Source organism: Chenopodium album, chromosome 21 (genome assembly GCF_948465745.1).
Source record: "Chenopodium album chromosome 21, dcCheAlbu1.1, whole genome shotgun sequence".
Lineage (NCBI taxonomy): Eukaryota > Viridiplantae > Streptophyta > Magnoliopsida > Caryophyllales > Amaranthaceae > Chenopodium > Chenopodium album.
This window is the reverse complement of record NC_137854.1, coordinates 17,560,492-17,618,882: the sequence shown is the minus strand read 5'-3', so window position 1 is coordinate 17,618,882 and position 58,391 is coordinate 17,560,492. Positions and strand designations below refer to the sequence as shown.

The following is a 58,391-nucleotide window of genomic DNA, read 5'->3' as shown; positions in this document are numbered from 1 at the left end:
CGACCCAGACAAAAAGGCCCCTACTACCTCCACCCAGAACCTCCAAAGAACAAAGGTCACGGATAACCCAACCTGCAAGCCCTACAAGTGGAGCAATACCAAGCTCCATTGACTATCAAATAAACCATGGGGCATATTCCAGGTAATCCCCTCAAACACAACCATGGATCACCTGAAAGCACAGGCGAACTAGGCGAATAAGATCCCAATACGGATTTCTTCCAATCCTAAGACTGGACACAATGGTGGAACCAATCCTAAGCCAAACCTCAATTGTCCTGGGCTACCAAACCGCATGTCTGAACCCTAATTGGTTCCGGGAAAGCCAAATAGCCCAAAGGAGAGCAAATAAAGACATAATACCCTTCCAAAATTTGTGAGAATAGAATTAAGAAACGGTGTCAGCCAACCAATCCTCGAACTGAGAGAACATCCAAAGATCCCAACAAACCCCCAACGCTCTCAAACGCCATAGAGTTCCCACAGCAGGACAGTCTTTGAACATGTGCGGGACAATTGGACAACCACGGGAATGCAGAAGGGATGCCATTGGAAGAGCATCATGTAACAATTTCCAGACAAACACCTTCCACTAAGGAATAATAGGAAGCCGCCAAAACCTCCGCCACTAGGTCGGTGTCAACTGGCTTCCAAAACCAGGGGTTACAGGGGACTGACAAAGAAAGGCATAAGCCGGTTTCGAGGAGAAAACCCTTTCCCTGGTGAACTTCTAATGTACAAAATCATCCATTAGCCTCCGTGGCCGATCCTATGAAAGAATCCTAGCAGCCGACGGAGAATCAAACAACATGTGAACAATCGAAGTATCCCACGCGTAAGAACGTAAATCAAGTAAAGAAGACACAAGAGTCGACCTAACCGCCTCTAAAACGTACCAAATATTTTAGAAACGTGACATGTTGCACCAAGTTCTTAATTTTGTAATCCGAAATTGAAACCTATGCAATATGTTCAGTTTAAAATATGTAATTTCTTAAAATTTGATTCCAATTTTAAGTAAACTAGGGTAGCTAACACGCGCGATACGCGCACTATAGTTAGCCATATCCGGAATCTCTTTCGATTTGGACTTACATTAAAATTTTAGTTATTAGCAGCATATATAATGAGAGAAAATATATAAAGAAATATATTTAGGAGTATAAATGTCCACACATTATTTTAATAGATAAAATAAAGAGGTAATTATCATTAATAAGGGCAAATAAGTAAATAAATATTTTAGAAGGTATAATTGTCCAAACACTATTCATTTAAAAATCTTGTACATATTTAATGAGGGTTTATATGTAAATACACATTTTAAAGGGTCGAATTGGCATAACATTATTCACAAGAGCAGTTTTGTACTTTTTACAAGGTAGGAAGGGATTGATATTTTGCTCCCCCTAACAATTACAGGTGTTCAAATATCACAAAGGTTGAAGTTTCGATAGAGTTATCCTTACCTTACCAAGGGAAAAAAAAATATACTACCTCCGCTTCACATTACTCACAACAAAGTACATGTTTGCGGAGGCCGAGGTAAAAGATTGAAATGGTGATTATTGAAAAATAAGGGTATATGCTTAACTATTAATCCTACCAAAAAAAAAAAAAAAAGGAAAAACCAAATTCAACCTTAATTAATTAAATAACCCACCACCATGATACCACTAGGCATCACCGAAACCAGTCACCACCACCACCCGTCATCACCGGAACCACCAACCACCACCACCCATCATCATTGGAACCACCTATCACCATCCAGCATCACCGACACCACCTACTACCACCTATCATCACCGACTCACCAACACCACCATCACCAGCGACGCACCAACAACACCATCACCACTGACGCACCAACAGGAAAAGCCACGAAAAATCCCACAAAACCCCAAAAATCCTTGAACCCACCACCACCAATCAAAACTCAAAACCTTCAATCGAACCTAGAACCCCAATAAAACCCACAACCGAAACCAAAACCAAACCCACCAACGAAATCGAAACCAAAACCTTACCCTCAATCAACCCCACGAAATCACTGCACCCATGATCCTAGCAACCACGAACAAACCTTCGACGAACCCACAAACCATTCTCTATCATCAATTTAAGCTTTAATTGTGCAAATTTATCCATCAAAACACTTCAAATCTCTAAATCTAGAGTTTTGATGGTTAAATTTGACAATATAACCTTCGAATTTGGGTTTCATCGCCAAAGAGAAAACAAAAAAAAAAAAACAAAAAAAAAAGAAGAGAGAGAAAACAGAGGCGGCGATGTAGGTGGTGGTTGCCATTGAAGATGGTGGCTGTGGTGGTCGGTGGTTGTGTCAGTGGTGATGGTGGTGGTTGCCATTGAAGGTGGTGGATTATGAAGGAAGATGTTGAATGTAATGGAGGAGGGAAATGAATTAGGATGAATGTGGTGTTAAGTTATAATTAATTAATCTTAGGGATTATGGTAATAAGAATAGATTTATTGTTATAAAATTAAAGAGAATATGAGAAAAATTATGGAGAAAATTCATCTATTCATGTTATTCCATATGATAGGGGTATATATACATAGAGTATTATAAGTAGGGTTTGCTTAGATAACAATAAACCCTATATCTAGAATATTCTGGAAACATACAAAGAGGATAATGGATATCCACACAATATTTTCATAACACTCCCCCTTGGATGTCCATTATCGAAGATTGTGCCTCGTTAAAACCTTAATAGGAAAAACCCTATGGGATAAAAACCTAATTAAGGAAAAAGAGTACAACATTCTTCGTAATACGCTCGATATGCTGCCTCATTAAAAACCTTACCAGGAAAACCCAATGTGGGACAAAACCATGGTCAAGGGAAAAAGAGTGCAACGCGTATTTTCTCCCCCTAATGAATACATAACTTGAGATCTTCTAATGCCGCAACAATGAATCCAATATGTTTGGATATCTTCTCATATGTAGTAAGTAAAATATCATTAGTTGATCTTCGATTCTCTTAAAATGAAGTTGCATCTTCAATTCTTCAAGTCTTCTCGTGAACATGTGAAGTGTCTTCATTTCACCATACATGTGTTTATCTCTAATATCATTATTTCAAATCTCTGTTTAATAGTTGATTTAAAACTTATGCAGTTATGACTTCTGCTGGAAGTCGTTATTGATGATCATTATTTGATCAAACATTCTTTAATAATAATATGGTGACAAAACTTGATATTATCAATGTCGTTCTTCAATCTCATATGAATTATAATATGAGACATATAATTACATACCCTAATCATGGTTCTTCTGGACCATAAGAAAACATTCTCACGCATAAGTATTCCATTGATATTCTTTAGACGTTTTGCAAACATGAATAGTAAATCCCACTAACTCTCATATACTCAAACTTCAGGTTGAGATGTCAATGATTTAGTCACATAGACTAAAAGTTTAATAATACTTACAATATTCAAAATATAATTTTTGTAGGGCTGGATATATAAATGCGTCGTACATAAGTTCTTCATGAACTCTTCTTCTTACATGATTCATAACATGCAATTGAATCGGCGTCATCAATAATTTCATCACAATTATAAGCCCACTAGAATATAAATATTTCTTTCTCATTTTCCATCAAAGTTGTAAATATGCCTTACTATACTTTGAATGAACATTGACATACACCACAATTATTGTACAGAAAGTAATGCATGCAATATGAGATATAGAAAATATGATAACATATTAAACAAATTATACAATGAGTAATGCATCTAACAACTTCGAACATATGCAATGAATAATCCAGTAACCTATGACTCACACATGCATATGAACATACATAGGACTCGAAATAATGCAAGACACTGTACATTGTGGATTTTAAAAATCCATATTTCTTTGGACTTCTGGTCCATGATAAACTTTTATTATTATCATTATGTCGACATTAAAATGGACATATATTCCAGATCCCTTATTCACTAGTCCATTATATCATGCATATGCATTATTTATCGATTCCGTCATATACCGGTATAATCATATAATTCCTTAAGGTACAATTTTAATTTGCATGCTATTTTGACAATGATATCTGAATACATTTTTCATTGGTACCATCATGATTTTTCTTACATCATAGGCCATCTATTATAATAATTCAGATATCTATACCACTTTTAGGGTATTTAATTTACTATGGTACTTATATACTATTACACTATTAGTGTTAACTGCACTATCTTGCCAAATATCATATCTATTAAACATATCTTTATTTTGGAACCGATCATATGCAACCTACACTTCAGGTGTAGTGATTCAAGTACAATTGGCAAGATTTTATCTCAATGTATACACATAATTAATATGACCAAAATGTATCTTCAACGTTATGCAACATGAGTCATAACTGAATACAAATCAAATCATAAATGTGCAACATATCTTGATAATATATATACAAAAGTTGGCATATATATAACTTTTCAAACTACCATTATAGGGATCATAAATATTCTTTCTTTATTTAATTTTTCCAACTTTTGCTAATTCGTTCTTCTCCCCCTAAGTTGGTAAAATATCTCGTTTATAGGGGCGTCTTATTATATACCAACTTAGTAGATAAGTTTGCATTAATAAAATTCACTTCATTAGGAAAATCACAATCAAAATTTATTTCTCAGAAGATTTGTATTAAACAAGCTTTTATCTATACATTGCATAACACATATGTATTTATTATTAAATCTTTCATAATTTGTTCTCTTCAGGAGATCAATAATTCCACATCAATGGGGAGACATATGTTGTGCAGTTGAATTTCCTTCTTTTTCTATTTCTTATGTGCCGACATATAATAGCCCCAATCAAAAGAATTGTTATACAAGCATAAATCACTTGCTTGTAATTCTACTAAGTGGTGATCTTCTAGATCTTTAAAGACTTAAATAGTGTATTTGGTGAGCTTCTAGTCACCTGATAGTTGACGATAATATATAAATTATTTTGGTGAACTTTTGGTCACCCATTACTCTTTAAATAAGAAATTAAAATCTATTAACTCTTGAAATTTTCATCAATACAAATTATTATGAATCATAATCCAAATAAAGCTCAATCTCAATGTTATGTCTTGCTATTCAATTCATTTCATATATCTAACATTAAGAGAGCGTCAGCACATTATCAAATGAAACTTCAGGTTTCCATAACGGGTAATTATTAAACCCGGATGGCCTAATTTAATTATCACATCCAATCACTTCTCTAAATTAAACTCTGGTCAGTTTTCCAACACTAGTGATCACTTTATTATTAATCTTACGTTATGCATGGCCATGAATTTGATGTGATATTTGATTATCAACATGTGTTTCTTTATACAATTGGCAAGACGATCAACAAATATTTTATCCAATAATTTACTCATACTCTGCTGGAGTTTTGACTATAATCTTAATACATGTTAATCTTGTTGAATATTTCATACTCTTCGGGAGTCTTTTATATAATCATGAAACATATAAATTTTACTAAAAGTGAGTTCTTCTAGAAATGTAATGGAATTTATCATTTCCTCAAATTTGTCATTGTCAATAGTTGCTCCATTCCTTTTCCGAAGGATGTTATATTTTAACTCTATTGGACTATAACGCTTCAGACCTGCTTTAGGTTCATTAGTAACCAGTGTTGCCCCTCTGGGACAATAATTTTAATTAGAGCATTTATAATTAGTATATGATCAATGAAATTTATATCCATCTTCAAGATGGTATCATTTCAAAATAACATGTGGCCACTTCTATTAAATAAATTGTTGGTATTTAAGTTAATGTATATACCAAACTGGCCATCAATATATTTTATTATTAATGTGCAAGGATTACATAAAATAATGGAATGAATACAATCTCCCCCTAATCCTTGCATATGGGGCATAAAATGAATCCAACATTAATTCTCGTCCAAATTTGAAGGCATAAATTCTTTTAGCAATGCATGTATCAAGCATATGCATAATAAAGTTATTTTTATATACTTGTTCTTACTCGTAACTCTTGCCCAATTATATTAATTTTTTTATAAGTATGGGCATAATAAATATATTTTACAAGTAAGTTTTCCACAATGTTATCCATCTCTTGCTCAAATATATATTGTGCAATCATGTTCAATACATAGATCATATAACTTTTGCATGAATTATATTCATCACGAAAACATGCATATATCATCTCAATCATACAATTATTTCTCATTCATTTTCGGGTATAAGAATCTAGTTATCTATGAATCATTAATACTTACGCAAAGTGTGGTATGACTGGTATCTATAATAACCACCAAATTATTCCCCAAATTAAAGACATTATGTCAACTTTTCGAAACTTTTGTATAGTATTATTTCATGACATTGTGTTTATAAAATCACGTTAGTATGTAGTGGATATCTAAGCAACATGCTTTAGCTTTGTAGATCATGCACATTTCTTTGTATTATTCTTAAAGGTTTTGAGCCCTTTATAAGTTCAAGCTAGGAACTTTAAGTCTATATATGTGAATACTTTTTATAAATATAAGGAACTTCATGTTCGCACATCATATTCAATTAACATTCATTCCAATAATCTAACTTCAAGTAGGTACATAATACTATAATTAAATTTTATCATACATCGATCAACATAATGTATATAGTATGCTTTATAATATTATCAACTTATAGGGATACTAAAAAAAAGGAGAGACGAATATGCATGCCATTTTATATAGAGCATTAACATGTAAGTTAATAGTACACCACTTGTCTTATTTATTTCATGCGGAATTATAAGTATCCATGTAATAGTCATTATTATTATCACATCACAATGCAAACTACAACTTAAATTCAACGGCAAATAAATACTAGCATGATTTATGGCATCACGAATTCCTTTTGCATCTAAGTGTATTTCAACAGTTGTTTCTAGTAACATCAAGAGCAACAAATTCGAGTTTTGCAAAGTTTGACATGATTTAATGATATAAAATAATATTATAAATTAGGAACTATGATATTATAATAAATATGTACTTCGCATATGCCAATTCAAGTTTTGATCAAAACAAAGTTCTAGCTAAGTATTGGCGTAAAAGATCTCAAATTTTGCAAGTTAATATTTGACAGTTATATAGCTATGTATATAAAAACTTTACCAAGAAGATAATTATACTATTCTATCTAGAGGGAATTAATGTTCATGAAACCACAACTAATTTAAGTTAGTTATCATAACAAACATGAAATCTCAACTAATATAATATACGAAGCATTATCTTTCTGATGGTTGCCTAACTTATCATAATAGAACATAGCATCGTAAACATTCGACTCTAAAACTCAATACAGTAATATTGCAGGACCTATATTTCATCATCAAACTTTAATACGAAACGAAATTCCATGGGTATTTATTCAATAATGTTAGCTCATTAAAGTTTTTGGCTTAAAAAGAATTGACGTGTGATGGTCATTCAAGGTATAATAATTTACTCTGTATTAAACAAAATGGAGAAAATGCATACTCTTTAATAATAGAATTATGGATTATAAACTTATAGCCTGAGAAAGAGTTCAATTCAAGAAGGGTCTGACTAATTTGTTAATTCATTAAAACACCAAATCCATAACTAATGGGTAATTGATATCATACAAAACATTGATCAAACATTAAGGAAATAAATTATATGTAAATTAAAAGATTTAATTAGTAATATTATCGAGCCATCAGTGTAAATAATTGGTGACGCAAAAATATAATTGATATTGATTAAATAAAATCACAAAAGATAATTAAGAGGTGATAGATAAAAGGTATGTGATCAAATAAACAAACAGAGAATTGCAAATACAAATATTGATATATGCACACATATGACACAGGGTATATGATCACCAATATATAATCAAATTTATAGAATTGTAAAAGTATATACTATGATAGTCAAGAATGATCAAAACAAATAATCCTATGACAGCAAAATATAAGGCCAATAATTATGTCATTAATTTGATCAATCACAAAAGTAAGCGACATTATCCAAAACTATTGATTTAATGAGTTCAATTACCCAAATAAATAATAGTATTATGCAAAGAACTTGTAACGAATAGTGCCTCTATTAATGCAAACTATAGCACTAAAAAAATCAATATAAGTTAGGCACGTTGAATCACTGTGCATCAAAATTTACCAAACAAATTATCGGTTGTTATGAAGTATAACTTATTCAATCCAACTTGCATACATATTTATATATCTACACCGATCTGGGGAAATCAATTAATAATTATGCATAATATGGAGTATATGCGTACCTTTGTTTATCCTTGATATATGACTATAATCAAATGCGTGTATTCGTATTGTATGCTCAATAGGCTAGAGTGGTGCTGATAACGTGTTATAAAATTAAAGAGAATATGAGAAAAATTATGGAGAGAATTCATCTATTCATGTTATTCCATATGATAGGGGTATATATACATAGAATATTATAAGTAGGGTTGAATATTCTGGAAACATACAAAGAGGATAATGGATATCCACACAATATTTTCATAACATTTATGAATTAATTAGGATGTTTTTTTTTTTTTTAAAAAAAAGTAAGGGTAAAATTGTCATTTTGTAGGCAAAAAGTTACTAAAAAGGAAAGAAAGTGAGTTGTTGCGAGTAATGTAAAGCGGCGAAAAAAGGAATTTGTTGCGAGTAATGTGAAGCGGAGGTAGTATACTACTCACCCCTTTCAATCCTTTTTCGACATGGAGAACTTGCTTGGCTTAAGTTGGCATTGATGTTAAGAGAATACAAAAATTTTGTGCTATTCAATGGCAAAAAATATCCAATGTTGAATATTAACAAATCAGTAGCTACTCCACAATCAGGCAATCTCCATAAAATATTCTACTAGTATCAAAGACGTCTATTGATCCATGCTTAAGATAAGATCAATTAATAATAAGATTAAATATACATCAACCATGATATTAACTGCAGATGGCAAATAACTTGGTAAAGTCTTGGGGCTTGTACCAACAATATGCTCTATATTTAACAGTTTTTGATCAAATGGAGTTAGTGGAGTCACAGGATGAAAGCCAAATCCATCAGCAAATCTTTGAGCAAGTGGTGTAAAATAATCAATTACCTCTATATTGGAAAGAGGTCAGCTTAGATGGCGTACAAGATCTGCATGCAAAGCATGGCCCGCCTGTGTTAAAGAGAAACATGCAACTGTGAGCTCTCATACAAGGAAAATCAGACTACTGAAGTAATGTAGACAGTATCGAAGTAATCTTCTACACAATGCAAACAAATGAGCATACTACATGATCAGGAATTGATTTGGCAGCTTAAATTGTAAATACTTGCTCTGCATCAAGATACAAGAAAATTACAGAAAATCGCTTAAGTAAAACCTTGCATTACTTTATTTTCCCCTTAAAAAAAGTGGAGTAAGCTGCCAAATTGGAAGCTTGAAAACCCTTGTTAAAAGAATAATTGGGTTCAACATCACTAGCTATTGAACTCCCTGTATCTTCTATCAACCAAAACACAGCAAAAATTACGTCAAAAGGTACTACTAACATCATTATATAACTCCTTATTCATAGCTCTCTGACTAATATCTAACAAAAACATCCTCTAAAAACATATTAGAAGCATCCCAGCAATTACTGGTCATTAGTATATCAAACACCCCCCCCCCTCTCCCCCCCCCCCCCCCTCTCTCTCTCTCTCTCCACATTCATATGCTGCAAAGTTAAATGATCTATGACTATGAAGCTTATTGAGCTTGGACTATAAGCTCAAAACCCTCTCCATGTACTGCAGTATCCGTAATACTTCATAACACGGTAATCTGAGTCAATAAGCCTACCATCTCCACCACTGGAATTTTCGAGAGCTCCCCTAATACTCAGACATTGCTTATACAAACATATGAAGGAGCTTGTCACACACACACACACACACACACACACACACAAAAAAAAAAAAAAAAAAAAGGACCTCATATTAGCCACTGGAAGCCATTGCTACAGTGGCACTATCCCTCTTCCCATTTTCAAAGCAGAACCCGCAGAGCTATAATTAAAGACTAAACCTTGTACTACCAAGACCCTTATTAAATGATCTCTAAGAAGTATTGGATAGCTTAATACAGTTCCTCCGTTCTCTTTTAATAGTAACATATTCCTTATTGTGAAGTTGCAAATTTATTGCAAAATTACTTTATTTGGCCTCTCTATCTCTTTCCTCATCTCATGCATCTCTCTCTCTCTCTCTCACGTGACCCGATGACCCTAATTGATCCGACCCAAACTAATCCGACCCGAAATTGACCCAAAACTCGAACTTGACCCGACCCGAAGTGACCCGAAGTGACCAGACCCAAAGCGACCCGATTCCTACAGTGAACAGGGTGAAATGGTGAATTAGTTAGTTTAGGGCTTCTTTCTTTCATTCTTCAGTAATAGGTAATCATCACGGTTTTTTTTTAATGATTTTAATTTATTTTTTCAACTTTTTTTTCAAAATGAAATTATTTTGGTGACCCAACACAAATTTGACCCGACCTGAAATTGACTCGACCCGAAAATTGGTCCTAAAAATTGACCCGACTCGAACTTCACCCGAAGCGCTGACCTGAATTTGACCCGAAATCCAAATTGATCCGACCCGACTTGAACTAGACCCGAATATTTGCTGACCCGAAAATGACCCGGCCCGAATCGACACGACCCGTTTGCCAGGTCTAACCAACACCCTTTTCTATCCCTTCATCAAGCTTAGGCCACGTAACTAACGTTAATAGTCTTGTAGAAGTTAGCTAGCATTTAGTGTGGACCAAGCATATCAAATCCTTTGCATTTTAACTAAGATATTAGTGAAATAGTACGCCCGAAGTTGAAATTTGGAAATTTCAGTTAAACAGTGAGTAAGTTCCTAGCAAAAAATCTCAAACTAGGAAACTTAGAAAGAAAGATAAGATAAGCAGTTACCACCTCACTTGAGGTTGAAATTGGTAAAGAATTAACCGAAATGCCTCGTTTTGCATCCCAAGTAATGCCTTGATACATACGCGTTTTGATATGCAAACCGAAGTGTATCTAGCATTTTTTGTCAATTTTGACCCTTAAGAGCTAAAATAACCCTTAAAACCTTAATTGAACAATAAATTTTGCTTCAAAATAGCGGCACAAACATCAAGATGTTATAGTAATTTTTTGCCAATTCAACCTCAAATTGGATCCTTAAGAACCAAAAGGTGGCTTGCCGTAAAAAATAAATAAAAAAATAAATAAAAAAAAAAAAGAAAAAAGAAAAAGAAAGAAGAAAAGAGGCTATTTTTAAAGTCACGTGCCGATCAATACCGGGAAAAAAGTTAGTGGCCGATATCCATCATAAGGTCCCTTTTCACAACAAAATCATAATATAAGGTCTGTTTTTGCAATTTTTTTAAAGGTTCTTTTTGACAAAAAAAATGGTACTTCCTCCGTTTCCAAAAGGTCACGTTTGGTAGTTTTACACGGTTAATAAGAAAATTAAGATAGTATAAAGCAACGAGTAGATGTCACATATATAAAGTACCGAGGCATTAAATTTACTTTGACAAATGGGGATAGTTGCATGAAAAATATGTATGTATAACGAAAATGTGTGAAAAAATAGTTATTAAATCCGGGAAAAAATTGAAACATAGGAATCGCCTAAAATGACAAACATAACCCTTTTTCAGGAACGAAGGGAGTACCATAAAAAGTTCTTTGTGACAAATCTTCTTAAGAAATCAATTCATTTCAACAAATATAAGTTTACTTCGGAATGCCATACCATTAACAGAAGAACAAAGCCTAAAACAATCTTGCTAAAACCTGAATTGTATCTATCTTTTGGTTGTCAATCTTGCCATAATAAATAAGAACTAGTATGTACCCCGGGCGTTCAGGTTTACTTTGAATAAAAAAAAATATTATTTGACCTATAAAATATAAACTATATAACTAAAACAAAAGTGAACAATAATAACTATGAAACTAAATAAGTGCTCTCAAATTGATGTTCAATACTAAATATTTAGTATATTTTAGGGAAATTCTACATGGTAGCCTTAAGGTTTTAATTTTTCTACGTGGAAGACGAACTCCTTTCCAACTCTCTTAATTGGCAACCAAGTTTAGAAAAATTAAGCATAGTGGCATTTTTAGGTTTAATGGCTAACTCTTTTTTTTTTTTTTTTTTTTTTTTTTTTTTTTTATATTAACCATAATTACTTCCTCCGTTTTACAATACTTGCAACACATCCTTAATCTCGGTATTTAAGAAAAGCGGGTCTCATGTGATTTAAAAGGCTTAAAATGGAGGAGAGAGATTGTTAAGATTATAATTTAGTGGGGCATGAGATTATAATAAGGGTGATAATACAACTTTTGACATAAAATACTTTCCAATTATAGTGTGTTGCAACTATTGTGACATTTTCATTTTAGGGAAGTGTTGCATCAATAAAGAAACGGATGAATTATATTTTTTAAAATTTAAAAAAAAAAAAAAAATTAAAACCACCACTTAGCCACCCACCTAGCCACCAGCCGAACCCACTGCCGCTTGTTGTCGGCGCTCCCAGGCCCTTTCCCCCAGCGCCACCTCGACCTCCCTCTGTTCCCCTTCGTTAACCACCGTAACCTCATCCTTGTAACCCGACCCTAACCAGGCCAATCCTGTAACCCAACCTCCACCCTTCGAAAACCTCAAAAATTCGCCACAAAAGTCCGACTGCCCCTCCCTCACACCTCGAAAAGGTCGACGCTAGGGTTTCATGTGCGTGGGGAGCGGCAGCCGGACTTTCTCGGCTTCTTTTAGGGGTTTTGATTGGTGGGGGTTGGGTTACGGGATTGTTTAGGGAAGGGGAAGGGAGGGAGGTCGGGGTGGCGCCGACAACGAGGGAGGGGAATCTGGGGGCACCGGCCTCGGGGGAAGTCGGTATGGCAGTGGCCGGTGATTTTCCTTTTTTTATTTTAAATTTTTTAATTTTTTTTTTTTCCTAATTACTTATGGTTAACACAAAACTAAAAAAGTTAGCCAACAAATCAAAAAATGGGCACTATGCTTAATTTTTCAAAGCCTTGGTGCCACTTTAGAGCGTCGGAAAAAACTCCGTCTTCCACGTAGAAAAATGGAATCATTGAAGCCACCATGTAGAATTTCCCTATATTTGAATTTAATATGAAACATAATTAAACGATAGCAAAGATGGTTAGAACATTAGTTTAATTCTTATTGGCCCTGTGTTCAGACCTTCTAGTAAGCATTTTTATTAATGTGGCATTTAATATTTATGAAAGGTGATGTGGCATATATGATATATGTGAAGGGTGCCACGTGACACATATTCCGTTTTAGGAATGCTTTTTAATAGATAAGTATAGATTTTAACTCTTTTTAAATAAAACCAAAAAATTAGAGAAAATCACCTTATAAGCAACAATATGTGCTATAGGAAGCCCTTGATTACCAGATTTTGCAAAGATAGAGAGATCACCAATAAGATCCAAGACTTTATGGCGACAAGGCTCATCATGGAAACGCAACAGTGAATTTAACCAACCTTTCGAGGCACTGCACAGTAAAATTTCGCACATTATTTTGATTGTAAATTATGAGTACTAGAATAATACAAAACCACAAGAGCAGAAGCAAATGTCAAACAGGTTCAGGTGAGGCTTGATGGAAAACTTTGAAAAGGCCATGCCTTTTCGTCAGAATTCAAGCATAATTTGTCAAATATAGATTAAAAATAAAAGAAAAAGAATTAAAAGAAAGCATTATCCCATCTTGCAACTTTAGAGGAAAATGGATCTTCACAATCATAGAGGCACATTTTGTACTTGAAACTATAGGTGTTTCTTCTATGAGTGAACTTTGTCAACATAACCCTACTTGTCTTTTGCCATCGTGTGAGCCTTATTTTGAGAGCTAACTTTAAAGTTCGAGGATCAACTTTCATTTTAGGGATGTAGATGTAATACCCATAATTTTTTTGAGTATAATTTAGTAAATGATTATTCAAGTATCAATTTTTTTGAAATTGGTAATTATTTTCAAAATTATATTTTTATAAGAGAAAATACAAGTTTCTCAACAAAGGGGCATTTCCCTATTTTTATGTAAATTAGCAAGGTTAGTTGTGTCATTCCAGCAAAATTGATAATCCACATCCTCACTTACTACTCTCTCTCCTCAACCATGAAAGTTGAGAATTCTTCAACAATGGATGATTGAACAAGGGAGGGAAAACTCACAAAAACGGCATAATACATAAGTCATAATGTATAATCTAACTAAAAATATTCCAAAGTAGGGATCCATCTTCCATTATAAAAGTATTATCATCTAATTCACTGCCAACGTATGAATTAGCATACTTCTTCTTGAGTTGAGCAAAGGGTCCCCTCACAAGTAGCATGCGTAAAAGAATTTGACATTGTCTCTCCGGAGTAAGGTAGTCAGACTCGCAATCAAGTACATTGAAATGAAAATGTTCAATGTAAAGATTTAAACGGTAGACATAACGTCGAATGTCTTCGTTGTACCTTATACGAATCTTAAGGGAGAATCGGGTAACACATTTGTACTCTTCCTAGCAACCACCTTTCTTGCAGTATTACACTCTCGTACCATCGTCTATGAAAAGTAAATGAATAACCACATCATAAGTACTTGATAAAAAAACTATAAAACACATAGATCCCTTATCGTAATTCCGACACTCATGGCTTTCTTCAGCTTAAATCAATTTACAAATCTTATTACAAGTTTAAAACCTAAGCCTATAATTTTAACAATTAATAAGCTTAATTTACAGTAATTAACAAAAAATTAAAAAAAAAAGACCATAAACTCCTTAACGAAATCCCACCAAGCTGCCCCTAAAACCCTCACTAAAATTTCACCCAGCCACCTCTAAAACCACATACTACTCACCGAAATACCACCCTTCCACCCACTTAAACCATACCCACACCGAAATCCCCCACCCAGAAATCCCCAATACCGAACCTATAGATCTGAAAACTCAACCCTAAAATGAAAACACCGAAAGATGGCAAGACGGAGGGTGGAATTTGGGGCTACCAGTGAAAGGAAAGCGGCGGGCTGGTGGGAATTCTGTGGGGGGGTCTGTTGCGGCGAGGGGTAGGGTTGGTTCACGAGCTTCAAGCGAGTGGGTGGTGTGATTTTTTTTGGGGTGGGGATGGGTTTCAGTGTGTAGCCAGCGGCATGGAGGTGGCTTTTTTTTGAAAAAGCAAAACTAATTCATCAACTAAAAGTCATACGACATTTACAATAGAGATTCGACATCAACAAATACATAAGATATTGAATCAAACAAAATTTTTCTTCATAAAAATCTGCGATCGTCGAGTAAATCCATTTTGGTGGTTGGGGGGGGGGGGGGAGTATTAGTGTTATTTATTGAATTTTTTGCTTTCTTGTAATTTTCATCCAATTCCTTTTCTTCAATGATGTGTTGAATGTTGATGGGGTAGGAGAGATAAGGTGGTGAAATTGGATAAATAAAATAGGTGTGTGTGTGTGTGTGTGTATATATATATATATATATATATATATATATATATATATATATATATATATATATATATATATATATATAGGGGAGGGATCCGGTGAGAATAGGTCCATATGTGAGAATTCATACTTATATGAGAACTGATTTAAAATTTAGAACATGTGAGTAAAAATTTAGAACATGTGAGTTAAAATTTAGAACATGTGACTCAAGTTAAAATTTTGAACATATGAGTAATAATTTAGAACATTTGTGTAAGTAATATGTTTAGAACATCTGATTTAAGAGTTAGAACAAGTGATTAAAAATTTGTAAAATTTGTTTTATGAAATTTTAAACATATGAGTAAAATTTAGAACATCTAATTTAAGATTATGAATATGTGAATTAAAATTTAGAACAAATTGATATAGAATATAGAAAGTGTGAGTAAAGAATTTAGAACATACAAGTAAAAAAAATAGAACATACGCTTTAAAATCTGGAATATATAATTAAAAATTATAGAACACACGTTTTAAAATTTAGAACATATAGGTTAAAATTTTAGAACAAGTTATTTAAAATTTATGACATCAAACTTAACTAATTTATGGTTTAGAACATGGGAGTACTAAATTAGAACATTTGATTTAATTTAGAACACCTAAGGAAAAATTTAGAACATTAGATTTAAAATTTAGAACATACGAGTAAAAATTTAGAACATAAAGAGTGTTCTCACATATGAAAAATTCTCACATAAGAAAAATTCTCACGAGAGTCTTCCCCTATATATATATAGTGTGGGAAGATTGAAAGGATAGGGAGTGCATATAGAAGAAAAAGGATGGCATATAGAAAAGAAAAAAAAAAAAAAAAAGCTCATATGACTTGCATATGTTGGCAAAATTGGTCACGTCGAAAAGTAAGGTAAGGTTGTGCCTTAAAAATAAAAATAATAATAAAAAAAAGGTTATTTCTCACAAACAAGTTATAAAGAAAGGTTGTTTCTGACAAATTTTACGAGTTTATAATAAATGAAGGTGAAATGGGACTTTTATTTAGGGATAATGTTTATTAGTGAAATGAGACTTTTATTTGGAGACGGAGAAAGTATAAACAAAACCGCAACACTGCACATCAAAGTATGCAGACTCAAAACAATTTTACATTATGTAATTTAACTTGTGTGAGTAAGATTAGAGGCCTTTACCTACAAACAATAGCATTCTCTAGTGAACCACCTTTAATAAGTCCCATTTCACGCATCTTCTCCACCTGCCGTGAGATTTACAAAAAAGTTCAAAACCTGATACATTTTTCCAGCCTATATTAAGTTGCATTCACAATTTCACATGCACAAAATCCAATGTCTATCATTAGAAACATAAACAGGAAAAGTAGAACTAAATAAACTGAAAATCATTCAAACAACGTAAAACTGTATTAAGGTACTTCATTGAATGAGGCACAATTTGACAAAATTCAAGCTACAATGTTTAATTTTTTCTTTCATATTATCAACATTTTATTCACAATAATAGCGAAATTTCAGCATATCAGCATTAGTTTATTGGTATGAATACATATTTAAATTATCAAAACATGATTGGAGTGCCAAAAATTTTATTCAAGGAGAAATTTCTTAGATTAACCTCTTCATGAACACAAAATGTTCTGGCATGAGCTATCTCTGTTGCATAGAAAGACCCACTAAAAATCTTTGAAAAAATCCACTGGCAACCAATCAAAGGTACCTGCAAAGGCAAAGTGATTGAAATTAGTTTCCAAAACACTTTATACAGAATGCTAACTAGCTCTAATCTCAAATTTTTTGAAATAAATTTGGAATAAAAACATTTGCAAATCATAACTAGTTTCTTATTATTTTACAGATATATTCTATAAAGATTTGCAGACGTATGCTGTAAATAGTAACCTACCAAGCTTGGTAAAGCAAAAAAAAATCACTATCAACTAAAACAGAAAGACTAATAGATACAATAGATTCACAAACGGTCAACAAGTGATAATCTTTGATATCCATTTTTTAAAATTTGTTTGTCTTTCTATACCATATACCATTCATTTCTCAATGAATCTTTACATTTTTGGTTTTCAGGTTATGTGTACGTTGAAGAAAACAGTGGAGAAAGGATGCAGGATATGGGGTTCAAAGTCTTCAAACTGATTGGAAGTTCAAAGGAGACGGGAATTGCAGTTATTAAATGCACGTGAGGAAACATTGGTGACAAAAATGTAATGATCATGCAATGTCAAATTCTACCTAACATATATTGAGCTTCTAAATCTGCAATAACTTCATAAGGGGCTCATGAAACATACTTATAAAAGCACGATAGACCTACAGTAATGGCATGGCGATAAGGTCAAATGGTCAATAAAAAGTGATTTTGGAGTTCACATGAAGATTAATTTAGAAAATGGACTACAAGCCAGGGTTACAAATCATGGATCATTCCTAGGGATTTTTTATGGTTTACACACTCTCTTCATGAAACCAACCCAAGTCCTAAGCGAGTAAACATAAAAATTAAAAGGTTAAATACAATCAAGTTTATTGAATCACCTTTAATTACTAGAATAGAGACTAAGAATACTTATCTACTCAGCAATGATAAAATAATGCCACATGGCCTGATGTGGCTCAACCTAGTCTTATTGGAAAATGTACCACATTAATTTGATTCCATGATATAGCAAGAATGGTTAAGCAGCACAGATAAAGTGCTAATCGAAAAAGAAAAACACATAAAACCAAGAATCAAATTGTTTGACAATGAAATGCCATAAACCAAATGTCAAAGCAAAGGAAATTAGCAAAGATTGAACCTCTGGAAAATTGATGCCGTAACTAATATGAATATCCTGGGATGGAAAAGCTGCAATGAATGAGTCTTTTCTCCTGATATGAACAGGCACATTGACATATGGTGCCATCTTATCACAACTATTGCCCTCTTCATCAATAGCATCCTCTAAGCCAGTTTGTTCGATTGCTTCCACCCACTCCCTTGCCGAACCATCCAAGATGGGTACCTAATACCATAACCACACTAATGATCAAATTTTTACTTATGACAGTACTCACGTTTACCAAATTTCATACTCCCTAATTAGTCATCTACATCATAGCCAGAGCTAACATTTTAGTAAAACAGCGATTTAAACCATTTGTAATAAACTGTTAACATCATAATAAAAGAAATGGAAATTGATCTTGACCTGTACATCAAGTGTGCATATTAACAAAGTTGGTCTTTAAATAGATTGATCTTTAATTTTAATCTTACTTTTTACCAATTCGATTAAGGGATTTTCTAACATGTGCTCATGGTGTGCTAATGGCACACAATATGACTGAAATATTCCCAATTTCTAACAATTAAACTGAGAATCTTTCCATACTTGATTAGTCTAAGTCGATGAAGTTTGAAATTTTCTGTGCACCATTCTAAATCTATTCTAGGATCGACTTAACCAAACGCTTAAGTTGATGGTTTGAGCTTGGGGTTGGTTATATCTATCATGTACTAATAACTCTTTTTGTTCCAAGAATAACAAAATCGGATAATATCACCAATAATCCAAACTCATCACTAACAACATTCAACAAAAACAATCCCAACAAATCATCAATGAACATCAACAAATCATCAATGAACATTAACAAAATTCACAGCAATAACAAAATATCAAAACCCGAGAAAGCGAAAATCAACCTCAACAATAGGGTCATCCGGGTAAGTGGGGGTGAGCTCAATACAGCAATTATCAACCCCAATTGCTTCCAAAGCAGAAAGCAGATGCTCAACAGTAGTAACCTTAACACCATCTTTACAAAGAGAGGTACAAAGAGGGGATTCTTTGACAAAATCAATGGAACTTTGAATTAAATTATTACCCACTTTGAAATACCTCCCTTTTTTGGCTAACTCCGGCCATAACTTGACCTTGGTTGATCTGCCTGAGTGTAGGCCAATGCCATGCTTTTCTATGCATCTAGATAGTGTTTTTTGAAGTTTGCCAGTCTGATAAAAATATAAAATACCAATAAATTGAAGAAAAATGAGAGATTATTCAACTATTGATGAAATTGAGGAGAGATAAAGAGAAGTGAGAGTGTTTTGGGCGTACTGATTTCCATGAAACTGCTGCTGAAGTCGCCGAGGACTTCAAAGGGTTGAATGACATTTTTGATCGAGGGAGAATTTTTTGGTTTTGAATGAAGGTAATTTATATAAGGTTTAAAAATAAATGAATTAAGGCAATTTTGTCAAAAAAAAAAAAAAAAACTTTTAAATGCAACATTTTGCGAAAAAAAACCTTTTAAAAGCTTTTTGGTTTGGCAAAAAAACCCGATAACATTTTAGCAAAAGGAAACCTGATTGTGAAATTTTTTTGTTGAAGACAGCCTAATGCCTCTAATTCACTTAATTAAGTTCTAATTTCTTTTAATTATCCTCTAACTCTCACTTAACCATTTATTAATTAATTTAATTTATAAATAAATAAAAAAAAAAACCCAAAAACCACCACCCCCACCACCATACCAGCCAACCACTCCCTCCTTTTCCCCCTCCCATGGCTGCAGCCCCCTCCCCTCAACCCCTTAATCCCGGCGAACCACCTCAGCTCGACCTTCGGCAACCCTCCTACCTTTCCCGTTTCCCCACTGGTCGCTGCAACCCTCCCCCTCCCTAAACCCTAACACCGAGCAGCCGCCTTACGCTTCTTCTCCCTCTTCCTTGTCTCTCCTTGACTCACTCTCTGTCTCCTTCTTTCTCTCCGTCATCGTCGCGTCGCTGAGGATCTTCTGCCACTCGATGTTGATGCTATCATCGATGTCTCAGTTAGAGAAAAAATCATCAGTGGAATTGTCGGGGTTAGGGTTTAAGGAAGGGGGAGGGTTGCAGCAGGGGTAAGGGTGAAAGGAAGAGGGCCCACCGGCGGTTCAGCCGTTCAGGGCGGTGACTCGATTGGGGGAGGGGGGCTATTGCCACTCTGTCAGAGGAGAAAAGGCTGGCCGGTGGTAGTGATGGTGGTTGGTTGGTTGTAGAGATGGTGGTTTTTATTATTATATTTGTTTATAAATAAATTTAGTTAATAAAGGGCTATGTGAGAGTTAGAGAGTAATTAGGAAAAAAATTAGAGCTTAATTACGTGAATTAGAGGCACAGGTTGTCTTTAACAAAAAAAAATTAACTTCTGGTTTTCTTTTGCCAAAAAGCTTTTAAAAGGTTTTTCTTTGCAAAATGTTGCATTTAAAAGGTTTTTTTTTTTTTTTGACAAATTTGCCTAAAATATATCATACAACTTTTTCTTACTTTAAAATATAATTCGTAAAATAATATTGACATTTACTTTTTTGTTTATCTAAAAGGTAAGGAAAAATTTACAATATTTATATAGATACATATGTAGGTGAAAAGGAACAAATACATAGAAACACGAGAGCCACACCAAACGCACTACTATAAAACAATCAAACCCACCTAAACACACCTAGTTATCTACAGATTACTGTCAGTAATCTATTGATTGCAACAATAAAGAGGTATACACGAGAAGCACCAAGAACAAGTAACTTTGTACATCATAGAGCATAAATTCTCTCATGGTCTGAGTTATACTCGTCAATGTCAGAGACATTGATGGAATAGGACCAAGAAAAAGATTTGCTTCCACTTCCCCTTCTGATGCGTCTTTGTGAGTCATTTCCAAAAATCTTGAAATGATGTCGAAATACTAAGTAGCACATACTAGCCAAAGTCCCCATCAACACAATTGTCCCCAGTATCGTTACAGTGATAGCCATCCATGAACCTTCATCGCCTACAACCACAAAAGCTATAGCCAAGAAAGCTCCACAAGTGCTAAGACAGGCAGCCCACATTAGCTTGTTAGTTACAGTGACAACTAGCTTTTGAGCTTGAGTATCCCATGCTACTAAAGTTATTTGGATAACGACGACAGCTAGAGAAATGAAAAGAGATGCTGCATTTAAAAGGCAGAAAATTCTAAAGGCAACAGTGTCAGCAATGTTGGCTTTCCCTGCATCTGGTCCAATTGTTACATACTGGCCATTTAGATTAAATATTGCCAGGAAAGCAATAGAGGCAAACAGCACAGCTACAACTGTCACAGAATTGGTTGTGTTTTGGACAGCTTCTCTATGAAGTTTTTTCAGTTCTTTTGCAATGCCAGAAACCCTTTTGTTGGTCTTCTCATTTTGTAAAAGTTGTGACTGCACCTCATGTTTTATGTCACTCACAGTCCTCTTCAGTTCCATAGCTGCATCCATCTTACCAACATTCCTGGCACACATTCCACCAGACTCTATCAAGGCTTCCCGAATAACCAATGCAGATTCTCCATATTGAAGCTTTGACGCTATGTCCATTGCTGTTTCTTGCTGGTTGTTGATGGCATTGACTTCAATAGATGTGTAACTCAGGAGAAGGCAGACTATCTGTAACAGAGAATCTATTAGTACTCCAGAAACTAAAAATTAATACGAGTATGACTAATATGAACCAAATTCCTGAGGAAGAGGTACTGTATAAACATGACAAGCAAATCTCAACATAAAAGAGAACATGTCAACAAAACTGGGCAACACCTCATTCTCAACATTAGATTGCTGGAGTAATAAGCAATTTATCAATTTGAATGAGCAAAATTTAGCAAAATGTTTCTTGAAGTGTGCTATACTTATTTTCATAGAAGTCAATTGCCAAAAAGAGCCTTACTCTTTACAAGGTTTGGAGAATGGCTGCATACTCAAATCCCCTCCCACTGTACTAGTGAAAGGCATTGGTATGTTAAAAGAAGAGTTATCAAATAAAAATCCTATTTAGACGCAACGTCATATTTCTCAGAAGTAAAAAGTATAGGGAACAGAAAAAAGAAATGCTACAGGCTACAATCAATAATCAATAATATATACTAAAAGACACACCAGCAATGACACGTGTCATCTCCTGGTGTGTCCTTAGTATTTTTTTTTTTTTTTTTTAAATTTAGAAAATTTTATTTAAAGAAGTTATTTAAAAGAAAAGTTTTTTTTTGTCAACCAAATAAACAAACAATAATGTATTTACCTTTCTTATGTTATTACCCAATTAAGTACAGATTAAAAAGGAAATAAATAATCTTTTTACAGAAGTGTAATTATTGTGGAATATAATTTATTCTACAAAGATATTAACTTTTTATTTTGTATGCCATAAATGCATAAATTAATTTATAAAAAGAAAATATGGAGTAATTAAAATTACCGTGCGTGGTACGGGACCTAATCTAGTATTTACAAGTTTCCTCTTTGATAAGCTCGAGACTAATAAGGGGTAGAGAAATCATATAAAAATAATACCTCAAGAATTCCCAGATATACAGGATTCAAGATAAAGAAGTTAGAAGACAAAATACTGGAAGTCAAAGGAATAAGGTGAAGACCAAAGAAAAATACTACCACGTACAGGTGCACCAACCCATAGACACAATGGTGCACATTGCAAAACACACAGATGTCGTGCCTGGGTACACTCCAACACAACCCAAAGACACAATGATGCTCTTATGTGAATCACACAAATGTGCATTCCCAGATACACACACTCCCACCCACCAGCACACCCCTACATGCACACACTTGCATGTATGCATATAGACATAATGTATTAATGTGTACACACTACTCCTCTCTCCTACCACTAAAACCTCACATGAAAGCACAAAAAAAAAATGTCAACCCAAATGATCCCACACAGGTTCCTGATTCTTTGCTACATGTGAATTTTTATAAATCAATTGTATGATATCACTGTGTTTCATTGATTGATACCTAGAATTACATCTATTAGGGTATTGATCACGTAGTGCAATGAAATTGTCATCAAGTTATGGCCTTGTGCACCAAGTAGACTAATCACTAATTTGATGGCCATCCACAAAGTTTGCATGAGAATATAGACAAGACTCTGAAAAAGGAACATATAAAAAAGTACATACAGAATAATTTTGGATCATCAGAAACCTAATGATCCTAATTAGAACAATCAGATATAGTGGTAGTCTTGGGGCTTTAGGCACAAATTCAAAAATGCCAACAAGCCTATTACTCCCTTCCTCTCATAGAAATTAATGGTAGTGGAGGGTAGACATGGCAAACGGGTCGATCCAGTCGGGTTCGGTTTGGGTCAATTTTGGTCGGGTCAGGTCGGGTCAACAAATATTCGGGTTGAATCGGGTCAATTCGGGTTTCGGGTCACATTCAGGTCATCACTTCGGGTCGAGTGCAGGTTAGGTCAAGTTCGGGTCGTGTCCTATGTTACATGGACTCGAGAATGGGTGTCGGACACGGATACGGATACGATCCGTGTCCAAGACTCCAAGTGCCCGATCCGGCAAGTTCCAAAATTTTAGGGCATGGGGAGTCTGTCCAATATTTGGACACGGGTACAGACACGTCAATACGTCACTTAAATTTTATAAAAATAAATTATATATTACAAAAACATTAAATTTTTCATTATGTCTACCTCTATTTTCTTAATTTTAATTCTTTCCTTGGTTAAATTCTTCTAATAAATGGCAATCTTCTTATCTTATCTTCTCTATATTAATGGTGGTTTTCGAACAAGATATTTTTCTCTTTCATGTTTCTTCTCTTTTTTCCCCTCCTCTCTTAATGGAAGTGTCCGAGTGCGCAATGAAGGATCGGACACGTTCGTGAAGTGTCGTGTCGACACGTACACTTCGCGATATTAGCCGTGTCCGATTAACATAGATCGTGTCAGATCGGGTCGAGTCAGTTCGGGTTGGGTCAATTTTTAGGACCAATTTTCAGGTCAATTTCGAGTCAATTCGGGTCGAGCCAAGTTTGTGTCGGGTCACCAAAAAAAATTTACTTACAAAAAATAGTTGGAAAATAAAAATAAAGTCGTTAAAAAAACGGGGGTACCTATTACTTATTAGGAAAGAAAGAAACCTTAAACTGAGGGCCTGTTCACTTCAGCTTAATTTCAGTTCAGCTCCAATCAGTTCAATTCAGCTCAGCTCAGCTCTAATCAGTTTAGTTCAATTTAACTCCTAACTTCCTTCTCTCATAAAATATTCATTTCAGCTCTATTTAGTTTAGTTTAGTTCAGCCCCAATCAGTTATTTCAGCTCCAATCAGTTCAGTTTAGTTCAGTTCAGCTCAATTCAAAAAATATGAACAGGCCCTAAGTAATTAATCATTTCACCCCATTCACTTCAAGAATCGGGTCATTTCAGGTCGGGTCACTTCGGGTTAAAATTGAGTCGGGTCACTTCAGAGGTCACTTCAGGTCGGGTCAAGCTTGGGTTTTGGGTCATTTGGGTCGAGTCGGGTTAGTTCGGGTCAATTTTGGGTCACGGGTTCAGCCAGGATTTTGAGGTTTAGTGGAGGGAGTGTGTAACGTTCTCAAAACTAGAGGTAAAAACTAAAAACTAAATTATGACATTTAACGAAGCTTTCAATATAGGGGTAGTTTATGTGGGAAAAGGAAAAATAAAAAATAAAAAAAAGTTGGTGCACTAGGGTAAAATTATGTAAAACAAAAATAGATTGATTAGAAACAAGCAAGACATTTGAACACCCAAAATAAAATATAAGCATTATTTTAGGACGGAGAGAGTATTGAAGATATTTTAAAAAAAATAATAATAATAAAATATTTCACCAATCATACACTAAGACAAACATTTATCATATGATACTCAAACTTGAATACGGTTATGGGACTTGGTCATAGATCCAAGAGTCAACTGAGAAATTAATAACCGGTAGATACAAGACAACGGACAAGGTTGATAAGTGTTCAAAATTAAAAGGGAAATTCTGAGGTGTTCACTTTTTCACGTTGTGCCCCATCTTCTAAAATTTCCACGCTGTAACATTATGTCGAATTTCCCAAATTAAAAAGTGGGGCTGATAACCAAAAGAATAAACAAGAAATTGTTTGATTGGATAATGCTTCTGTTGGTGACCCAAAAAATGGCTGAGATAATATAACTTTGGTTTCAAATTAACTATTCACTGCCATGAAACTCACTCCTTATGGCCTACAAGAGCTTCCACATTTCCCTCCAATTTCTCATTTTTTTTCATTTCCTCTCTTCATGTACTTGGAAAGATTACTACTCCATTTCACAAACTATGTATTATACACACACAATTTTATGCAAGAGTAAGGTAGTGTTCTCTTTACTTGAATTTGACTTATCCAATATTGTCTTATTTTGTTACTCCAATAATTATCTTATCTAACTTATCTTAACTTATTAACATGTATCTTATCTTATCAACTCTTATTTATCTTATCTTACCTTATACAATATTATAATATCTTATATGTTATTATCTTATCTAATTAGACCTAGACCTAACATAAGATGTTATTAGATCTTATTGGAACTTATGAAACCTTATCTTAAATTATCCAAACTTATTTAGCCTTATCTTATATTATCTAAACTTATTAGTCCTCATATAATATTATTTGCACGGTAGCCCTTATCCTATGTTAATTGAACTTATGAAAATTGAAATAAGAGAAAATACGGTGAAGAGAACATAGCTTAAAGAGAGTGTTTAATGGGGAATTTGAGGCTTCGTTATAAAAGGGGCAAGGCGCAAAAGTCCTTGGAGCCTAGGAGTAAGGTGAAGGTGCGCGCCTTTTGTAGGCGAGGCACACTTTACTTGCTCATAAAAACATATGAATTTCTATTAATAAGTCTAAAAAAGGAGTTATGTGAAAAGGTGAAAGGGGCATGTGATCCATAGCTAGGGTTCTTCAAATTGAATTAGGGGATATGAGGTTTCTCTGTCCTCTAGCATTTTAATAAACCTAACCCTCACAAAGTTCCATAGTGTTTCTTAAAATGATTAATCTTACACATTAGCAATTGATACAGCTTCAGGTGCAGGAAGCAGCCTAGAAAAAAGCAGTAGGCGCGTGCCTTTTGTAGGACTCGCAAAGCTAAGGCGCCAGCTTTCGCACCTGATTGTGCCTAGTGCAAAATTAAGATCTAAGAGGTTTTAATTACATAAAAAGTCATAAGACAAATGAGCCCCTAAGATTTAGCAAAAGCAATGTGGAAAATGAGAAAAGGAATTTAGGAGAGGACCAGAGTGAAGTCAAATGTAGAGGAAAGAAGCCTATAATTATTGAGATTGGACTTTTTCTCTCTTTTTTTTCCAGTAATTAGAGCACATGAGAAAATATGTGCAACCAGTTGTATGTTGGACACATTGAAGGAACATATAACACATCCACAAATTAATTAGCATACTCTTATTCATCTTCTATCTCAAGAATTAACATTTAAAAAAGAAAAAAAAACAAACAAACAAACAAACAAACAAAACAAACAAAACAAAACCTGAGAGCGGCATTTCCTTGTTGCTATATGCACAGCTGTATTTCCCTTTTTGTCACGTTCATTCAGTACTGAACAATCAGCAAGCAGCAACTCCTCTATTATTGCAGGATCTTGGCCTTTAGCAGCCATATGGAGTGCTGTTTGACCCTTCTTATCTTTGATGGAGACGATTCCAGGGTCCCTTTCTACAAGTATTTTGACCATATCAAGACGACCATATCTAGCAACATTATGCAAAGCAGTTTTCCCGTTTTTTCTGACAATTCTTGCTGCACTTTCATCTGTGTCCAATATGGCATTCACCACTTCCAGGTGATCCTGAACAGCAGCTGAGTAGAGTGGAGATGTATTTGAGGAATCACATGACATACAAAGTTCAGGCCAGATGTTCAGCATTTGTCGCACAATCTCTGAACACACAAAAAAAAGGCAGGTTCTGCATTAATTACTTGTACATGAATTCAAAATTGATCAGCTCCCAGAGAGATTTTAAATCATATATTTTGGAAACGAGTTCCTGTTGAACAGGAAAGCTATACTTCTCTGAGATAAATGACTTGGAACTTTACACATATCATTTATTGGAAGAGATCATGAACCCAACTAAAATACAATATAAAAGCCTAAACTTATTCCTTGACAATTAATAAGGAAAAATGTTAAAGGTCTAATCAAGTAACATATATATTATAAAATAATCAACTAACACTAGATTTGAAACAAAAATATTATAACAATATAAGAAAAAGATTGAAATCAAGTACAATACTGTGAGACAAACTAGGGACTTTATGTGTCTTAAACATCCTGGTTATAACCCAAAGTGGAAAAGGGAAATTAAACTTAATAAACTAAGTGGAGAAAAAGATTTATGGGTTTGATCTTGATGTAATTCAAGATCAAATGCTAGGCTTGATGGAATATATAATGCAGAAACTAATGCCTAGGATTAAGATACCTCACTTAAGCAAGTAAAAGTGTGCCTCACCTACAAAAGGTCCGGTTCAGGTGAGTCGGTTTCTAGATTGCAGATATTGAGATGTCTTCAACCCACTTGGGGAGCTATTCCCCACTCGGGTGGGCAGTTACAGATTTTTTTTTTTTTTTTTTTTTTTTTTTTGTAAAAAAAATTTCAAAGTTGATCTTTGAACATTCAAATGTAAGTCAGGGGCTAATATCAAGAGCTGTATAGATTAAGTTTAGTCACCTTTAAAAAGGCAAGCTATAATAGCAACTTTTGTTCTTATTATATAATGAGAATTTCTCTCTTGCATCTTTGTGGACATATTAATCTTAGGTATTATCTCAATTTTGTCTAACTTTGTGTAGGATTAAGAAAGAAACCCTTCAATTCATTATACATTGTGATTTGTGAAAAGCGTATTAATCTTTGAAATATGATAAACATAGCCTAAGTGCTACACATAAGAATTAAAGCTAAAAATGAAAACAATAAGACTAACTAAACATTAATTACACCAATCTATGCGTGATTTTGTCATTAATTCCCAAATTTATACCATTAAAGGAACTGTATTTAATCCTAAGGAAGTGTTTTCTTGTATTTCATTGATTTTCTCCAAAAATTCAAGGCCTAAAAAATAAAAAATAAAAAATAAAAAAGTTTCTTGGAATGTGAACAATATCTAGCAATTGTAGTGGCCTATAAGATACTTAGTGACTCAACAAACTGATTGTAGTGGACAATAAACTGTCGCACCCCCGATCATAGGCAAAATTAGTTACACCTAAGGCTATTTTCTTGCTCATTTGTTAATATAAGTCGCTCCCAAAATGAGCAAACGAGCAAGAATTTCCCTTGAAACTTTCGAATTCTAAAGTTTTAGGCACACCCGGATGTATAATAAAGGCTCCAACAATTGACAGTTATACAACTAACAAAATTCATTCAATAATCAACCTTAAAACAAACCCAATAAAAATAAAATCAAACAATTGAAATCAAACCATCCAAGTTCAAAAATCAATCAAAACAAAAATTAAGAAAGAAAACATTAAACATACCTAAATGACCACGCTTAGCAGCAATATGAAACGCATTGAAATCAGACTTAGACCTAATCATCGCAATTCCCACATCACAAAAACCAACCAAATAATTAAAAACCTCAACCAAATTATTCATTGCAGCAATAAACAAAGCGGTCTCTCCAGAAGCATTTTGCAACGCCATTAAAGCAGGGATTGAAGCTCGTTCATCATCTTCAGCCAATTTGTTGATAATCTGGTGTAATGATTGAAGATCAGCGGATTCAACAGCAGAGAAGAATTGCTGGTGTTGGTGCGTAAGTAGGCGAAGAAGAAGAGGGGGTTTGGACTCCATTGACGAGTGAGTAGAAATGGTGTGTAGTTGAATTCGTCAATGAGAAGAAGAAGAAGAAGGAGGAGGAGAAAGGAGAGAGAAATAATGGAGTAGAGTAGAGTAGAGAGGTGGTAGATGTGGTGGTGTGTTCTTGCTTTCTTCCCCATCATTTTCACTCGTTTTCACGACTTTTCATGACTTTTTTGGTTTTGTGAGTGATTATTGAAAGTTGAACCTTTTTTTTTTTTTTTTGGCCGTTGATTGGTAAAATTTGTTATATACTCCCTTGTTTTTAAATATTGCTCTATTTTTCCATGCGTGGATTTTAGGAGAAATTGGAGAAAGCAATAAAATAGGGAGGTAGTGGGGTAGTTGAGAGAATTAAAAGTTGTAAAAAGCAAAAGTAGTGGAAGAATTGGAGGAGACAAAGTGTTATGTTAGGTCCACTAGGTGTGAGAAATAAATTAAATATTGTAAAAGCTTTCTAAAAAAAGGAAATGGAGCAAGTATTAAAAAATGACTGGAAATGAAAAGTGGAGCAAGTATTTAAAAACGGAGGGAGTACACCTGGATTTACCGTACACCTAACTAACCGAAGGTTGGTGTTTGCTGTATATTTGTCTAAAGATTTAATAAAAAACAATCATCAAAATAAGAACAAAATACTCATAAGTGTACAGTACGCCCGAGTGTAAATAACAAGCGAAAAGTTGTTGGAGGTTTCTGTAATTATTTGTTCACGGGCCAAGCTAGAGTTATCGGGTTAGGTTGGGCTTGAAAATTATGCCCAAAAAATCATCCCAACACCACATTTTTCGAGGTTGGCGGGCATGTGAAAATTTTACACTACACCCCGGTGTAGCTTCTGCTACCTACACCCCCCTCCCCAAGTGACGTCATTTTGAACATATAATATTTCAAAACTGAACATATTTTATTAATAGTTGTAAATGAACATATAATTATTTATAATTGAACATTTAATTGAACACTCCTTATTGTAATTGTAAGAATCATTTCCATGAAAACTACAATATAGCACACACTCTTATTGAAATTCCTTATTAAATTTGTTAAAAATAACTAATTCATGATATAATTGGGTGCTTTAATTAGTAGTATAAAAATGAACTTTTAAGTATATGCACATATTCATTTTAAAATTAATGCATTTACTTATTGATCATAAATAAGAACGAAAATGAACATTTATCAATACGTAAATTAACATTTATATATAATGAAATGAACATTTATCAATACGTAAATTAACATTTATTATCTATTAAAATGTGAATGACGTTATACTAACATATAAATGAACATTTAACAAAATGAAAATGAACATTCATAAAAATAAAAAAAATTAAAGAAATAATAATAATAAAAAAAATAACTACGAACTATAATCTTTGTTTCTCTTCTCTGAAACGGTTTCCTTCGCTCTGCAAACAAAATTGAAGAATGTACAAATATAATTTATTAGTTATTTAATAAAAATAGCTAAGATTATAGTATAATACTTACATTGATTTACATTACTATATATGTAAATGAACATTATGAATTTCATATATGATCAAAAGATTTCATAGTATGCATAAGTCAGTTCTCAAATCACATGAATGAATATTTATGCATTTCATAAATGTGCATAACATATCATACAAATGAACATTTTTTATTTTAGCATATGAAGTCAAATATAAACTCAAATAGATTCAAATATGCAAATGAACATTTATAATTCAGTATATGTTCATAAATTACCTCGGAATTGTAGAAATGTTAACATTTATACCATAAGTTTTAATATCTTTTAAAAGTCTTTGATCTACAATAGGAGATTTTTATAATGACTATGTAGTAATATATAAATAAATATTTGTATTAATCATTTATTAACATGTGAATGATTTTATACTAATATATAAATGAATATTTATCAAAATGAAAATGAACATTTATAAATTTTTTTTTTAAAAAAAAAAAAACCACTACGAACTAATTTAATTAATGCTTACTTTTCTTCAGATTTTTTTTGATGTTTTTCTCTGAACTTATTTCCTTCATACTGCAATAAAAAAAATGAAATACTTCATACTCAAAATTCAAATTGTACTTGTTCAAATTACTAGTTTTAAAACTAAAAACAGTAAATGTTCCTGTAACACAATTGCAACAATAAATTATAAAAATTAGGTTTTATACTCTTTTTCGAATTAAATATGAACAAAATCACTTACTCCTTTGAATTTCGACCTTGATTTGTTGAATTATGTAGCAGTTGAACAACTTTTTTGGATAATTTGTCTCAAAGTTTGTTGAAAATTTTGGATTAATGCTGAAAATGGGTGTAGAGAGAGAAAATGCAGAAAATGGGTGAGGAGAGAGAAAGTGAAAAAAGATAAATGGTGGTTTGATTTTTTACTGTACAATCGTAGAAAGTGGGTATATGAGGGAGATTGTTAAACGTTTAGAGGGGGGGTGTAGGGTGTGGTACCTACACTAGGGTCTAGTGTATACCAATTAGCGGGCATGGCTTGCTTTGATCAAGTCTAATTATTTGTCAGATGAAGGTTGAGGTCAGAGATTATCTAGAATTATTAAGGTGTCAAAAACCAACTTAAATGAAACAATTGAATTTTGGCATGCATGAATTCAAATATGATTCAAATCTAAACTAGAACTGACCTGACTAGACATAACCAAACCCTACTTTTTTTTTTTTTTTTTTCTGAAGACCAAACTCTACCTAATCTAGATTCCTGGATCATTTAAAATGATCTTTATCTCTTTTTTTTTTTTATTATATCATTTAATATATATATATATATATATATATATATATATATATATATATATATATTGACTTTCAAATAAAATTGTTTTTTTTTCCCTTAAGGACTAGCTTAAAAATAAGGTCAATATTTTATCTAATAAAAAAATACATTAAATAAGGTAAATTAAACATAGCCTTAGTTGAGACTAGATTAGTGCCCATGCGATGCACGGTAGGTAATAATCTTTCTTCCATCATAAATTATGATATAATATAAATATGAGGCAACTCATGTGGAATAATAAACATAACAAGATCTCACATGACTATATTTTGTTTAACGTATAAATTAAATTATATTGTTGTAATCCCCCGTATTTTTAAATATTTTATAAATGAAAATTTATTTTATTTATAATATTTATTTGTTATTTTTCATAATTTAATTTCAAAAGTTTCAAATTATTAATCTGGGTCGAAAATTATATGAACAAATTATTTTATGCACCTTTATTCTACAATTTATGTCCAATCACACAAGCCTAACCCATTTGTTTACTTAATCGACCCATTATTTTTATGAGGCCCAATTTTTCTTTTTACCCTACAATAATTCTCTCCTATAAATACCCCATGAATCTCCAAAAATTTCCCACACAAAAAGGTTAGTCTTATTTTCATCCTCTTTTGTTTCATTATTTTGCTTAATGTTAATTTAATTGTTTTGGGTTTTGATTTTAGTATAAAGATTATATTTTTAGTATCAAATCATATTTTAATGGTATAAAGATTATAAATTTCAGATTATATTTATGTTATAAATTTCATATTTTATGAATTATAAACCTAGGGTTTCAATTTATTGAAAATCATGATTTTAGGGTTTTTATGAACAATTGATTTAGGGCTTTTATAGTAATGATGTTTTGAAATTTTGGTGATTATAACTACTGATTAGTTTAACTTAATTCCAGATTATTTTGAACACATAGATTCGTGTTTTAATTTTTTAGATTTTCGTTCGTTAATATTAATCCCGTTTTAATCTCGATCAGATTCTGAACTCATCCGATTTTGATGGAAAAGTAGTGTTTTCCATGTGGAAACAACGTTTTAAAAAAGACTCACTACCTTTGGTAGTGAGCACCACCCTCTCGTGGCCAAATTCAGCCTCTAAATATGATTTTCGGGCAGTTTTTGATTTTAACAAAGTTTTTTTATACTTAAAATATTATCCTTGAGTTTGATTAATAAAATTAATTATGTTTAAAGTTAATTAAGCATAAATATATGTTTATACTGAAGTTTTAAGTGTTGGAAATAGTTTCTAAGTACTACTTTTGATGTTTTATAAAGAGGGTTTAATCACCCATTAAAAAGGGAGATTTTTAGGGGTTTTTATATAATTTTCAGATTTTTATTAGACTTTGAACTTGCTGTAATTTCATGTATAAGAGTGTATTTTAAGGTTTTTACGAAGAAAATTTAAAGAACTATATATAAGCCTTTAAGTTTAACAAAAGGGAAGGTTTTAAAGTGTTGTTTGATTTGGATTTTGAAGGTTTTAAAGTAAGTTAGTATTGCTGTAAATTTGATTGATTGGGTATTGATTGAGATGTTATTATTTGGCTTAGGAGAGGAGTTTATTAAAGGTGATTTCTAGTTAGTAAAGTGGCATACCAATTCAAGGTGTTTATACACCGAGGTAGTAAAGGAATAAATAATAAATGTTGCTTGCCACTAATAAATCAAGAGTTGAAATTGAAAAGTTGTTTTTGATTGAATTGATATTGGATTGATTGTATTATTATGCATATGAGTCATCACCAAGTCTAAACCTGTAAATCACGTAAAGTGCAAAATGGATGAGCAATAAAACTCTGGATTGGTGCACTTCTGGAGTAATGACAATCAGGGGTTGGGATACATGGGGTATTAGCCGTGTACTTTTCTCGAGGCCGTCTGATCTACGAGTCTCTTATTTCAAATATTTTTCAAAACTAGGAGTTAGGTGAGATCTCATACTAACTACGGTCACGGAGTCGCGCCCGTGGTCGTTGGATGTTTATTGATGTTTCCGAAAGGAGGCATGGGGTTTTTCTTTTATTGATGTTCCAAATGGAGCATGGGTTGGACAACCTTGTCTATTGCGTAATCCAATGAATAAAAATAATGATTTACCTATTATTAATTAATGGAGTCTTAGTAATATAAATAGTTGAGTCGTGTGTTGAGTCTATAATTTAATGATGCATGATGATTGATTATTAGTAGCATGTTATGGATTTCTTAATTTATTTTGCAGCTTGTATGTACTCAGCTTTGCTGATTGCGTGCTTTGTGTGTCTTTCTTTGGTCATGGCCTTCGCCTTTCAATGACCCTGTGACGATCCAATTTTTACACTTGTAATATTGGGGAGCAGAATTACCAAATGTTCTTACACATGCAACATTCATCAGGGTTGTGGGATCTTGAGTAGAGAGTTGGTTGTTTGCATTTTATTTCTTTTGCAAGTTTGAATTTATTTTAATTCGATTTTATTCGACACTATTTCTTTTGGGTTTGAATTTATTTGAACACTGAATTTAATCACTTACTACTTTTATTGGGTTTTGAATAAGGGCCTTAATGGTTCCAAGTTGTATGACTTAATTTGGTTTCATTCGTTGGTTTTGAAACTTATTTATGACTGATTTAGTTTTTCCGCTGCTATTTTCTGATAAAGCCTTAACGTTTGAACACGTGGCGGTAGCACGCCAGTAATTCTCTTGAATATTGTTCAGGGTCCTCACAGGTTTAAAGAGAGAATTATTGGGGTGTTACAATTGTATGGTCAACCAAGAGTGATAAATAGTAGTAAAACTCCATTTATTATTGGAGCAGAGAAAGTGTTAATCATGAATGATTTTTCTCACTCTATAAATATGTTAGTTATATTATGTTCAACAACAAGGAGGAGGCAATCATGTGAGTATGTAATAACATCTTCTGTAAGCAACGATGTTGTACCAATATGATATGATTGATTGATACTCCCTCCATTTACATATTATAGACACATTGGAATGAGTACGAAGTTTAATAAATGTTTGAGTGAAGTAATTTTATTGAATTGTTGATTGTAAAGTGAAGTTAGTGAAATGTTGTTTATTTTATTCATAGTAATAGTGCATGAGTCATTGGAAAGTGAAATTAGTGGAATGTTCGAGCGAGGTGGGAAAAATGGTGGGTCATTATGTAAGATAGAAAAACAATTACGAGTAAATGTTAGTGTGTCCTTGCCATTCGAGTAGCGTCTCAATTATTAAGGAACGAACCAAAAAAGAAAGTGTGTTAGTTACTTAGGAATAGAGGGAGCAATTTTAATGTTCGGAAAACCATAAATAACAAGCACCCCAACAATACTTGAATTGCTACAAATGGAATATCAAGTTATTTTGTAATTTACATGGAACATGGGAGACTAGAAAACCTATAATGAGAGTAAGCAATCTTTAATTAAAAAATCTTAAATAACCAATAATAATTAAAAAAAAAAAAAATCATATTTTTCATTCATTAAATTTTAAAAGGCTTTAGTGTAAGTGTCCACTTAATAAAAGGGGTTTTGTTTTTATTTCAAAAGTAAAGCGGTAATTTTCTTTAACAAGAAGTGAATTTTGTCTTTGAAACTTTTGAGTGAATCCTAGTTTACTACCAAGATATACAAATTTTTGTTAATTTGGTGGCATATTGGTAAATAATGTGGCCAATGTTGAATATTTTATCTATATAATTGCTTGCTATACTTCTACTTTTATCAAGTTGCATGAAAGTGACAAGTTGACGGCGTTTGGCTACCGTTTGGCAAATTAACCCAAGTGGGCTTCAAATTTCATTTTCTCTCTCTTCCTCAATGTTTTCCCCCCTCCTTCTATCTATTAATAACAACAACAAAACAAATTTATCAGTGTCATTTCAATTTATCAATTACACGAAAGAATGAGGTAATTTCTTTCCAATTTCGCAAAGTAAATGTCGCAAATCAAGTATGGCTACCATTGATGAAACTCAGCTTTGGATAATAAGGAGAGCTCAGCTACAATGGTGAACGGGGGAGGGAAAGCACATCACATACCTTTTAGAGTTAACCATACCCTTTATTTCTTAAGTTGTTCTTAGGGTTTTAATTTAGTTGGTGTTGATGATGTCAAAATCGAAATAGCTTGAAGATGAGTGGGAGTATGAAGAAGATGTTGGTATTGGTGATGTCGAACTTGAAGTAGCTTGAAGATAAGTGGGAGGAAGAAGAAGATGAAGGTGGGTGTGAGTAAGGAGAAAGAAGAAGATGAAAGTTAACTCTAATAAAGCGCATATAATGGAGTTTGTTGCAAAATTACGCATGTTTCCCTGACTTACAATTTGAAAAGACTATAAAAGTTTTATCTAGTAAATCAACTAGAAGCGGCTCCAAATTTTGGAATCCGAAATACTTTAGTTTTATTAAAATTAAGGAAAATATGAAAGTTTTAACGTTCGAGAAAAATCTTGTTTCCAAATATTACGTATATTTAATTCCTATTTTAACCATGCAATAGACTTGTAATTAGAGCTGATTATTACGCGGATCAGGTTAAGGTCAGTGCAGGTTGATTGCGGGCCAGGTCAAAGGGGGTCAAATTATATAAGGTCAATAACGGGTCAAGCCAATGCGGTTGTGGGTCAATAGCGAGTCAATAATGGACGGATTAACAAATCTATACTAATATATTAAAAGGCGTTCCTAAAAACGTCGATGTGCCACGTAGTTTCTTTTTTGTTACGCCACGTTTTTTTCCGACATCTCATGATGCCACATCATCACTCAAACAATGCCAAATCACCCAAGCAACTAACATTAGTCCATATAAAAACATAAGGAGATTCGAAACCTCAACCTCTTATAACACATGTGCCTATTATAACCATCTAAGCCAATATCAATTATGTTATTTGTATGGAAAAAAAAGTCATATAACTTCAAACCACAAGGTTCAATTAAAAAAAAAAAAAAAAACCATATTCAACAAATAACTCAATTTTGGTTTGACAATGACAATTGCAATTTTAAAAAGCCTTTTAAAAAAATTATCGATTGTACGTCTACACTAGTAGCAACCCCGGGGCAACGCCCGGGGCCACTCACTAGTTATTAATTAAAAATATATTGAATAAAGCCATAATTAAGTACATTTGGATACGAAAATATGTATGTAATTTTTTTTTACATTATATCTATTTTCTATATGTATTAAATTAGACAAATATTTTGGCTCTATATTGACCCTAATCAATAAGGGTCTTGTCCATTAAAAACTCTGTCTATTAAGAGCTTTATAAGCTTGGACCTAAACCTATTATCGTTGGGCTACCCTATCTAATAACTTAGTCGACTTGTAAGCTAATCAAGTGGCTAATTTCATAGCGAATTCAACGCTACTGGAAGGACCTTAAAATGATTCTATATCCATAACTAGAAGAAACAAACCTCGACCTTAAAATGATTCTATATCCATAACTAGAAGAAACAAACCTCTGTTTAATTGAACCACTTAATTAGGCACTACTAGTAATAAAGCCTCGATATCTCATGCATATGTGCTTAATAGTTGACTATAAAATCCAAAGTAACTTAGATGAGAAACTAAACCAAACGAGGAGCACCACTTATCAAGTCAAGATTAAATGTAGAGCTAGCAAAATGTCGTGTCATGTCGCGTTCCCATAATGCCGTGTGTTCATTTTGTGTTGTTCATAAAATCTATTATAAACTATTTAAAAATTAGAATAATTGCATAATTTAACCAACTAATAAACATATCATATTCAGCTAGTTGCACGCCGTGTCAACTTTATGTTTTCTCTCAGTAATTTCATGCGTATCGTGCCAGTTTTACTCGTGTAGTATTGTCTTGTCGAGTTACATATTATTAGCCTTTATTAAACACGTGTTCAGGATTATATTTTCCATCTAAAGTCCTTTAAAAGGGGACAATTAATTTGTAAAATTTTCTTCCAATAATCTTGAGTTTGAGATTTCATTTAATAGTTCATTCATTCATTGTAATTATGATTTTTCTTTTCAAAATCGAAGACTAATCAGAGAACGACAATAAAGAAGCATAAACACCAAATTGTTATATTACTCCCCCATTCCCTTACCTAATGCTATCATCTTTACTTGAATGCTGAGTTTATAATCTTGTCCAAACATATTAGATAGCCCACACTAGTACTCCATACTAGTTTATAAGAAGCGAAGGTTCAAGAAGAGGTCGAGATTCAAGATGAAGTCAGGATGCAAGAAGCAACTAGTGCTGAACCTTCAGCTTCTGGCGAGAAAGGACTAGAGGGAAGAACTCACCTTCACCTTCACCTTCACCTTCACCTTCAGTTCAGCACATCATAAAGGTGATCGCTCCTCCCCTTCTAGCCATGGTTTAAAGTGCAGGTATCAAGTTCGTGAAAAAAGGAAGTGTACTGCTCCCTCCCCCCCCCCCCCCCCCCGCTACGAATTCCTTCATCCATCCAAGGAAGAAGGTCTTCTCTAACAACATTAGTTATTCATATTTTTAGGATCACCACATTTCCCTTAAAATTTTGTACACAATTTTTTTTACATATTTTTGAGGGTATAGTTGGTAGCAGACTATTCCTAAGAGTTATTTTTTAATTTTTATAAGGTAGGGATTCCACTCAATCAAAACTTAATAAAGTAAAATATAACTATGGGGCAAACAATTGAAGACAAAAGGCGCAACAAATTTATTTGTAAACCAGAAGATGCACCAAACACAAAGAAAAATGGAACTTCTAATAAGTATCCAATTCCCTCAACTCATTTAGTACGCTATCTGATACTACAAAATGATCACCCAATAGCCTCATTAGTGTCATTGTACAACTATAATCAAGGCACAACAAATTATTACGAAAACAATTTGCTAATCAATGTTGTTGCACAACTTAAATACAGAGGTTCACGAATCACGAATGCTATAAATTCAATCTAGCCCGAGGCCAACTATATTCACAAATAAGACACATGCTTATTTTATTTTGCAATAGATAAACAACAATAGACGACCTTTGCAAAGTAGAAAATATGCTCCCTTCATCCTCCCGTGGTTTATAATAAAACAACAGGAACCACTTGGACAAAGCGCCATTCTTTAACCCACATCACCCCAAAACCACCCCTCCCCCCCAAGAATAAATCTCTTTTTTTTCCCCCCCTTAATGATCCCAGGGTTCTCTCGATGTAAACTACCGACAACCGAATCTGCCCTAATCAAAAGAACAAAATGCTAGAAATATACAATTTTACAAATAATATCAGATCCCATCATGGCTTCGATGAAGAGATCTGGGCAAAGGGAGTGAGCAGCCACGCCAAAATAAATGAGATTACCTAATTACAATTGCAACTGCCCTGGACCTTTTCTTGATGGTTTGGTAGGTTGGTTCGTGTCTGACGTAGATAATTGCTCCCTGTTTTCTTCAGGTCTCTGAGTCTCCTACATATATCAATATTTAAGAGCAACATAATTGTGAGTGTAAGAATACATGGAGTTGCTGACAAACAAGGTACAAGTTCCTCGGTGGCTTTCTTTTCAAAGAAAATAGAAAGATAGCAAGAATGAATAACAGCAATTTCTAAGAAAATAAATCTTCAATGGTAAAAAGAAGAATGTTCGAAACACAGATAACAGGTTCAAGAATGGTACATTGCATATCAGACATAACACACTTTATCTGGCTACAGCTCATGACTAAGTCAAACACTTGATGAAACAAATGTTTACCTCAACAACTTTATGCAGCAGCTAGAATTTGCATTTCTAACCAATAACACAAATGCTTAGTGCACTCAACAAACAGATTGTTGGGCTACACAGCATTGAACACTTGAGCAACATCCATGTCCATAAGTTGAATGCCAATAGTCTGTCCCTTTTAGAGGTATTATATATATATATATATATATATATATATATATATATATATATATATATATAGGGAGAAAGCTCTCGTGAGAACCCCTCCTTTATGTGAGAACACTCTTTATGTTCTAAATTTCTATTTGTATGTTCTAAATTTTAAATCGGATATTCTAAATTAGTACCCACATGTTCTAAAACATAAATTAGTTAAGTTAGATGTTATAAATTTTAAATGACTTATTCCAAAATTTTAACTTATATGTTCTAAATTTTAAAACATGTGTTATAAGATTTTTAGTTATATGTTCTAGATTTGAAAGCATATGTTCCCATTTTTACTCGTATATTCTAAATTTTTACTCACATATTTTATACAAGGTGTTCTAATTTTTTTATTCATATGTTCTAAATTTTAAATAAGATGTTTTAAATTATACTCATATGTTCTAAATTTCAAAAAGCAGATTTTTTTTTTAAAATTTTTACTTACATGTTCTGATTCTTAAATCACTCACACAGATGTTCTAAATTATTACTCATATGTTCTAAATTTAAATTGGAGTCACATATTCCAAATTTTCACTCGTATGTTCTAAATTTTTACTCACATTTACTAAATTATACATCAGTTCTCATTAAGTATGAATTCTCACATAAGGGCCTATTTTCACCGGATCCCTCCTCTCTCTCTCTCTCTCTCTCTCTCTCTCTCTCTCTATATATATATATATATATATATATATATATATATATATACATATATATATATATATATATATATATATATATATATATATATATATATATATACATATATATATATATAGATGTCAGATGTCAGATGTCAAGTATAACTTGGTCCAAAATGTTCTGATTGGAAGTCATAAAAGGACTATAAGAACAAAATATAAAGCTAACGCTTAAGGAGCAACTCATTTTCTACCTTTGTCACATTGACTGAAGCCTTTTTAACCCGTGCTTGTGATTTAGCTTGTGCGCGATGTTCCTGCTGCATTTTCTGAAACTGCTTCAGTCTTGAAGCAAAGTTAATTCCATTGCTCATAGTCTCCACATCTTGTACGATACCATCTTGGTTACTGTCTGGTCCACTATCCATGTGATTTGCAACCTTTGAGTGTGAGGTTTCTGCAAATGAATTCCGATGTTGCTCACCGCTGAAGGAGTATGGGGGAACAGTTTTCAATCGAGTACGCAATATCTTGAAGGCTGCACTTTGCTGCACACAAAAGATTGTTATATATGGATTCAAGAAATCAAGGAATCCCTGAAACAAAACTACAAGGCATTTAAGAACCATTTTTGAAATCTCATATTTATGTAGTTTCTATATACAGATATACCCAAAGGTCAATGAATTGGTCAAAGACTACATTAGTAATATGTCTTCCGTGATAAACAGGTTGGACTACAAAGCATAGTATACAATAAAGTCCATTTCATTATGTAGAGGTCAAACAGGTCGATTCACTTGTAATTCCAAAAAGCTGTTAAACAAAATAAGAGTTTCACACCACATCCATCATAAGTCATGAGCCAATATTTTACTTAGCATTGTTGCACATGTTAATACAATAGATATATTTTTAAAACTATCCATGGAGCTGTTGCACATATTTATACTAACGAAATTACAAGCATTCAAAAACATTTCACCCCATAAATTTAAATCTCACCACCAACTAATAAGATCCAGTGAAAAGATTCTAAAATGAAAAGAAGAATGCATGTGCACCTTTTTTCTAATTCCATTAAATTGAAAATACAAATTTAACATTTTGAGGAATTTGTACTTGATGACAAAAAAAACGAAAAAAAAAAAGATGAACATTTAAAAAAAAAAAAAAATATTCACATTAAATTTAAGTTCTACAAAAGTTGACATCTTTTGAATGCCAACCAAGTAACCAACCCTCTTTGAAAATAAGAAAATATACAAATAGAATTCATATTGTATACACATGGTAAGATCCTCATTATGATATACGAAGTAGAAAGTATTTGATAATACTATCTATAAACAACAAAGTATGAATATGTTTTGTCGTCTTTAACAATGAGAAATTACCTGGGGAAGTAGCATAAGCAGGCCATAAAGGGCTTTCAACAACCATGTATACCTTCTAGGCTCCAGAAGCTGCACCACAAACACAAAAGCATTGTTACCACAATACTTTTTGACAATGACACAAGCAAACAACCTTATTTTTTGGAGACTGGTTGATGACATAACAGCTTTGAGCAGGCATCTCCTTGTGAGCCACCTCCCTCCTCTCGTTTTCCCTACCCTCTCCATACTCAAAACCCTGATCTTCAATGTTCATGTAAGGACTACCACCAACCTTGTTGTTGATGATGGTAAGCTCCTATATTCTTGCTTCTAACCAGTGTTTTAATTAATGTTTACAATATAACTTTATCTTTTTCTATTTAGAAGTTTTTCTTCCAAAAAATTGGATGAGTTGTACACATAAATTGGGTTTTATCTCAACCCTAAGTTAATAACTTATATGTTCTAAATTTTATAACGTGTGTTCTAAGATTTTAATTATATGTTCCAGATTTAATTTAAAAGCATATGTTCTAAATTTTTACTCACATATTCTACATTTTATATAAGGTGTTCTAAATTTTTATTCACATGTTCGTAATCTTAAATTAGATGTTCTAAATTTTACTCATATGTTCCAAATTCTATAAATCAAATTTTCTATATTTTTACTCACATGTTCTAATTCGTAAATAAGATGTTCTAAATTTTTACTCACATAGATGTTCTAAATTATTACTCATATGTTCTAAATTTTAATTTGAGTCACATGTCCTAAATTTTACTCATATGCTCTAAATTTTTACTCGCATGTTCTAAATTATAGATCAGTTCTCATATAAGTATAAATTCTCACATATGGGCCTATTCTCACCGGATCCCTATCACACACACACACACAAATCTTTTCTAGGAGGTAGTGGGCTGGGTGTGCATGTAAAGCAAAGTGACCATGAAGCAAATAACAACCAACACTCCAATATCTTCTTTCAAAAAAAAAAATGACTGATACTCCAATATCTTATAAACCCCAATTACCAAGCTCATCAATGCAAGTTAAATTATAATGTGAATCTCAATTTGCAAAGGCAGACTGCATAAAGATATATACCTGCAATCTCAGATAAGCAAATGTTGGAGTCTCAAGTAACCGAATCAATTTGTCAAGCTGGACCAAAAATTTAATATTGATATCCTCTTCAACCAGAGACTGTATAACAGTGCTGGCATGCTGGTATGTCTATTAAAAAAAAAAAAATGAACTTTTAACAAATAGACAATAATTTCACAATCGTGGACTGTCATGACAAACAATTACCTGAGCCAATAAGCACAAACTAATGATTGCCATTGGAGAATGGCACCAAGAAGCATATAAAGCATGAAACAAGTCTTTCCCAGCACTGTTGTCCAGAGAATGCTTCAGTAGCTCCCGCAATTCCGATAACTCAGCGGATGTGAGTAAAATTAAGTTTAATGCCTGAAGGTGAGAAAGTCTCAATTAAAACGTACATGTACACTGTAGCAAGCAAACATTAAATTAAGATCAAACAAGATTTAGGCTGTAGTACAATTTATACACAGTATATAATCAGCTCTATCTTTTTCATTTGACTAGCGAACTTAAATACAAAGATTCTGAATTCGGTCAATAAAAAATAACTCACAAATAGATACTTAATAAATTATAAAATTAATTAGAATCACACATAATTCTCCATCAGTCCCTAAATAAAAGATTCATTTCTCTTAGAGACATAATATCAAGGGAGGTAGCAGTGGGTTATCATTGATGAAAGTCGAATTAAAAAAGGTAGTGAGAATAGTTTATTGTTCTTAGGAGAAGAGAGAGAGAGAAAGAGAGAGAGAGAGAGAGAGAGAGAGAGAGAGAGAGAGAGAGAGAGAGAGAGAGAGAGAGAGAGAACATAAGAGGGTTATAGAGATTTTGTCGATCAACAGTGAAGAAAATAGAAATGGGTGATGGACGCCACCCAAATGGGAAATGAGACTTTTGTTTAGGAACAAGAATTTTGGATAAATGGGGCTTTACTTTTGGGGCATATGGAGTATCAGATATTATCTAAAACCCATTTTTGCTAATAGCATTAGTGACTAGCCCTGAACCAGAACAGTCTTTCCCCTCTAATTCTTCTCTTTGCCTTACTCAATAAATGTGCACATAACATGATGGTCATGAAATCATGCAAACCAGTTTTTGAAAAAATGTCAAGGTGGCAAGTAGTATAGGGTGGCCAGTGGGCAAGGCCCATGTTGATTAGCTCTAATGATTTCTGCCAAATCAATATTAAGTGATGTTATGCTGATGAAAAAGTTCACATAATAATGCAATTGAGTACAAGTGGATATACTTATGTGACTGATTTAATTTAATATATTACTGAATATTAAAAGAAATAAATCCAGAATGAGTATAAGATAAGAATAATAATTCATTGTTAATTTAACAGTTAGTTAACATAGTAAGTAGCATTTGCCAACAAAGGAAAATCAAAACAGACAACTATTTACTTTTGTAATGACAAGTTATATTAAATTACTACGGGAGCCTGGACCATCAAGTAAATTGATGAGGCACAAGTTTTAATGATGTAAAAATTAATCAGGATCAGTTATAAATCTCAGAGGACAGTAGTATGGAAATTCCATGCATGTAGCTAATGACAAATGGCATAGTTGAATGTCATGCATTTGTTATGCAAATAAAGAACAGAATACCATGTAGATAAACAGTTTTGAAATCCAACTCATTGACATATAGATACATAAATACAGCTGGATGGTGACCAACAAGACCAAAATAGATGCATTCCATTTATTACACACCTGAACCATGATAGAAGCAAAATCAAGATCAGATTCCTTCTGAAGAATAATGGAAAGCTCACGATATACTGTTTGAGCACCAAGGAGTGCACAGAGCCGCCGAATTATCAATGCACCCCGTCTGAGTATAAAAGAAAATCATACAAGTCATTCGAAGTAAGAGAGAAGGGATGTAGCATAATTGGCAAGTTTAATTTGGGCACAAAATAATAGCAAACACAGAGTAGAAAACTTACTTTTCTAATAGAGAATTGTCGTTCTGAAAGTTCTGAAGCAAATGAACCAGAAGATTGCGAAAGTGCTCTGTGTCTTTGGCTATGCATGCATGCACCTCAAGCACCAAGAGCACTACCTAAGAAACATGCAGATGCAAAGACTTCCGTCATCCAAAAAATGTGTAAAAAAAAAAAAACTTTAAAACTCTCTAAAGACACCTATTAACAATATTGTTACTTCATTATCTCTAATGTATGCAGCATTACCCTATGAAGATATGCTGTTTCATATCGATCCTTCATTAAAAAAAAAAAAAAAAGGCATGAGCTGCCAGCTACTTCACAATGAATTACAGGTACGAATAAGTGAATAACTTAATACAAGTACCATAACTCTTAATATTAAACATCAAGCATTATACAAAAAAATTGCAAATGGTAATTGGTAGTTAAAAACTAGTAAAGCATCATTGCAATGGTCTACTCGGCCAAAGTTTATTACTTGCTGCAGAAAGTGCAAAATTAAATTAGTTCAAACACATATTAAGCAAACCGATAAAGTAGAAACAAGTTATTCAGCTCTAAGACACGTGTTAAAGAGCACTAACTGAATCTAGGTCAACTTATATCAATAATTATACTGTGTCATTGTAACTGCATAAGTCAAAATGAATTAGGTCTATACACATTTCAATGACCTACTAAGCTGACAAATCACCAACCAGAGTTTCCCACCAACAATACTTCTTTTTATTATACAGCCAAGCAAATGAAAATTTTAAACATCTAAGAAAATCCATCTACATCAAACCAAAGGACCATGTTAGGTTTCAAAACTTCTATCTGCACATATAGTCTCTTCATCAGTACAAGCAAAACATATTTGCACAAAAATAATTCACATTTGCATTACATGGGCACTTGTTACCAACAAACAACTAAACCTCATCAAAACTCCATAGGAATCAATCACCTTTCAGCCTTTCCATACAATATTACATAATTTCTTAATACACCTCCATTCACCCCACCCCCAAAACACACACACACACACACACACACAAACACATGAAATTCCTGAAGTTAGTTACTTTCTGATTTTGAAGGTACCGTTGAAGCGCATTACCCTCATATATCCACTTGTTTCTGTCTATCATGCCTACAGAGACAAACTTTATGAATAGAGAAAGGGTCCAACTGAGATTAAACCTTAACTCCTATAAAAATAGGAACACATCAGTGATTTGATGTCTTCAGATTACTTGTACAAATTAGCAGATGTCTTCCACCCTTTCCTTCACACTCTTTATCCCTGTGCGAGCCTAATTGCCCAAGGATTCTGAAAATGACCCACCCCATCCCTGCCTGACATGGATTAGAAGCCACAAGAGATTCTATCCCATGGTATTAAAAATCTCTGCCATATTACCACATTGCAACCACTGTACAGGATTTAAACCATGAATTCACCCCATAATCCCAACTCCCATTTAAACATCAATTTCACTAGTGAATATGTCAGCTACAATTCTACAAATATATAATATGGTATGTGATGTAGAAACAGGAAGTCTGAATAAAAGATGAGGACAGAATTTTGATGGAAACAAAGAAACATAAAACATAACATAGTAAATAAAAAGTAGTGATGTGTGTCTTCAGTTGGAGATAATCAGCTCTTCAGAGAGAAGCTTAAGTTTTAAATTTTTTTACGAGGTTTGTGTGAAATTGATATGTTGACACTCGAGTCATGAATATTTAAATTTAGGCAGAAATGAATACTTAGTACTCCTCAATCCCCAAATAATATTCAAAATTTTCACAAATGTCCCCGAATAAAGTTCCTAATTGTCATTCTGCAGTAAGTGAGAAATAATAAAGAGATAGTAGGTCATTTCCTTTCATAGATGTGTTGCAAGTATTCTAGGACGACTTTACAAGCAAGGTGGTGCAACTATCTGGATGGAAGGAGTAATGGCTAAAACAGGTACATGAACTAAAATATGAACAAAAGATTCAGTTGAACCAAGCCTCAATTTTAAAGGTCAAGCCAAACTGAGCTTAGGGCCTTAGGCTGCTTATGTAATCTTGCGCTTGAGTTGTGAAATTAACATTCCCATGCAGAACTATTAAATGAATAAACTTTCCACACCCAGGAAATATGTCAACTAAGTCATGATATTTGTTCCAAAAAGCTTTCCTGGTGTACCACAAATAACAGAATTAACTTACCAAAAAAAAACCCCTCCCCTGCTCCTTCCCCCCCCCCCCCCCCCCCCCAAAAAAAAAAAAAAAGAAAAAAGAAAAAAGAAAAAAAAAAGTCTGCATTTAAGCTTGGAAGCCAGGAAATTGTGTCACAAAAAATAAACCTTCTATACAATGTGGGCAGAGACAGAATCTTCGTTTTTTTTTAGATGACACGTTCAATTTAGGCACACACTTTAAGGACAGGAGAGAGAATGTTAAAGCAAGTGGGTAGACCATGTACTTAGCTAATTTAATCAAGTTTGTAGTGCTACTTAAAAATAAACTTCCCAAAAAGGAATACGTGTCAACTAAAAAAAAACTTCCTAAAAAGGAATACGTCTCAACTAAAAAAAATGGAGGTAGTATGAGATTTGGAGAAAGAAATCAACAAAAGTCCAAGTAGAACAGAAAGTTACCTCATCTGAAGAATCAGAGAGTGCTTTGAGAAGTGTATCAACTATATCGCTTAAAAATGATAAAACCTGTCCAGAGTTTAAACAATAATAGGTCAATAAGAAAGAAATTCTTCAATATAGTACAAGAAAAAAAATATATATTGACAAGCAGAGAGAAAACTATCAGATTACTTCGTTGCACCATATGAAAAAAAAAAAAAAAAAAATAGAGAAGTAACAGTTAATACAAGTTCAAGACCAATAAATTTAGATAAGGGCACCCAACTTCATCTTACAATTAGGAGTTGATTCAGATAAGAACCACTAGCTTTAGATAAGTTCAAAAAAGGGACAAGGAAAAAAGAGAAAAGAGCAAAGCCTAAGTGAGCAGCCATGATATCAGATATGGGCAAGAGCATATATATATATATATAGAGAGAGAGAGAGAGAGAGCTAGGTAATTAAATCACAAGTACAGAATTATTTTATCATATAAAACACATAGACGAGAACAGAGAGCAATCCTTGTGTACTTAGAATCTTCAAAAGTTCTCATTAACAAAAATTGCAGTAGACATTTTCTCAAATTAAAAGCGCAATCCAATACACACAAATAAGAGAGAATAGCTGGACAAGCTTGAAGCTTCAGGAACGTTGTACAAAGGCATTTAAAGCCAATAGCAGGCATAAAGAAGTACAAAAGGATACTGGTAAAAAAAATTAAAAGAGAAAAAATCCCAATAATATTCAAATAAAAGCAAAGGTCCATTTCCTGAATGGAGGTACATCTGTGGAAGCACTATGTGATCAGTCAAACAGAATTACAGAAGAGCTAATAAATTCTCCCAACTAAATAAAGAAAAAACGAAGTATCAATAAATTTCAAGTTTTACATAATAAAAGGCCATACAAAGAGTATAACTCAACAGATGATCACAATTCAAAAAAAAATTCTCTCATTCTATACCTGGTGATTAAAAACAGTTTTTAACACTCCTATATGCTTTAGATACATCTTTTTTTTTTTTTTTTTTTTTTTTTTGAGGAGATGCTTTGGATACATCTACTATATATATGTAAGGAAAAAAAAAAGATTGGACATTTTTTTAAGTAGATAGTTTCAGATAGAGAAATTCTGGAGGTACCTCACCACGATGCTTATCCAAAAGGGCTGAAATCCAATGCAGTGCTTCAATACGAGTAGCTTCCCATTCACTAGATAAATGACTGCAAAAGAAGGGGCACATTATCCCTGACCTCTTAAAAATGATTAACATGAAAAACTCAGTGCTTCTTGGTTTACATGGGTGATTATATCCCATAAGAATATATCATAGGAATATTTCGCTTACTAATGATGGGTTCTCTTCATCTTATTGGACCTAGTCAACTAATATTTCACCTTATGTTCACAATTGATTGTACTCCTAACTTTTAATTTTTAGGTGAATAGAACACACCCTAAATATTAGGAATTGAAAGCCTAGAAAGTTGACATTTCCATGTTGATAACTATGGGATGACTAGGTAATTTATTTACCCCTTCACAAGAATTCCCACTTCCTCCCATGTTAACTATTAACTGTTTAAGTGTCAACCTGTTAATCTAATCAAATTTTCATGAATTTTCACTTCCTCCACTTTTTGTTGGCACCAAACAAGCATCAACTTCTGCAACAACATATGCAATATTAAGAAACCTATGTAACGAGCTTTTCATGTAACAAAGCAAAAGCAAGTCCAAATACTCAAATCCAATCTAATCTAATATATAAATAAAGAAAGCATTTTTCAAAAGCATTTGGAGCGCCACATAAGCAAAAGACTTATTTCAACCAATAAAAAAAGAGATTTGTATTTTATTTTAAAACTAAAAACTACAATCACCAAGTAAGCAAAAATTAACAAATGAAATTTTAGAATTTAATTTAAAATGTAAGAAATGACGAATATTGATTTAGGATTTAAATTATTTTAAAAACAAAAAAATTATCTTTTAACATTATCCTAATATGTCACAAATAAGATAACATACATAAAATTTATTTATATTTAATAAATTCAAATGCCACGTAACCAACAACGGATTAGGTCGCATTATTTTAAAAAAAATAAAAAAATTATACTTTTCTAATAGACAACAGAAGTTGTTTATGTCTAACACTACAGAGCATTAACTAGTAATGTGAATCAAATAATTAAAAAAAAAAAAAAAACTTAGAATCACATAAACAAGAGACTTATTTCAACCAATAAAAAAAGATATTTGTATTTTATTTTAGAATTAAAAAATTCAATTACCACATTAACAAAATTAACAGATAAAATTTTAGAATTTAATTTAAAATATAAAAAACAACAAGCATTGATTTAGGATTTTAATATTTTTAAAAACAAGAAATTATCTTTTCGCATTAAAGATTTTATCCTAATATGTTACCAACGAGATAACATATTTAAAATTTAATTATACTTAATAAATTCAATTGCCACATAACTAACAACAACGAATTAGGTCGCATTATTAAAAGAAAAAAAATAATACTTTTCTAATGAGTAATAGAAGTTTAATTATTAAATTATTATGCGGTTTTTTTTATGTCTGCAACTATGGAGTATTAAATAGTAAAGTGAATCGAACAATTAAAAAAAACTTAGAACTAACCGGGAAAAATAAGTTTTATTGAGATTTATGTATTAAAATCATGCATCGCACGAAGGAGTCATATTTCGGACGCATTCGACGCACCACATAAACAAGACATTATGTCAACCAATAAAATAAGAAATTTGTATTTCATTTTAGAATTAAAAAAAATCAATCGGTAAGTATGTTAAACAAACTATGAATAGTGATTCTATTTATATTATTTAAAAAAAAAAATCATCTTTTCAAATTAAAAAATTTATCCTAATATCCATCAAATGAGATAACATATTGTCCAATGAAAAAATAAAAATTTACATTTTATTTTCGTATTAAAAAAATCAATCATCATATAACCAATATAAACCAATGAACATTGATAGTGTAATTTCAAGTGCCACGCAAAAAACTACTCCTCCGAGATTGTTGAATTTCTAAGGTGTGTCTATGTTTTTTCAAAATAACAAATTGTGCTCTCCAACCTAAATTGCTTAATCAAGTGTACCCTTTGCGTTGACTCGACGTTAGTAATTGTAAAAAAAAATAGGAAGTAATAAGAAACGGATGATAAAATAAAGAAGAAGTACACCGAAAGTTTGACAAATCAATGATTGCTTTTTTAAGAAAGAAGAAAAATTAGATGAGAAAATGTGAAAAATGCTTAATAATGTTAATCCCCTTATATAACTCTAACTTACTTTGGACGTGAAACTTCTCTCCAAAGGGAATTACTAACGTTGGGTTAACATCAAAGGGTACGATTGAATAAACACATTAAGTTGGATGACACATCTTGTAATTTTGAAAAAACATGGATACATCTTAAAAACTCAACAACCATAGGGACATAGCTTGAAAAAACCCGATTTATTAATTATAAGTTATCCTTTCATGAAATTTATGCATGAAAAACCGGGCGTCCAACGGGCATTCATCTAGTTCTTTCTTATAAGTTGTAGATTACTCACCACTACAAAAAAATAGAAAAATTAAAATACCTCTTTGCAACAGCAAGGATTTTTCCTACATCAAAACCTTCACCTGGAGCCGCCTTGAATGAGCGAAGTTCTTCATTCGTTTCTCGAGCAACCTGATTAGACATTTAGTTAGGAAACAATATAATGACATTAGTTTCAATAGAATAATAAATATATACAACTTCTATTTCAAAATAATTCAAAATAATTGTTTTAAACTATTCACATACTAAACTTACTGAAAGCAAACATCCAAGTAATATGTTGTTAAATTTATTTTACCAATTTAATCATCACACTTTCCATTTTTAGAAAAACAAATTTAATTGTTATACTTTAGAATAGACCAACTAATATTTTATTACCTCTCCACACTACCATAAGTAAGGGTCCTTGTTCAATAAAAAGTTTAAAACAATCTTCCACTAACTTTTACCAACTAAAACAATCTTCCACTATCTTTTACAAACTAAAACAATCTTCCATTATCTTTCACCTAACCTTCAAGATACGGTTAAATTAGAATGGAGGAACTACCAAGTTTTTATACTTTAAACTAACTTTAACCTTTAATATCTATAATTATCTATTTAGCAATAAATACAAAAGACAAATATATTGATAACATACCTATATAATTAAACATCTTACTAAGACCCCGTTCTCTTCACCTTAAAATAATACTTTCTCCATTACCCTAATATTGCAACAAAACCAACAATTACCATTTTAGGAAGTTCCACGAATTGTAACATTATCATATATGCTCATGCTTTCTCTCTATCTCCCTACTCATCACATGGGTCTCTATCTTTATCTCTCTCGCATCTTAAATTTCGTGTCTTTTCCCCTTGTTGCAATATTAGGGGACCGGAGGAAGCAGTATTCATTAAAAATCATCTCAATTCAGTAAGAAAATTTTAATCAATAACTTTATTGAACAAATATAATAGACTCAATAAAAATACGTTTTAGTCTGAAAAAATAATTTTAAATTAATAAAAAAAAATTGTAATTCAATAAAGATAATTCAAAAATAAGGTGAAGAGAACAAACCTAACTAACATTTATTTTTAAATATTAGCAAAATATTAGTCAAAGTTATATAAAAGTCAAAGCACATTAAATTGTCTAACTACACTAAATAGGGAAGACGAAATATACTTTATTTTATTAGAGACTTTTTTCAAGAGCATATCGAACGCCACACTGGATACTATTATAATTAAACTAATGATTAAAAAAAAGGATTACAATTTAGATTCAGAACTAAAAAATTCAATAACCATATAAGCAAAACTAACGAATGAGTGTAAATTAATAAAAAGATCATATTTTATATTAGGAATTTTACCTAAATATCACATAAATGAGAATAGATTAACAATTTATTTTAAGAATAGGGCAGCTAAAGCGCGTGATGCATGCGCATAGCTAGCCATATCCGAAACTCTTTGGATTATTTTCGACCTTTTGCCCTATTGATTATTATGAATGAGTAAATAAACATTTTAGAGGGTATAATTATCATGAATAAGGAAAAATAAGTAAATGAACATTTTAGAGGGTATAATTGTCCAAAGTTCCAAACACTATTAATTAGAAAAAACTTGTACATAAATAAGGAGGGTAAATATATAAGTACACATTTTGAAGGGTATAATTGGCAACACACTATTCATAAGAGTAATATTCTACTTTTTGGTAGGGGTAAAAAAAAAATCAAAAGCTACATATGTAATAATTAACGAATAACAAATAAGATCACAAGTTTTAAATCACTTTTAAAAATATAAATTTTACCCTTTGTTAATAAGAGGTTAATCAATAATTTTAGGGCATACAATTTTTTATAGAATTATAACATTCAAGAGTCTCAATGTTCAAGCAACCCATTAGTAAAGGAATGGGGCGATATGCAAGCAACTATCCATCACTAACGGAGATTTATAATTAAAAAAAAAAAAAGGAAAAAAAAGGGTGTTAGAGATAAAATATATAAAGATAGATATGGGAAAAGTTGTACAATGGTAAGCATGTTAGTCAAGGTGTTGCAATTTTTTGGAAACATAGGATGAAGATATTAAGAACAAAATCAACGGAAAAAGCAACTTACAACTCTAATCTTCTCCTCTTTGTCTGAAATACAAGGTAATATGGCCTGTAGAATAGCAGCATAATATGGTACAAGCTGATCCCCCCCTAATTTTACAAATTCATTAATCTGCAAAGTTATATTGCACATTAAATTGGTTAAGTAACAAACAAAAATGAAAATGAAATAATGGTAAAAGCAGAATTACATATTAAAATTGAAATTATATACAAATTGAGGTAAGGAGCATTAGTTAAACTCTTTAACAAGCATACCCAAGTAATGGCAGTCTGACGAGTAAATGCATCACCAGCAGTCGCCCTTTGTACCAAAATTTCAGCCATGCGACCATAGTCTACAGACTTTAAAACAGTGACACCATAATCAGAGATATAAAAAGCTGAAAGGGAGTTAAAAATAAAAATAATAATAATAAATAAATAAAGGTACAAATAAAAGATTTAAGATGTCATTTCTTGCTACAGTACTTCAATATAGTTACGGAAATAAAAGAGCAAATCAAATAAGCATAAATTATTATCAGAAGTAGAAAACTTACTGGAGAGTTTTTGATTTCTTGGAGAAATTCTGATAGTGCTGAGTCAGCCTGTTGTCGTATTTCATGGCTAGAATCACTTAGCATATTAAATAAACCTGAAACCAAGAACAAAATACACAAGCTATATGATTGAGAAGGCCTAATGAGGAAATCAAAGTACAAAATACTAAAGTTAAAACACAGCTGTATATTTGGCAGTTTCTCCATAAAAATTTATCCTAAGGGCATGCTTGTATTGAGGTTAATGCAATAAAGGTAGTAAAGTCAAACTACCAAAAAATGAAGGTGTTCAAATAGTAATTAATGGGATGAGGTTGTGGTGAAGGGAATAATGTACTGTTAGTATGAAGAAGAAGCAAGAGCGAAGGATGACAGGAAATATTACTCTCATAGTGGGATTGATAGTTACCTAACACCACCCCGAAGATAATTATTACCCTCTATAGGATCCCACCCTCATTTCTCATCATATATCCATTACATCATCTCCTTCAAAACCAACCTAACTAACAATTTCATTTGTTCAACTTTTATTACCCCTTAATGCATTATGTTCAATCTTAACATGCCCTAAATCTGTAAAATTACATATAACTAGAGCGTACCTGTGCTAATGCACGGGATATGTTATTGGCAAAAAAAAACAACACAAAGTAAAGCATTGGTAGTTATTAGAATCCCTTGGGTAAAAAAAAAGTAGGAAACTTAGTGGATAGGTAAATATTGGTAGTTTTAGATTTTTTTTGAAAAGAAAGTGAAGTGCATAGGATTTGAGTATATTGGGGTTTTGGAGAATTTTGGTGAAATGTTATAAAAATGACTCTGCAGTCATAATATAGATAGACATCTAATAACATCTTGGACGAGTAATTTCCAACTACTCCAGTAGATCTACATTTTTTAAAATTGTTTTACTCTGTCACACAAAACAAATTAACTACTACTCCCACCAGTTCATATTGGATTTCCTGGTTTCCTTAGTAAGGTGTTTCAAAAGATGCTACTGTTGTGAATCTTAGCTTCTTTTTGCAAATTTATCTTCACAATTTACCACACAAAATAAATTTATTGTCAATCCCCATAAGTCCCATTCCAATGATCACTACCATTCTTTAATTAGAAGAGATTATAGCAGGTGAGTTACTTTTTCAAAAAAAAAAAAAATAATAATAATAATAATAATAGTTAAGGTTTCTAAGGGGAAAAACAAAGTAGCACATGATACTGTATTGGTTTCTCACTGGCTTGGCTTCCAACCACAAACATCAATATGACAATGAGGGAGTATATGACATGTTAAGAAATTACTAATAGTTATTATATTTATAGTTTTAAGTACATGTCATGCATCATACACTTCTGAACTAGTCAAAATACTAGAATCATATATGAAAAATTACCGTCAAGGAAATCAGGAAGAAAACCCAGCATATCAATATCAGGAACACTGTCCAAGACAGTGATCCATCCAACCAGAAATTGACGAACATAGGGATTTAATACATTCATGCGCTCCCTCAGCAACGGTATGAATTCTTCAATGCTAAAACACAAGAAAACCAATAACAATATACTCCATGTAATAAATAGATATAAAATAGAACTATTTCAACAACATCCTATCCCAAATAGAGAAAGAATCAACTGGATTACCTGAATTGATCACTTTCCGTCACGATATCCTATCCCAAATAGAAGCTTAAGGTTAATTATGATATATATGATATAAAACTTCTAGAAATTGTATTAAAATTAAACAACAGAATGTAGGTCACCTTTACAAGCCTATCTAAAAGATGAGCAGCACTCTGCACATTAGCATCGGAATCTGCAGATAGCTTGCACAAAGCATCAAATATCTGATTAAAAAACACAATGAAATCCCCTCTTACAACCTGCAAAAAGAGCAAAAAATGCATGAGATCTAAATCCTGAAAAATCATAGAATACAAATAAGGATTACACTCACCTTTGCAATGTTGTACAAAGCTTCACATGCATAATAACGAACTCTGCTATCTTGATCAGCAAAGGAATTGAGCACAGGCGGAACAATTTGCTGAAAGTTGGGAGGACAAGTAATTAAAAAACAGATCAAGGAAATAAATGCTATAAAATTGCAACGTAAATCAGTCACAATGTACAGTAGACAGTAAAAGACCATCTCATCATCAAGCTAAATCAGTTTGCTATTAAAATGTCAGCATTATTGTATGATAAACTAATCTAAAAGTAGTTCACGAAATAATAAAAAAAATACTAAATGTATTTTAAATTCCCAAACATTGCTAATATAACTCATATGAGTATAGCCTCATCACAACCACAGCACCACTACTGACCAATCTCTCATCTCCTTACCTATCCTCGGTCCAATCCCACAATCCATTTCCTACCTTATCCCAACACATTAGCACCTTAAACTCCTTTCATTCAATTATAATATTCAGCAAAAGCAATCAAGAAGTGCTGAAGGAAAATCAATGTGAGTGCCATCAAAGGTCTCCATGCTCATTCACATCTTTAATTAAAATAAACGATATTATTGCCTTTGAGTCCGTAATACATAATCGATGGCTATCATCGTTGTCTTCACCATTATCATGATATCATCGCCATCACACAAAAAGCATCACAGAAAAATTACAATGCCTTGAAACAAGTCATTTCAGGTCTTCAAGAAACAAAACTACTAAAGGGAGGATACCAATTTAATTTTCTCTTTGAAACTTCAACCTGACTAGCTAAGCCCACCACCTTTTCTATACCCCTCTTCTTCTATTTTTATTTCCTACATAACCAACAGTCTCTACCCCTTATTTCCACCTTTTCAATTAACTTTAATTAACCCCCTCCCCCCCTTTTCAATTGCTTGATCCAAGATGATATACCATGGTGCATGATGTTTGCTGATGTCATTGTGGTGATTGATGAGATGAAAGAAGGCGTGAAAAGTAAGTTGGAATTGTGGAGACGGACTTTGTAGTCTCGTATCTTAAAAGTGTTTAAAGAAAGCAGAAGTAAGACGGAGTATTTTGAATGTAAGTCAAGCGGTGTGAGAAACAATGAGGTTGTGCGTCCAAGGTTATGAGGTCTTTCAATATCTAGGATCTATTAATCAAAAGGATGGAGAATTAGATGGAGAACTAGATGGAGATGTAGCTCATAGGATCAAAGTGGGTTGGTTGAAGTGGAAGAGTCCAACAGGCTTAGTTTTAAAAAGAGCGAGGCGCATCGAGGCGCAAAGGGTCGGTGGAGCCCAAAAGGCTTAGTTTTAAAAAGAGCGAGGCGCATCGAGGCGCAAAGGGTCCATGGAGCCTAGGCCACGGACCCTAGGCGCAAGGCACAAAGCGAAAGCGCACGCCTTTTGGATATGAGGTTCACATTTTTTTGAATTTTAATATCTTTATTTTTTTTTTAATTTATTCTTTTTTTGGCATTAAAGTTAATAAAAAAATTAAATTAAAGTGATAATTAATTTATTATATATTATTTTATTGCTTTTTAATTATTAATAATTTTGAAAAACAAAACCTCAAATTTAAGCATAGTAAACAATTAAAAATAATTTGTTCTTGTAAATTAAAAAAAATCAAAAAAGAGGGAAGATGGTCACGTGATTAACAAAGTTAGAAGAGGGCAGCAGGCTTTTGTTACTTTATCAGTTAAAATAAATTTAAGAAAAAAAAAAAAAAACTCTTTAACGTTACTGAAGTTAATAAGGGATCAAAGAGATAATAGGACAAAAGAAAAAAAAAAAGAAGAAGCTTCGATTTGAAACAAAAAATGTTTTTTTAAAAAAATTAATCCAAACCCCCTTTTCTCACGCTTTTCAACATAAGTCGGTTGAGGAATTACGCCTTGCACCTTGGTGTAGGCGATTTGAGGCGCGGTTTTCAACATAAGTTGGTTGAGGCATTACGCCTTGCACCTTGGTGAGGCGATCTAAGGCGCAGCGCCTTTGGAATGAGCTACGCCTAGGACTGAGGTGTTTTGGCCAACGCCTAGCCTCACCTAGCGCTTAAAGCCTAGGCGCTCTTCAAGCACGCTATTTAAAACTAAGCCGACGGTTTTTTTTTTATCCCGGCGTACCCCGTAAATTAAAGGAAAACTGTATTGAACGGCAATAAGTCCTGCTTTGTTATATGTTACAAAATACTAGCGATAAACCACTGCCATGTGCATAAGATGAATGTGGCGGAGATGCGTATGTTGCAAT

The 58,391-nt window shown here is 32.7% G+C and overlaps 3 protein-coding genes across 4 annotated transcripts in view; all 3 read right to left on the bottom strand.

Moving 5' to 3' along the window:
- Positions 1 to 8,860: 8,860 nt before the first annotated feature.
- Positions 8,861 to 19,890, bottom strand: LOC145602271 (putative UDP-3-O-acyl-N-acetylglucosamine deacetylase 1, mitochondrial). The gene is made up of 7 exons (XM_081658452.1): positions 19,787 to 19,890; positions 19,372 to 19,680; positions 18,482 to 18,688; positions 17,284 to 17,385; positions 16,842 to 16,906; positions 13,533 to 13,677; positions 8,861 to 9,268 (listed from the first exon to the last, which is right to left on the bottom strand). The coding sequence occupies exons 1-7, from the start codon at positions 19,841 to 19,843 to the stop codon at positions 9,224 to 9,226; spliced, it is 930 nt and encodes a 309-aa protein (XP_081514578.1). The 5' UTR covers positions 19,844 to 19,890; the 3' UTR covers positions 8,861 to 9,223.
- A 1,112-nt stretch (positions 19,891 to 21,002) lies between these two features.
- Positions 21,003 to 29,460, bottom strand: LOC145601339 (ankyrin repeat-containing protein At2g01680-like). The gene is made up of 3 exons (XM_081657338.1): positions 29,084 to 29,460; positions 27,059 to 27,468; positions 21,003 to 22,121 (listed from the first exon to the last, which is right to left on the bottom strand). The coding sequence occupies exons 1-3, from the start codon at positions 29,400 to 29,402 to the stop codon at positions 21,246 to 21,248; spliced, it is 1,605 nt and encodes a 534-aa protein (XP_081513464.1). The 5' UTR covers positions 29,403 to 29,460; the 3' UTR covers positions 21,003 to 21,245.
- Positions 29,461 to 39,094: 9,634 nt separating this feature from the next.
- The window catches only part of LOC145600989 (protein VAC14 homolog), a 21,950-nt gene continuing 2,653 nt past the window's right edge, over positions 39,095 to 58,391 (bottom strand). For both annotated transcript variants that reach the window (XM_081656883.1, XM_081656885.1), the window contains 17 exons: positions 56,142 to 56,231; positions 55,948 to 56,067; positions 55,826 to 55,854; positions 55,573 to 55,715; positions 54,173 to 54,267; positions 53,889 to 53,975; positions 53,635 to 53,742; positions 51,540 to 51,631; positions 49,040 to 49,121; positions 47,916 to 47,981; positions 45,274 to 45,389; positions 45,038 to 45,158; positions 43,512 to 43,673; positions 43,305 to 43,433; positions 42,212 to 42,280; positions 41,069 to 41,362; positions 39,095 to 39,699 (listed from right to left, as the gene is read on the bottom strand). In XM_081656883.1, the coding sequence (XP_081513009.1) occupies positions 39,598 to 39,699; positions 41,069 to 41,362; positions 42,212 to 42,280; positions 43,305 to 43,433; positions 43,512 to 43,673; positions 45,038 to 45,158; positions 45,274 to 45,389; positions 47,916 to 47,981; positions 49,040 to 49,121; positions 51,540 to 51,631; positions 53,635 to 53,742; positions 53,889 to 53,975; positions 54,173 to 54,267; positions 55,573 to 55,715; positions 55,826 to 55,854; positions 55,948 to 56,067; positions 56,142 to 56,231 (1,905 nt within the window). In that variant the 3' untranslated portion in view covers positions 39,095 to 39,597. The remainder of the gene's footprint in view (positions 39,700 to 41,068; positions 41,363 to 42,211; positions 42,281 to 43,304; positions 43,434 to 43,511; positions 43,674 to 45,037; positions 45,159 to 45,273; positions 45,390 to 47,915; positions 47,982 to 49,039; positions 49,122 to 51,539; positions 51,632 to 53,634; positions 53,743 to 53,888; positions 53,976 to 54,172; positions 54,268 to 55,572; positions 55,716 to 55,825; positions 55,855 to 55,947; positions 56,068 to 56,141; positions 56,232 to 58,391) is intronic.

What these genes read in the sequence shown, in the direction of transcription:
- LOC145601339 (XM_081657338.1), bottom strand. Translation starts at nt 29,402, where the DNA reads ATGGAGTCCAAACCCCCTCTTCTTCTTCGCCTACTTACGCACCAACAC. An exon ending in TGCTAAGCGTGGTCATTTAG is followed by an intron (nt 27,469 to 29,083) that starts GTATGTTTAATG and finishes TTGTGTGTTCAG; the next exon opens with AGATTGTGCGACAAATGCTG. An exon ending in CAAGGAAATGCCGCTCTCAG is followed by an intron (nt 22,122 to 27,058) that starts GTTTTGTTTTGT and finishes TCTCTGTTACAG; the next exon opens with ATAGTCTGCCTTCTCCTGAG.
- LOC145602271 (XM_081658452.1), bottom strand. Translation starts at nt 19,843, where the DNA reads ATGTCATTCAACCCTTTGAAGTCCTCGGCGACTTCAGCAGCAGTTTCA. An exon ending in CAGCAGTTTCATGGAAATCA is followed by an intron (nt 19,681 to 19,786) that starts GTACGCCCAAAA and finishes TATTTTTATCAG; the next exon opens with ACTGGCAAACTTCAAAAAAC. An exon ending in CGGATGACCCTATTGTTGAG is followed by an intron (nt 18,689 to 19,371) that starts GTTGATTTTCGC and finishes TTATGGTATTAG; the next exon opens with GTACCCATCTTGGATGGTTC.